This window comes from Mesoplodon mirus (assembly GCF_964341445.2).
Source record: "Mesoplodon mirus genome assembly, chromosome: 2".
In the NCBI taxonomy this organism is placed as follows: Eukaryota; Metazoa; Chordata; class Mammalia; order Artiodactyla; family Ziphiidae; genus Mesoplodon; species Mesoplodon mirus.
Window position 1 is genome coordinate 99,664,884 of NC_138977.1, and position 72,089 is coordinate 99,736,972.

A 72,089-nucleotide genomic window follows, 5' to 3' on the forward strand; every position below is an offset into this window, starting at 1 on the left:
TGTGTGTATACTTGCTGAGGTGATAATGGTCCCCAGTTAAATTGTAACAGAACCATTGAGGTCAGAAAACAGAGCATACATAAAAAGTGTAATATCCTCAATATAAATACTTCTGTAACATGCATTTTTCAAAGCAATGTGATTCTATATTGCTATAAGAAGTACTATATTTTACCCAAGGAAATTTCCATAAAGAAGCAGAATTGAAGAAAAAAATATACATTGCTAGATACTCTCCATACATAATTTAAGGGTTTCAAATTCTTTAGGATCTATATCACTCCAGCTATTCCACCTATGAAAATTGGCCTTTGATCCACATCTTAAGCTTATTATAGAAAAGTCAAAAGAGGCCATAGGTAAAAATGTTCACACAAAGGATGAATATACAGCATGCAAACTATAGATCTTGAATAGACCATATGGAGTCAGAAGTAAATTGTAAATAGCCATGGTAAATTGAATCTTGAGAATTATCAGTAGAATTAGAAATTTCTACCAAAGATAATGTGATTTCACTGTATCACATTTGTTATTATTGATTTATAGTTTGTGATTTTATGTTTCTGCCCTTAATAAGCATTGACTGTGAGTCTACTCTGTGCTACAGACTGAGGTGGAGACCAAGATGATCGTGACCCAGTTCTGCCCTTCAAGGAAGCTAACACTAGTGGGAAGAACAGTAATATAGGTTAAAAACAAACAAACAAACAAAAAACAAAACCAGAACTACATGGCTATCTTTGTTGAGGTCAAATGGTATTTACAGACTGTCTGTACTTTAGAAATTCAGCCATGTCAGCAAAAGCAGTTGTAGTTGGGGAAGTCTTCTAGAAAATGACCAGATTTGATTGGATCCTTAAAGAATGGAGAAAATACGTCTAAACAGAGAGGAGAAGAGAGATCATTGCAGGAGGTGGGCAACCTTCCAGGAACAACAAGGAACTAGGGATTTGTGGTGAATAACTGAGTTTGGCTTAAGCAACTGATTTCCAATGGCAAACAGCTGGTGAGAAGATGGGAAAGGCTGGAGTCAAAAGGAAAATGTGGTCCTCCCCCAGGTAGTTATTAGAGGAACCCTTTCAGGGCTGCCTCTCTCCTGCACAGCAGGTCTGAGGAAGAATTTGGCACCAGGCAGGACTGTGTGAAACTTTATTATTGCTAATGTTGTTTTGTTTTTCAATTCATTTGGTGGGACTTAAGGCCTATAGAGGAGGTTTGTCTGTATTTTTCCTTTTTGTAAAACTTTGTTAGTTCAATTTTTGCCTAAGGCCTTATTTCCATGAAAATCTTCCTGAGCTGTCTGGAATATGGGTACCATTCCCTCTTACATAAACCCAGAAAAAATTGAAGCCCTGTCATATTTTGATTGTCCTTCTATGTGTAGGAAAGCAGTTCTTAATCCTTCCTCAAAAGAGGAAATAGCTCTCTCTGTTCCTAAGGACCTAAAGTGTTTCCATGACAACCAACTTATCCCTCTCTAAGAACCCTCTCACTTGTCCTGGAAGTCTCAGAGGTACAACTGTGTGTTGGCATGTATTTTCTAAGAACAATGAATAGTTTTGGTCTGTGGCCAATAGGATTAAATTGCTACAAAGTTTGTTGAATGCTCTGAGATTGACTGTGGTCTCCAATTTCAGAACTATTTACTATTTGCCAAACATCATGTAGACCCTCTGACTAGAGAGACTGTCGTCTGGAAACACCATCATAGAGTTCTTAGGTTTGTCCTGGAGGCGATGTGAAATCAGATAATATGACACTCTATTACCAGCCTCCAGTGGTATGTTAGATCAAGAGTGAACATCAGGATGCCTTGGTTTAAGGAATCAAGCAAGTTGAACTTGTCAAGTCCCAGGAGTGGAGGTGACACAGGAAACTGAGAGGAAATTTAGAGTAGCAGAGAGGGTAGAAGAAGAGGGTAGTGTTATGGAAGTCTTAGTAGAGGAGAGATTTCAAGAAGAAGGAGATGATTAATGCCACAAACAGAAGATAACACACACACACACACACACACACAAACACACATGTATTTTCTATTACATTCAGCAGTAAGGGTATCATTGGTGACCTTTCTCCAAAGCAATTTTAGTGAAGTGTTAGGGGACCAAAGACACTTAAGAAATGAATATGATGTAAGAAAAAGAAGACCCAATAATCCTTCAAGGGCCTTGGTAGTGAAAAGAAAAAGAAAGATTTTGGAAAGCTATAGGGTAAAAAGGGTCAATGGAATTTTGTTTTCTATTATTTTTCAGGATGGAATAATCTTGTGCATGTTTAGCTGCTGAAAACATGGGCAAAAAGAGTGAGAGAGACTGAATACACAGAGTAAAAAAAGGGCTAATTGACAGAGTAATATATTTGAAGAAATAGGAAGAAAAATGTAGGCATTGTCATTGAGCAGAAATAGGGTATCCAAAAGGCATCTTATATTCTTCCAAGAATGGAAGTAAGGAGAAAAAGTACGTTCAGGAAAAAAGGAAGACAGCTAAAAAGAAAGCATAGAAGTATGTTGGTAGCTGAAAGAGGATTAAAGTTAGTTTTAAAAAAAATTTATTTTGATGTGAAAAATGATAGCATGTGTTTTGGTCTGATCATCAGGTTCCAAGTTATAATGTGCTTGATGTGTCACTAAGATTATACTTGTAGATCATGCTTGCTATGGATCATGTTTGATTTATTTTTCCTAATGAAACAGATTAAATCTTCTGCTTAGAGTGAGAAAAAATGCTTTTTTTGCATGGTTAAGTTCAGCCTCAAAATCCCTATTGCACCCATGCTGGTTTAGAGCATGAACCAGAGCAAGATAATAAGACCTTTAAATGAAACAAAACAAAATTCCTTATACTATATATCTCAGAATCCAGAGAGATGGCAAGGAGTCAATCACATAGGGCCTTGTGGGCCACTGTAAGACTTTGGACTGTACGTTGATTAAGGTGGAATACTATTGAAGTACTGGAATTACAGGATTTAATGTATTTTAAAATTGTCACCATATATGCAGGGGAGAATAGACAGACTATAAAGGGTTAAGGATGGAAGGCAGCAGAAACAGAAATCTATTGTGATAATTCAGTGACAGATGAAGTTAGACTGGACTAGGGTTGTTGTAGTGCAAGAGATGTGTAAGAAGAGATTAGATTTGATGCATATTTTAAAGTTAAGAGAGGTGATATATTGATTCAAGTGAGATGTCAAAAAACAGAGGCATCAAGGTTGACTCCAAGATTTTAAAATTTCAGTTACTGAGGTAGAAAACTTAGAGTTTTTTTTGCAGGGGAAGGGTAAACCTAAAGTCTCTAATAGATGTCTAAAAGGAGATGTCAAGTAGCAAGTATGAGATCTGAGTTTATGAGGGAAATTTAGTTTGGAGAGACAAATTAGCAGTTAGGTTTAGTTAGCATGTTCGTGTCATTTAAGGTAATGCAGTTGGATGAGATAACCAAGGAAGTGACTGTAGGTGCAGGAGTGATGGACTCTGAGATGTGCTTCATGATGTGCCATTATTTTAGAGGCTGGAAAAATTAAGAAAAAACAAGCAAAGGAGACTAAGGGAAAGTTAACTGTGAGGAAACAAGAGTAACCAAAATAGACATATATCATAGAAGTCGAGGGATGAAAAAATTACAGATATGAGTTAGTGGAAAAAAATGGAACAATTGTTACGTTTTATAGATTAGGAAGAGAATTAAGAATTTTCCATTGGTTTTGATAATCTCAAGGTCATTGGTGACACTGAAGAGAACAGTTAATGTTAGTGTGGAGTAACCAGGATAAAAGAGTGATTGGATTGAGTTCAAGAGAGAAGACAAATTGGGAATCATGGGTATAGAAGCTACATTTAAAGAGTTTTATTTTAAAGGGAAAGCAGAAAAATGTGTTGGTAACTGGAAAGGAATGTGAGGTCACAATTTTAAAAATAGGTTTTTTTTTAAATATGAGAAATAGCATTTGTTTTGGCTGGTGCTTATATTTCAGGTCAGAAGAAAAAATTAATGATGAAAGAAAGAAAGGAACAGTAGCAGATCAGTGATGGGATCCACTGCAAAAGTGGAAGAGCTTGGCCTTGTGTGGGATTTTGAAAAGTTTATCCCTGGCAACAAGAGGAAATTCATAGGATACAAGTACGAGTCAGATCAGCTGGGAGATATGGTGGTGATCATTGGGGAATTTAACTTTCTCTTCTGACATTTTTTTCCCCGAGAGGAATATGAATAAAGTTCATCACCAGAAAGTGAGAATCATGGAGGAGGTATGGGATGCTCACCGGGAGAGCAAGATTTACTTTTACTATCTCATGTAATAGTACAGTTTTTTCTAGCTCATCAAAATCTCTGGTCCACTGATTCTGTCATCTTTTTTCATCATTCATCAGCCACCTCCATGCTTCACTTCATTTCTTAGCCCATAGCATGATAGTCTAATCACTTCCTGGAAAGTACTCTTAACTCCCTGGGCTCCTTAGACTCCACTCATGTGTGGCTGGTGGGGAGCATACATTGGTTCAGTGCAAGAACCTCCTTTATTTATGATTGTATTCATGCCGCTGAATGCTATAGGAGAACACTATAAGGCAAGGTTGCATGATTTCATTTTAATTACATAAACATAAACTTAATTGTTAATACTTATTGAACACCTATTTTTATCTAGAAAATTTGCTTGTTCATCTTCTGACTGTGATTTTTCTCTCTTCTTAAGTTACTTATGTCTCCTTCCTTTCAAAATAATGACTTTACCTCACATTTCACTAAGAAAATTGAAGCCATCCAGTGGGATGCATTCATCTTTCCATCACCAAATTTATAAATCAACCTGTAGTTGCAACCATATTTTCTTCATTTTCACTAAAACGGTGATGATGAGAAAGTGCCTCACTTTCTCAAAGCCCAAATCTTCCACATATGTGACTGATCCCATTCTTCCTTGTCTTTATAAAGACATATCTCTTCTATTTTCCATCTGTCTACTATATCATAATTCTGTTTGTTTCCATCAGCATACTACTTATTTTTTTTGTAAAATGAAACTCTCAGTGCTTCTTGTATTTAAGTTTTCACTCAATTTATTAAATCAAACAGTTAATATGCTTGTTTTTCTGAAAAGTTTCAAAGATGTAGAAAAATAAATGCAACACTTGCAATGTATCTCAGTGATTCCAAACTTATCATTATGTCTACACATAGCTCTAACATGAATTATCAGTACCATTCACTTATGCAATTCTCTTTTATTTTTGTACCAGTATTGTAACTGCACTTACTAATCAAGCAAAGCTTCACTTACCTGATCAAGGAAGGTAGCGTAGCCATTCTGGCTATGGCCAGTTGATTTTTGCCCAGAAATCGGATGTATCCCCAAGGTGATTGAAACTCAAACCGCATTAAGTATGTTGTGTCCCTTCTCAGTTTAAGTTTTGCCAGCCACTTCTATGGCACTTTCCAAATCCTTCCTATTAGTAATGGCTTCCTGTGTCATTGAAACTTAAATTTTATTTTTGAAATTCAGGATCTCTGAGTCAGCAGAATTTGTTTCCCATCTTTCAGTTTGGCACCATCCTTTGTACCATTAATAAAAAAAAAAAGTGGGCCTCCCTGGTGGCGCAGTGGTTGAGAGTCCGCCTGCCGATGCAGGGGATACGGGTTCGTGCCCCGGTCTGGGAGGATCCCATATGCCGCGGAGCGGCTGGGCCCATGAGCCATGGCCGCTGGGCCTGCGCATCCGGAGCCTGTGCTCCGCAACGGGGGAGGCCACAACAGTGAGAGGCCCGCATACCGCAAAAAAAAAAAAAAAAAAAAAAAAAAAGTGTTTGACCCTTTCTTAAATCTCCTAAACAACTTTGACTTAGTGTGTCTAGGATGTAATAACCAGATCTTTTTTTTTTTTTTTTTTTTTCTTTTTGCGGTATGCGGGCCTCTTACTGTTGTGGCCTCTCCCGTTGCGGAGCACAGGCTCCGGATGCGCAGGCCCAGCGGCCATGGCTCATGGGCCCAGCCGCTCCGCGGCATATGGGATCCTCCCAGACCGGGGCACGAACCCGTATCCCCTGCATCGGCAGGCGGACTCTCAACCACTGCGCCACCAGGGAGGCCCCAGATCTTTAGTTTTTATGCTTTCAGCTCCTGTTCTATGGTATAATCTATCAGAATCTGTAAAATAGCAATACTACAGATACGTTCTAGCATATCCTCATTTAAAAGTGTTTTCTTTTACTCCAAATATGCCTCATTTATTTCCTCCTCTTATTGTCACAAATTCTTGATAGAGCTGTTGTATAACCACTGTCTACTTCTACACCTAAGATAAGGAAGAATAATACTCCTACTTCACATTGAGGATCATTTTTATTATACTTCTAAAAAAAAAGTATACTTTTTTCTTCCAAAAAAAAAAAAAAACAGCCCATCAACTGTAATAATTTGGAAGGCAGGCAATGTGTCTAATAGAACTGTGGCTTTGGCCTATAAGGTTTGGAAAGTAAATGTTGTTATGAGGGTTAGGTATTATGCTGCATTGGATATAATGCTACCAGCAAGAAATGAGCTCAGGAAAAAAAAAACCTGCTTGTTTTCAAGAAAGGATATGAAGGAAATTAGAATTTTGAATATCTGAGACTTGCAGGGTTAGGAAATATAATAGGTTCTCTTCTATAAACAGTAAATATAAAATTGAGAAATATTTTGAGACCCAAAACCTCATTAAGATGCATCCTTAGGTCAATGACCAAATCATGAATGTAGCTATTAAGACACATGCTCAAGGGAAAACACAAATCATAAGCATGGTTTAGCTCTTTGTTAAAATCTCAGAATAGATTTTAATGTATTTTATTTATTATTGAATCACCTTTTGTAAATCCTTTTAGGTGAGTAAAATAGTTCAGAATAGGTTAAGCTAAGAGTGTAATCCAATGAAAGTCAGGTATACTGAAAATATCTAGAATTAATGTAAGGAGAAAAACATGTCTCCAAAATAACAGTTTGTATGGCTATTGGAATATTAAACTGATTAGCATCAAATTGGTAAAAAATAAAATTCAACCTTGTTTTTGAGAGATCTGTAACTTTGCAGTCACTGCTAATCTGTATCAGAAGAGCTTGTGACTATTCAATATGTAAAATGAACTTTTAGCTTCTAATTTCTATTGGAAAGAAAAAGGTAAAAAAATTCTCATCACATGTTGCCAAGGAGACTGTCAAGAGGAAACTCTTCCCAGAAGGCAAGGCTTAGACCCATGGAGAAAAATGAACTGAGGAATTCCTCCCAGCAGACAGAAGCAAAAACTAATTGAGGAACATGCTCAACTACCAAGAAGAGGGATCTCTGCAGTGTTTGTCTAGCTGAATTTTAGATATTGTTGGACCAGTGATTGATTTCTCTGTGTCTCTCATTATTCTCTTTTCAAACGGTAAAGCTTTTTGGTGGATAATATACCATTTTATGATGGATGTGTGAACTGGAGGAGTGCCATCATTTAGATATAAAGTAGAGATTATCACAAAATAATGGATTCACAGTCTGATGCTCTGATTGGATAAGACATTTAGGATGTTTTCCTTGAGGTGTGTTTTCTGTGCAGGGGAAAAGGAAATAAATATTTGTGACTAAGACATTAAACTGTGTTAATAGACTATTGTTTACAAATATTTACTTCTCCTCTCCTCTTTCCCCAGCCCCTGCAATTGGAGAAGTATATTTTTTCATTTCATATTTTTTAACTTAAAAAAATGCCCGTGAGACTTAATTTGGCCAAAAGAATATGAATAGCCATGATGTTTAGCAAACTGAAGCATTAAATGTGATTACATGGAATATCATAGCCTCTTGATTATGCTTTTTCCACAAAAAAAAAAAAAGGCATAACTGGCATAGGGGTTGCTCTTCAACCTACAACCCAGAATGAGAAAACATATGGAGCAGAGAATTAGAGAGCCTACAGTATATATATATACACACACACACACACACACACACACATATATATATATATATATATAAAACATGAGCAAGGAATGAACTTTCATTGTAAGTTTCTGAGATTTTGGCATTATATGTTTCACAGCATAAAAATGTCATGGCATCTAGCTGCCAAGCACATTTCTTAAGTTTGGGAAATTTCTTATGAGTTGAGTTCCTCTAGTCCAAGGTAGAAACCAGGTATTTACTCTCCTAGACTCCTTTGCAACAAAGGCACAGACTTGGAAACTAGTGCCTGCCATCTAAGCATGTTTACAATGAACTTCAATTCACAAAATATTAACATAAGGAAGCAGGTGCCACATGGGACCCATGTTTAGCTGAGGATGGCAATAGAGGCTTTTAGGACCAGTGATGAGAAAGAATTAGGCACCAGTGCCCAGGGTCACTGATGCCAAGAGAAGTAGAAGCAGTCACAGGAATTCTTCACTGGCACACCCCTACAGTATAGTTTGGGCATAGTATCTTTTTGTGTGGCCTTCAAGCTTGTTTTCTCTGCCTTCCAAAATGTCTGTGAGCTATCTAATAAGCCAGTAAGATATTTTACTTCTTTAACTGTGCTGTCATGTGTTCTAAGTTTCTTTCTTTCTCTTTTCCCTTCTCTCTTCTTCCCTTCCTGCTTTCCTTCTTCCCTGCTTCCCTAGCTCCTTCTTCCTTTCTTTCTTTTACATGATCTATGAATGAATCACCCTACTTCCTATGTATGGTTAAACCCTACATTAGAATTTCTCCATGGTCTGGACACACTGAACTTCTGAGAGGTTTTAGAATGCTGTATTTTTTGCAAACTCATGGTCTTTGCCAATGCTGTGTTATTTGCTAGGGCATCTTCTCATAGCTTTCTTAAGGCTATCTTTTCAACTTTTAAATTCCAACTTAAATGTGTTCCATAAGGTGTTCTATTCTGATTAATGTATAAGAATGCCACCTCCACATCCCCTTCCCCATCCAAATTCTCTCAGAGCATCCTTTCTATTTACTTTGTCCATAAAACTAAAAATTATAATTATTTTTTTGTTTATTTTCTATTTTTCAGAGTAGAATATAAGCTTCTTGACAGAAGAGGTCACCATATTTTGGTCATTGTTTTATCTCCATGTCCCATCAAAATATACATTGTGTGGTAGAAACTTAATGCAAATATTTGAATGAATGAGTGAGTAGATGGATGAGTGAGAATAGGTTAGGAGATTGAGAAGTGTGATGAAGATTCCGAATGGTCACTTTGAGGAAAGGCAGAGGAAAATAGCCAAGGATTTTTAAGCAGTGTTTAACGTCCAGCTGTGGCTGGAGAACATTAATGTGTAAAACATCTACATTTTTATGTTATTTTTTTTCTCTCAATACAATCCAGGCTGGGTGGAAAAGAAAGTGTTGAAAGGGGCTGTTGATTGACTGGAGCAAATGGGGGAATCAAAAGAGCTGGAGTCCAAATGTAGCACAATTAAGGAAGTCAGAACAGTAGAGGATACCGATTATAATCAAAGTACAGTGCATCATTACATCTTAAGTTTTCTGAGGCTGAAAAATGATAAATGATGATTATTTCCAGAATGTAGCCATGTGTATAAATAGTGAAATGAAATGTGAAATTCACTGGAGGTCAAGGAAAGGTGAGGATGGGTTTTGGATCACTCGTCTAGATTTTGAAATCAGCCAGGGTAACTTTTGCTATTCTATTTTTTAAAACTCAACTTTTCCATTACCAAATAATTTAATTTGATGCAAGTCAACAGACATTTGTTAAGCATACAAACCAGCTCTAGTTAGGCCTGTGTGAATAAGGAAAGGTACCCTTTCCTCTGCGCAAAGAAAACCCTAAACCTGAGCGCACAGTTTGGGAAACATAGCATGGATTGTATTATAGGTCCCACTGCTTCTTTAGACATAGTACTGTCAACAGAAAAAAAAAAAAAAAGCACAACATGAGAGTTGTGAGTTAAGTTTTATTTGGAGCAAAATGGGGACTACAGTCCAAGAGATGACATCTCAGATAGCTCTGGGGAAGTTCTCCGAAGAGATGGGGGGCTGGTCAGTGTTATATATGATTTTAATGAAGGGGGATACCTGCAGTTGAGCACACATTTTGGCAGAGGCTTTCTGCTAATCATGAGGAGCAGATGTCACCTTCAATGATTTTAGTGCTTTTCTAGATATGAGAAGATGCAAGAATTTGGAGTCATAAAATCTTCTCCTGAAAATATCTAACTATGTGAAGGCTTTTTCTGCCAGTTTTTCCCAGAGCACAGAGTGCCTCATTCCTGATCTCCACCCTGAACTTCTTTCACGGTGTGTTGAAGGTCCATGGCCGCAGTGGCTAGTGACTTGATCCTTGTAGAGGCAGATGGCAAGTGCCAATTTTTAGTTGGCAATACTTTTGTGCTTGGTACATTTTGTACAAACATATGTTGTGGCCCAAAAGACACTCTATGACAGAAATTGTCAGAGGAGAGGAAAGGAAAGGCAAAGAATATTGCTGAGTCCCTAACAGATACCGGCCATTGTGCTAAGGGTTTTAAACATGTTATCTCTTTTAATTCTCACCACAGTGTCACCGGGTTGACATGTGTTGTAACAAAATAGCTTCAATCGAGGAGGTCAACAGAAGACCCAGACCATCAATCTCAGTCCCACGATAGTAAGCAAAGAATAGCAAATTACCACTTTAAGCTTAAGCACAAAGCAAAGTTTATTTAAGCATAGGTACACTCTCAGAGAGGGAGAGTGGGCTGTTTCTGCTAATTGAAAGCAGCATTCCTATACAGGCTTAAGGGCACTTTTAAGGAACATTTTGCAGGGTGGTGGGGGTGAGTGACAGAGGATCATTATTTGATTGACAGTAGCAAAATATGTAACAAATTTACTGCTACGCATGCTCTCACCCTTGAATTGGTAAGAAATGCCCATGGGACATGGGGGTGGGGTGGTGGTGCAAAACCACATGTAGATTTTGCTATAATGATGGTATAATGAGTTTGGGTTTACAGTAGGTTATACCCCTGTCTGGTCAGGGCATGCGCAGCCCGGGGAATTTCCCTCGTGTTACTGTGCCCCTCTTTATCAGGATAAGCTGCCCACCACACGACCATAGTTTTACCCGTCTGGGTGGTGTCAAGGAAGAGTCCCCAGATGGCTAGGTGTGTGACTTGATTTCGTCTTGGTTTTCTCACCACTGTCACCTCTTTGCTGCTAATGTCTGACTAACTACCTAACACAATAATATATAGTCAGAAGTTATCTCAATGTTCCAAGTAAGGTAATTAAGTTTCAATAAGGTAAGTAGCCTGTCCAAGTTTAAACAGCTTTATTAAGTGGTAGAACTGTAGTATGAGCCTTTTCAGTTAGTTTTTTCCAGTTCAGCAGTCGAACGCCAAAGTACATGGCTTAGAGCCATACATTTTAATTTTTCCTCATAATTCTGTAGGCTGTCTGGACAATTCTTTCAGTCTGAATCCCTTTGATTAGAAAGAGACTGAATAGTCTAGGAGACTCAGTCACATATTTGGGATAGATGGAGTGTCTAGGAAGGCTTGGGACCTCTCTCCATATTGTTTTTCATCATTCAGGAAGTTAGGCTTAGCTTGTTCACATGGTGGAGGGTTTTTAACACCAAGAGATGACAACCACCCAGTACTCAACACTTTTGAAGACTCTAGATTGTATTTTCTAATGTTCCATTGAGTGAAGTATGTCATATGGCTAAGTCCATATGTAGAGCATTTCTCCATTTATTAATACGAGGAGAGGAAAAGTCACATTGCCAAGGGACATGCATGTGGGGAAAGCAGGAATTTGTGGGCATTTTGCAACCTACTATATGAACCTAATTTCAAACTCATGCTCTTTCTGAAACAGGAGGAAAGGGAGCAGGGCACAAGCTTTAAAAGAATGACATAGCCATAGGACATGACAAAGACTGGTTAGAACCAACTGGGTCCAAGATGCAGGAAGATTTGACTTGCAGTAGACATTGAGCCTCATTATACGCTCATTGTAGTACATTAACATGCTAAGTGACATACCCACCAGCACCATGACAGTTCTGAGGCCAACCATCAGAGGTCAAAAAGTGGCCAATGGCCCAATTCCTGGAAATCCCTGCCCTTTCCCCAAGATAATTGGAATAATCCTTCCACTCATTAGCCTATGAAATTACCCAGCTCATAAAAACTAACCACACCATATTTCGAGGCTCTCTTGCCTTCTGAGATGGCCCACACCCTGTGGAGTGTGTTTCTCTCTAAATAATTCAATTTCTTACCTATCACTTTGTCTCTCTCTGAATTCTTTCTGTGACGAGACATCAAGAACCTCAAATTCACCAGATACATTTCTACTATATCACATTGTTCACTGACTGTTATTAATTCTAAATGAAGACAACATTGTCCAAGCCCTTGTGGAACTGTGAAAATAAAAGGAAACATATTTATTTAGAACCTGTATTATACACTTAGCACCATCTTAGGAATTTCTCATTATGTCATAATCATACTAAGGAGCTAGTAATCTGGGGAATAATGTTTCTCTTCAAGCAGTCTAGAAGTTATTAAACAGTTTACAGTTTGTTTTAGAAATTCAAATTAAATAAATGAATGAAATAAATGACTGTAGAGATATCATAGACCTGTAACTTTGATCAAAAATATTTTAAGTCATCTTTCTGGATGATAGGATTTTCCTCCCAAAGATTCTATTACATAATAAAATAGAGTTAATTTCAGGCTATAAAATATGGCTACCATTTTAACCATAAAATATTTTGAGAAAAAATATATACATATGCATGTATAATACATAGCATTTGGTCAATTACCTATAGACAAATTGGATTTATATGGATGGGTGGCTACCATGATAATTTCAAAAATTCTTTCAGGATGGTCTTGATAGGTCTTTTAAATACAATCAATTTGACTTAATTATTGTTACCATTAGCCCTGTTTATACCAAGTGTTAATCACTGAGTTAGATGCCTTCCACAGATTTTCTATTTTAATCCTCACAATAACATGAAGAGTAATATTATTACTCTTACTTCTTGTATAAGAAAATCTCTGAGGAAGAGGGATTTTAAGTAAATTGCCCACAGTCCTATTAGTTAGCCAAATGGTAGAGCTAAAATTTTAGTCAAGTAGTTTTATTCCAGAGTTTGAACATTTAACTAATAAATTTTTCCTGCTTCAGTTTATATCGACTATTTTTATGATTAATTAATTAATAGTCACATCAACCACATCAACAGCCACTAAACCTTTAGGACAGCCCAAGTTCTTTGCTGATATACTATCATGGCCAAGAATAAAGACAACCACATCAAAGAGATTACTGTTGCTCTTTCTACTCCATTTATAAAGGAAAATTCAGAAATACACTGTGGTGCATTCTTTAAACTCTCTCAAATATTCTTCTTCTTCTTTGGGGAGATGTTTAAATACTTTTCATCTGAATACAAATTAGGTTTGACTAATAAGATGCACTTGTGTGAGGTCTGGAAGGTGACAGTTAAGGCAGAACCCTTCTTCCTGAGGTACTTGGCTGTTTGAAACAAAGTTTGAAAGCGTGCTGATGTCTGGCACCGGCCTTCCTTCATTCACTACCTCATGTGCAGGTTGAATCTGTGGATGCTCCATCAGATGCATGAATCCATAAACTGCAGCTTTGGTTGCCTCTTCCCCTACTTCCTGTGCTTGAGAAGTAGTTGTGATAGTGAGTAGAGTGTGTAGCAGCAGCTTCTTGCTTCTTGACTTTCTCAAGTGGTCATTTCAGAGATGACAACTCCCATGATGATAAAGGAACTGCAGTAAATGTACATGAAAAGCAAAATTCCAAACTAAATATATAGAGTGATCTCATTGGTAGAAAAATATCTATCATGTATGCAGATATGTGAGAATTCATTCTTCAGAATATTGAAATGTAAATCACTCAGAATATTTCTTTGAGAATTAATTATTCTATTTGGATATCCAGTATTATATACTATTTTGGATTTTTTTCCAGCTGTCAGATATATTACAATTTGAAATGTTATTACATAGTTACTGTGTGATGATTGTATCACATTTTAGACTATAGTTTGCTCTATAATCTGTGGTTTACTTCTTTATTTTCATAATATTTGTGTCTGATTGGAATGGATCAACTAATATTTCCACGAGGAATCTGTTTACTTTGGTTATTTTATCATATTATATGCAGAAGATTAGTGTTAGAGAAACTGTCCAATCCAATTTTACAGGTGATTAAACTGAGGTGGAGAGTATAAGGGACTTTGTCTGGTAAACACATTTATTTAGTGTTAAATTGGGAACTAGGAGCTCTGACTGGAACAGCTGAGTTCAACATTCTTTATACTATTCCACACTGCTAAAAACAAGGAGAAAATTACAGAGGAAATAAAGGAAACAGTAAATGAGATTAAGAACAATAGCTGTTAATTAGGACACATTCCAGGATGTCTCAGGTACATTTCTTTTCCAAAATATGTACATGTAACACAGCATGTTCCAAGATGACTGAATTTGAATCTCTGGGGTTTGAGATGTCTAGGTGACACAGATGTGCATGGCCACTTAAGAACTACTGGGCTAGAGGAGATGTTGTGTGGTAAAGGTCAATATATAAAAATCACTCCTGAAATGTTCTGTTTAAACTCCATTCTAGAGCCTTATCTTTATTACTGGGCACAACATAAGACACCACTGACCAGATTCCTTCTTGAAATTCTTCCCTCTCTCGGTTTCTCAGACTTTGTTCTGTTTCTATTTCTTGACTGCTTTCTTTGAGTCTCTTCTGTGGATTCCCTTTCCTCTGATTGCCTTTTTTTGCTTTTTTTTTTGTTTGTTTTTTACTTTATAAACAACAGAAATTTATTTCTCATGGTTCTGGAGCCTGAAAGACTGGGCCCAGGTGCAGGTGGTCAGGTGAGGGGTCTCTTCCGGGTCCCAGACTCCTTGCGTCCTCACATGCAAAAGGGGCAAAGGAGCTGTGAAGAGGCTTTCTTTTTCTTTGCACAGATTTAATAATTAATTAATTAATTTTTGTATTTCTTTTTTAATATCTATTTTTAATTGAAGTATAGTTGATTTACAATGTTGTGTTAGTGTCAGGTGTTCAGCACAGTGATTCAGATACATATATATGAATGTGTGTGTGTGTGTGTGTATATATATATATATATATATATATATATATATATATATATTTGTTGGTTATCTATTTTACAGATAGTAGAGTGTATATGTTAATTCCAACCTCCTAATTTATCCCTCCCCCACTGCTTTTCCATTTGGTAACCATAAGTTTGTTTTCTATGTCTGTGGGTATATTTCTGTTTTGTAAATAAGTTCATTTACATCTCTTTTTAAATTTTATTTTAGATTCCACATATAAGTGATATCATGTGATATTTATCTTTCTCTGTCTTGTTTGCCATTTGCAACAACATGGATGGACCTAGAGATTACCATACTAAGTGAAGTAAGCCAGATGGAGAAAGACAAATATCATATGATAGTGTTTATACATGGAATCAAAAAAAATGTACACCTCTGATTGCCTTTTAAATGTAGGTGTCCTCCACTACAATGAGAGCAGTGGTTCTCAACCTGGACAGTTTGGCAATGTCGGGACAGAGCATTCAATGTCACGCCTGGGGATACACTACTAGCATCCAGTTAGTAGAGACTGAGGTTGCTACTAAACACCCTACAATGCCCAGGACAGCCCCACAACAAGGGACTCTCTGCCCCTAAATGTCAATAGTGACAAAGGTGGGACACCTTGAATTAGAAGAAGAATATAATGTTTTTGTGCTTAGGATCACTTTTGACAAGTACAAAGTAGGTAAGAAAGGCAAGCATCTGTGTGTGAAATGACCTTCAAATGTCTTTTTCTTTTAATTAATAGACCAATAAATATAAATGCTTTAACCATTGTAGACCACACTTGAGGACAGGAACTGCTTCTTATTCATCTTCATATCCACAAAACATAGGATAGTAAGTAGTTTGTTCTGTTCAATTTTTAAAATCATCTGAGGACATGGAAATTGGGGGAGTTAAATCACCAAAATGACCATCATGTTATTATATGTCTTAATCTAAAAGGTAAACAATAAAAGGAACTAGTATCAACTTCACGTTTTTCAAATGTTAATAGTGGACAGTAAATTCACTGAAAGAAGCAGGCTAAATATTTGTAAAATAAGCATTTATAAAGGAACAAATCACATCACATCTTCCAGACATACAAGCTCTGATCTTTGGTTCCCTGTCCCATGCTCAGGAGGAGGAGCAAAGTAGAGAATGCCCTTAGTAATAAGCACTTTCAAGTATACTTCAACCTTGGGCTTTCACATCATGTAGGAGGAGAAAAGGATATATTCTTGTGAACTTTGTGTTCAATGATGGATACATGGTGATTAAATTATGATTGACCTGAATTCAGTACTACTGTTTATCATGCTCTATGGTAAGAGAAGAGAGCTCTTTTAATTGAAATGGATTTTATTTCAATTTCATAATGCCTAACATAGAATGAGAGGGATGAGAACAGTGAGAAGAAATGCCATTTCTCATTATCTCAGTGATTTACCAGCTGGTAATGTTTTATTTTACTAAATTAGATACTTTATTAAATAGATAAGAAAAACCAAAGAAAAAGGAACACAAAAATTATAGAATTATATACAATGCTTATTATTTCTGTTAAATGTGTTGATTTGGTTTTATACATTAAAAAAAAAGACAATGCTTGGAATGTTCTAAAATCTAAAAGGCCTTATCTCATGCTTAGCTAATTATTTTGACAGGTGTCTAACTGATGTGTGCTTTTCCATGCAAATGAGTTTGTGGAAAACAAGATGACTGCCATCTACATAAACACACCATAACTAATTCTTATCTTCACAGAGAGATTAAGTAGTGAAAGTTAGCAATTAGAATTCAGTGACAATTTTTCCTCTGCGATTGATTAGTGTACAGAATGTTCATCTAGTAGAAGGAATCTAAACAGTTCCACCAATTATTTCCTTTTTGAACCTCAGACTAATCTGTCTTCTATATGTGTGTAAGCCTGTTATTTATTTCCCCTCTCTGGAGCATCTACTCTTTTTGACACATTCTCCTCCAAGTAAAATGTCCAATTTGATTCTCTCTTCCTTATGATCCGTTCTTCTTTTCCTTCTTCATTGGTTTGGTTTTAATTGTTCTTATATATCACTAGCTGTGAGTGTTGCCAAAGCCTCAGTCCTGGTTCTAAATTTATATCAGAGATACCATCATTCCCCAAGCTAACTTGTCTTAAAATCTTGATATGTCATTGAATTTTCTTTTTTACATATTCAAATGGTTGTTTACTTTTAGTAATGTTTTTGTTTCCTTCCCTTTTTATCCTTCTGCAGCTACCCTGTTATATATACTCATACATTTGTGCCAAGGATTCTGAATTTTCATTTGTTTTCCTTTTTATGTCTATGCCTTTTTGAATCAATTTTATTCATCACCTCAAGCAAATTTTTCAGCAACCTGACTACTTTCGTCAATTACCTCTTCACTCAAAACCATCAGTTGATCCCATTTTACTCTGAATCAAATCCTGCCTACTTGAGGAAGTTGATATTATCCATAACCCTCCTAATTCATCAATCTTATTTGTTCCTTGATGGTTCCCAACATGTTTTTCAAAATTTATTCACCAAATTTGTGCCTTTTCACCTCATTCAGGTTTTCCTAGGCTTGGAATAGCCTTCTTTGTTCATTTAATTTAACTAATTATAATCTGTCTTTCAGGGTCCATCTTAGGTCACACTTTATCTCTACATGCAAGTTCTATGATATATTCTCCCTTGGAACACAGAGGATCAGTTATTCGTATGACATTTTTCAGATACTTTACAGAGTATGATATAAACTTTTAGGTTTTGGGCTTCGCTATAGTGATAACTTTTGAATATATATATATATATATATATATATATATATATATACACACATATATATAGTTTCTGTTTGTGTAAAGATTTATTGCATCTACTTACAACATGATTTATGGAGCTTAATTTTAACAATGCTTATGTGAATTAGGGAAGCAGTATAGAAAAAAATATATAATTATAGCGAAAAACTAGTTTGTTTTTGTGATAATTAATTTTATGTGTCAACTAGACTGGCCTGTGGACTGTCCAGATATTTGATCAATCAGTATTTTGGGTGTGTCTGTGAGGGTGTTTTTGGATAAGATTAACATTTAAATCAGTGGATTGAGTAAAGCAGCTTTTCCTCCCTAATGTGAGTAGGCCAATACAAGCAGCTCGCCTGGTTCTCAGGGTTTTGGACTTGAACTGGACCTGGCTCTCCTGGGTCTCCAGTTTGCAGACTCACCCTGTAGATCTTGGGATTTGCCTTCATCCATAATTGCATAAGCCAATCTATCTACCTATCTATCGTTTTTATCTTATTAGTTCTGTTTCTCTGGAGAATGCTGGCTAATATAGATTCAGCTTGCCTATCTGCCTCACATGGCTAGTTCCTAATCTATGAATGGAGTAAGACGAAAATGAAAAAGACAGGACCCTGGACCTAGACATGGGGGCAGAATAAGCTCTAGGAAGACCAAAGTAGCAGCAAATCCTAACCTCGTTTTGTCACTTATTGGCTGTGGGACCCTGAGTGAATCATTTGGATCTCTGAGGTTTTCATATGCAAAATAATGATTCATCTGCCTTCTGAGCTCAGATTGTTTTCGTGTTATAAAAGTATATTAATATGAAAACACTTTGGTGACTGTTAAATATTAACAAATAAGTATGATTGGTATTACTATTTTTTTTGATTCAGACCTGCCTTAATTTTTTAAAAAGATCATGAAATCCTTTTTGCAAGACTCTTGAAAATGACTCCTACAGAACAAAACGATAGAGAGAAAACATTTCAACAAAACATTTAACAACCACATTGCTCAAGTATTAAGGACAGAAATCTAGAAAGTAATGCATATTGATTTACTTTGCATCTGTAATTACCTCTGATATCAGTGATTCTTAATATCATGGAACCTCTCCCACAATAAACATACACCACAAACATTTTGTACATAATTTCACAAGTTCACAGCCCCCCTGAGAGCCTATTCATGGACTTCATTTTCAAAAGTGGTAACGATTTCCAGAAATTGACTCATTCTCTCATGTACATCCTCGAAATGCCACCTTTTTACTATCTTCCACTTATTTTGTGAGCAAATCAATGTTACCAGTTAAAAACTACCTAGAATACCAATGAGCACTAACATATCTGGCTTGAAAACACTTCATTAAACATTTTTGGGTGTTGCTTCCTATCTTTTAGGTATAAAAAAGGCATTTCAATAAAAACAAATATATAATGAAGTCATCTACCTTTGTGTGAAGAAATATGAATGAACTGTGCATTAATATTTAAAAACAACATAGTTCACTGCCAAAACTTTAAATGTCTCAAGAGCACAACAAATTCTGAACACACTAAGATCATGTTGCTACTTCAATATTCTTGGGAATGGTGAGTGATTAGTTGGTCTATGGCTTAGGATCAGTTTCCATGCTTGTTTCTTGAGCTTCTTCTACCTCTGAGAGCTTTTCATCATTTTCCAGTATTTGCTGAAATTCATGGATGGTACTGAGAAGAACGTGAAACTGTTTCCTTCTCAATTCTAGCTTATCTTCAACACTTTCTTTAATATGTGAAATATGCTCTAATTCTTTACCCAGAACCTCTAGTTCCTTTAATGTCTCACACCTGTCTGGATGACGCTGGATCACTTTTGCCAATGCAACATATTCTTGGCGATTTTTTTGTATTTGTTTTGCTTGAAGAATTTGCTTTTTGCACTCAGCAATTTTTTCATGTGCTCCATCAATGCTACATTCTAGTTCTTTGTAAATTTTTTCAAAATCTTCCATTTCTCTGAGATTCATATCATATACCAGCAAAGTTTTGCCCATTGAAAATTCACATTGGGACACTGTGCTCAGCATATGTTGGTACTGGCTTTATCCCTCTTCCTGGGATCCAGAGTTGCACCATTTAATGAAGCTTTTCACTTGCAGATTAATTCTCTGTTCATCTCCAGCGCCATCTCCATCAATTAGGAGACGCTTCCATATGACTTTGTTGTCAGTCACGGCTCCCATGGCGTGCGTGGAGGCAGTTATTACTATTTTTAATGAAGACGTTTTACCTATTACATTATTTGAAAAGGCTCAAATTGTCAAACCTGCCATTGGCATGTCAGAATTCTGACAAAAGCACAGAAATACCTTGTTCCTATTTATCATGGCTACCACAGGAGAAGGTGGAAAGATATCTCAAAGCCAAACTTTCTAGTAGCTAGATGGATTAACATAGTATCTTAAATAACACTAGGCAAAATTTGAACTATGCTAGTATATGTTACATGTGAGGAAACATGTCAGCCGACCAATTTATTTTAGGTTAAAATTCTCATTGGAACCATAATTTAAACTAAAGCTTGGTACATAGAGGGAAAAAAAGAACACACACACAAAGCATAGTACTGTGAGTGTGTTTTTCTTACAACAAAATCAAAAAGTACTAATGCAAGCTAGTTTTAGTGTAATAATTACATGCACCAGATAATTTAAAGTATTCACAAAGTAACATATGGCTTAGCTGTTCAGCTGCAGTGAAAATGTGGATTTTTAAGAATAAAAAATAGTTTGAAAAGCAGCAGGCAATAGTAGTCTCGAATCCCCTGTATACCCATAAAGTGGAGAAACCATCTGCACTGTTTGCAAGCTGATGACCTTGGATTAATTCTAGCAATGTCATTACCCAATTAGTTGAGGAAGGAAAGATACTTGGGAATTACAATTACAGATCCATTAAAATTGTGCAGTGCTTTTATTCTCAATATTTATTAAATCACATCTGTCTGCTAATCATTATATGATGATTTTTTTTCACCTAAAGAGACTCAGTTTGACAGGTAAAACAGTGAGCTGGTCATGAATAGGATAATTATAATACTTGAGCATACTTCAAGTATTCTGAAGTATGTTCTGAAAAAATAAAGTATTGATATCTCCTTTTTAATCTCATGACTTCTTAGATGGTACTGCTTCTATTTGTTTGAATAATCTCCTCAGTGATAATGAACTATTCTTAACCAAAGAATAAATATACACATACATGCCAAATTATGTTGTAATTTCATGTTTTCCTGTTCTACTTGTTCTTATTTTACAGAGACCCTGCTGTGTCTCTAGGGGTCATGTTAAAGAAACCAGTAATTCTTGGACAATAGACACATTTTAATTTTTGTTTGTTGTTATTTTGTTCAAATGGAAAGTTTAAGTTTTGTAGTGGTCTTAAAACAGAAATTTTCTATGGAGCTATCTTATCATTTAACCTGAGAAAGCTTTTGACAAGCATGTAATTTGCACAGGAAATCTTACATGTAGAAGAAAATATATATTTGTAACATTCATGTACACAATGTAGATAAATATAAAATTAAGACTATGTACAAATGCAAAGCAATGTTAACTATACTTTGATTAGAAAGACAATACTAAAATTAAACTGTATAAAAAAATCTCGTGATTTAATATTATACAAGAAAAGTCGCATGACAATTGTCTTAGGCTGTATTTATGATATTGATAGGAACATTTTCTCTTCATGTTATACCATTGTTAGAAGAGATAAATGATTAGCAGTCATTTTTTAATGCTTATATTTGTCTCTACTCTGTGATTACCTTCAGTTGAAGAGCAAGAGTGGCTTTTAAACACAAGTATTCATTAATTTATTCATTCAAAATGTATTAGTGCATGCCTGTGTCATTGCAGTCACAGGTCTACACATTGTAGATAGAGCTGAGAACAACACAGAAGAGAACAAGCAAAGAAGGAGAACCAAGAAAGACTGGTATTCCAGAAGAAATATGAAGAAATATTTTAGGGAAGAGGAAATGATAAACTTATCAAGTGGTGATGATAGGCTTGGTAAAATGAGCACTGAGGACTGACTCTGGGACTTATCACAGAGAAGGTTATTGGTGACCTTGACAACAAAGATGTTAGGGGAATAGTGGTGGTGAGTAATGACTAGAGAAAATTCAAGAGAGAATTGAAGATCAGGAAGTAGAAACAATCAGTATTGACAACTCTTTTGAAGATTTTATTGTGAGGAGAGTGTCTTGGTTTGTTCTGGCTGCTATAACAAAGCACCATAGATATTAGGTGGCTTATAAACAACATAAATCTATTTTACAGTTTTGGAGGCTGGAAGTCTGAAATCAGTGTGCTAACATGGTCAAATTCTGGTAAGAGTTCTTTTCTTAGCTGCAGACTACTGAATTTTTGTTGTACCATATGACAGAAAGAGGCAAGAGAGCTTTCCGGTCTCTTTTTATAAGGACACTAATCCCATCATAAGGACCTCATGACTTAATCACCCCAAAGGCCCCACTTCCTAGTACCATCACACTGGGGATTAGACTTCAACATATGAATTTGGGGGTACACAAACATTCAGTCCATAACAGTGAGAAAGGAAAGAAAAGTCAGTATTGGCAGAAGGACATGAGATCAGGGAAGAGCTGGTTGGTTGGTTTTAAGATGGGAGATGTTAAAGCATGATTTATTTTTAAGCTATGATCCAGATGTGAAGGCAAAGACAATGATAAAGTAGATAACCCCAAATTGTAGGAACAATGTCTTTGCATTTGTTCTTAGGATCAAATTCATACATGGGGGTGATTGCTGATTACATCTGGAGCATAGGTAGAATATGTGGGCACAAATATAGGTTCATTGACTAATTTAGTGTTTGGCATAAGGTGGAAAATATCTGATCGCATTTTTTTTCTTTTTCAGTGAAATAAAAATAATGGTATCATCTGATAGTGAATGAAGTGAATGAATAAGTGATTGAATATATACTAAATAAGGGATGGGTGTCAAAAATTCAATAAATTCAGAAAATACAAATTAAACTTCTATAATATGAAATATATATAAAGTGCTAATAAACACAAAGCAAGAATATTATTGATTGAATTAAAATGTAAGGCTTCTATAAACATAATAGACTTCCTTTATGTAGAATTCAAATCAATTGAAAGTTCAAATGACTAGTTTATTAGTCTATGAAAGGCAATGATAATCACAATGTTCACAATGCTGATTGAGTCTGACATATTGCAAGATTCTCAAGAGCTTTCTAAGTCAATAAGGATAGTTCTGTACAACTTAACTGTTGTGTATTTTATTACATTTTAAAATTTGTTAAATCCAGGACTATAGATTCTCTGCTATTCTAAGCTGCAGAAAGTTCCCTCGGGAAGAGTTACTATTCAAAAATAAGGCTTGATCACTCCTGTTAATTTTTAGTTATCTCCCAGGAGATGGTGAATCTCAAACAAGTCAAGGACTTCAGTTTTAAACTTCTGAATCACTTAATTTACATTTTAAATATGAATCACATTAAAAAATATGTTATCCTTTGAAAAAAGAAAATTTTTGTTGATTAAAAAAAATAGAAATAGGGAACAAAGGAAGAAAAAAATACCCTGAGCCCTCACAAAAAGATAATTTTATTAACATATTGGTATAATGGTAATGTTGGAATGTATTGCCTATGTATGGCTTATATTACACCTATGATTAACTTGTATTCAATTAACATAGTGGTTGGTAGGACTTTGTAATTCTTGGAATGTTCCACCTATTAATGATCCCTAAGAAGTTTATCTCAGCTATCTTAACTTTTCCACTCCAAATAAACAAAGATCCTCTTGACAGTGGCCTTACTGTCAAGACATAAACCTTTGAGCATATAGCAGGTACGTGATTTACAGCAAAATGATCATTAAATAAGAAAACAAAAATAGAAAAGCATAACCAAAAATTAGTTCCATATGATTTTATAAGAGATTATAATGCTTATGTTACATAGAATCTTTTTAATTAGAATATGGTATAGTGGAATAAATACCAAACTGCATTTCAATATTGACTCTGCCACTAACTAATTCTGTGACCTTGAGTGAATCATTTAATCTCTCAAAATAAGTTCCATCATATCAAAAAATAATGTGCATGCAGATAATAAATGAAATCTTGTGTCATGTATAACTGTCTGACACATATTTGTTCCTTTGATTTTTTTCATTGAGGTTAAATTTACATGTAATTAAATGGATAAGCCTACAATATACAACTCAAGTTTTGATAAATCTGTATAAAACTATAGCCACCACCCAAATTAAGCATAGACTTTTCCCATTATTCCAGGAATTTTCCTTATGTGTTTTTCTAGCCAATACCCACCAACATATGTAAATATTATTTTTATTTAATTTCTATCTCTGTAGATTGTTTATCTGTTTTTGCTTCATGTATGTCAAGATTCTGTTACTAGATGACGCTTATTTATGATAGTTTTGTACCTTTGATGAATTGACCCTTTATTCATATTAGTGTCCCACTTCATCCCCAATAACATTCCCCAGTTTAAATTCTGGTTTGCTTCCTATTACTCTAAGCACTTTTGCTTTCTTTTGATTAATGTTTGCATGGTATATATCTTTTTATCCTTTACTTTTAATCAACTGTGTCCTATTTAAAGCAAATAACTTATAGACAATAAATCTACCTTTTTCAATTCATTCTAACTCCTCCATTTGTTTGGTTCATTCAAATTTATTATAATTCCTTTTGTGGTTGCATTTAGCTCTACCATTTTATATTTCTTTTTTCTACACTTGTTCTGTTTTCTGTTCCTCCTTTTCTCCCTTTTATGTGGTAATCAAATATTATTATTTTTGGTTCATGTAAATCTCTCTATTGCCTTTTATTTCTAGTTTTTGTATGTTTAATGATATTCTAGGGATTATAATACATATTCATAATTTATCAAAGGCTTCTCAGAGCTAATGTAAAATGAATGTAAAATGCAAGATTCAAACAATATCTCCAACATTTGTGATATTGTTTATACACACACACACACACACACACACACACAAATGACAAACTCTGCATTAGGATGTTATAATTTTAAACTGTTAGTTACTTTTTTATAAAGAAATTAAAAGAATAAAAATTAGGATGCTTTTTTATATATTTTATATATTTATCCAGGTATTTTCTATTTCTTATATTTTGTGTTCCTTCTTGTAGAGCTGAGATTCCATTTTACAGCATTTCCCTTTAGTCTCAAGAAATTCATTTAGCTGTTTTTATAGTTTAGGTTTTATGAGGATAGATTCCGCACCTGTTTACCTGAAAATATATTAGTATTTTCTCCATTTTTGAATCATATTTAAACTGGATAGATAATTCTAGGTTTATATATATATATATAGATAGATAGATAGATAGATATAGATATAGATAATTTTTCTTTTCAGTACATTAAAGATATCACACCATTGTCTTTTTTCCTTCACATACTTTGATCAGAATTTAGCCAGCATTATTATCAATGCTCCCCTATACTTAAAATATTTGTTGTTGTTGTTGTTGGCATCTTCAAAGTTTTACTCATATTTGGGGTTCTGTGGTTTGATTATGATGTGACTGAATGTGGGTTTATTTATATTTATAAAGCTTGGAGTTCTCTGAGATTTTTAGATCTATAAATTATATGTTCTTTCAACAATTCTTCAAGTATTATTATTTTTATTTTCCTTTCTCCTCTTCTTATGGATACACAGTTACATATATTTGCTTGATTTTTTTTTCAATTTTGATTCTCTGATGTATACATTAGATACATTTCCTTCTACTATCTTTACATTTCCTCTCTACCTCTCTTTCTTTGCCAACTTCAGTGTTCTTTGAAGCCTGTGAATTCTTAAATTCACATATTGTATTTCCTGTCCCAGAATTTCCATGGTTTCTTTTTATAGTTACCATTTACCTGTTGAAATCATCCATCCGTTTTATTATTATGACCAGATTTTCCTTCAATTCCTTGAACATTTTATGTTAGCTGCTTTAAAGTACTTATTAATCTAAATTTTGTGTTCTTTAAGTATATGTTTCTGTGTGCTGCTTCTTCTCTTGATTGTGGACTAGATATTCCTGTTCACATTTATTAATTTTTACTGTAGTCTGGATGATTTATTTTAAAGACACTGGTTCCTGTTATTTTCCTCTGGAAAATTTCTGCTCTAGATGATAGTTAAGTAACTGGCTGATTAACTTGAAATCTTGAAGTCTTGGTTATATGATTTCTTAGAGCAAGTCTGTATTTGTTTTGCCTTTAGGCTCAGAGTGAATTCCTTAGACCTGAGAAAAAAGTATGGCCATTCTTGGATTTCAGTGGAAAACCCAATGTGTTTACCAAACATCTAAAATGTACCAATTTTTGTCTTGTGCTGTTAGCAACATGTTGTTTTCTGTTGGACTTCTTAAAGTCTTCCTCATGCACGCATAGTTTCTGAACATTTTATATACAAGTTTTGCAGCTTCCTCTTTGTGTGCCCTTCTCTTTCAGTTTGCTTTTTCCTTCAATTCCCAGCAGTCTGACAGCTCTGAACTTTGTCTTGTGATACCTCAATCTAATAAGTCTGTGACTTTTTCCTGAATTTTTAGCTATTCCTTGACCTTCAGACATGGGAATGTCCTCAGGGGGATATCTGTATAAACATGGATCTAATCCAATCCAGTTCCTTTCTTTCAAGAGTCAAATGCTCTTAAATTTCTGTCTAATTTTGATCACTCTACAGTGTCTTTTATACTTTGTCCAGAGGTAATATGTACTTGTTATCTGCCCGAAGTAAGTATAGTAAAAGCTACTCCACCAGTAATAGTTTTTCTTTTATATAATGATTACTAGTATCTGTATTGTCATTAGTATTTACTAGCACATGCTAAAGTTTAAAGATTTGATCTATAAACTAGTATATATTATATGGAAAATTTATTTTTAAAAATATAAGGTGTACCTAATATGCATTGAGGTATTTTAGATTATAGTAAATAAGCTAAGTAGTTTAAGATAAATACATTTTTATTTAAGTAAAATTTAGTTTACTAATACAAATAAAGTTCCTCAAGCAAGCATACTATTAGGAGAAACTGGTAATTTATAATTGAATTGATTTTGCTTTCAAGTATTTGTTTGTAAAAGCTAAAATGGCTTTCCAACTTTAATTATTTAAATAAGATCATCATATACAACATGAAGTAGACCTTGAGAACTCATGAAATGTGAAATAGATGTTGTCTCTGATTACATAGGCTAAGCAAAATAAAACTAGATGAGGGAAATAAAATCTGTGACCAAAACTCCATGGTGATAAGCAAAATAGTCTTGAAAGCTTCAGAAACCTTCAAGAAAAGAGAATTTCAAAATTAGAATTGTGAGGATAATTTGAAGTGGAATATATTTGTCAAGATGAAGTATTCTTTATAGTCATTAATGGTGGTATTTAAAATAATTTAAAAAATGTTTTTCTTAAATTTATTTTTGATCTAAGTAATTTAGCTCTAGAGTTTTAAACTAAAGTTATCTTGATGTTCTGAATATTCCAGAATATTCATTTCAGCACTTCCTGATCTTTCTTTACTCATGGGCTTTAATAACTCCTTCCAGGTCGACCACTGTAAGGTATCGTCTACTTTCAGATAGCATTTTCCGGCTCTCCAGAGTAAATCTTTTTTCATTCTGAACTGAACAAACTGATTTAAGTTCCCAACCTCACTGACAGGATCAACTATATAATATCATTTTTCTTATTTTATGAAGTGAGGTTGCAAGTCATAGAACTGTACCTTCACAGTTTGTTGTTGAATGGAAATATTGAATGAGTTGCTCTAATCTTGCACATCATGTCTATAGCATTGCACTACTAAACCAATAGTCACCTCCAGCTGAGCTTGGAAATGTGAGCACCTTACAGCAAGCAATATTTATCCTACACTGCTGTGAAGTTCACTCTTTCTTTACCCAAAGCTTTATGGCAACCCAAGTTGCAAGTATAAAAAATACAACTCTTCTATCAATTTTTTTCCTCATGTTGTGTCTACTTTGCCATTTTGATAGCCAAAATCCCACAAAAGATTTAAAAGAAAGAATTTCAAAAGATTTCAGGAGAAATGTGTCCCCCTCCTCTTTCTCTAGGCACCTTTTATTGTACATCTGGGGCTTTGGATATTTTATTCTGTAAACTTCTGGCACACATTGTTTTCTGAGTTGTAGTCTGCCACATGCTGTCATTTGACTCTTCTATATGTACTAAGCAGGAAGAATAAGAGTTCCTGGCTCCTTCTGGTATAGTATTAACCTTTTATTACTTAAATACTCACATGTCTGAGTAGAGCAGCCAAGGTTCATTGCTGTTATATTTCCAGATCACACATGTATTTAATTTTTACATCCAAGAGTTGGAATTGGAGCAGAAAAAATAAAAAATAAAAGAAGATACTGGGGATGTTTTCAGGGCCAGAGTTGGACTAGGAATGATTTATCAAAGGCAAAGTAAGGAGTCTGGATACTGGGTGCATTTTTTTTCCATGTTGAAATTTATTGGAGAAAACTAACATGGAACCAGGTCCAGATTTATTATTCAACAAACACACATTTTCAGGTCTTGCGTGTGCAAGAAACTTGGGTAGATACTGAATAAAAACTTGTTAGAATAGGGCATATCTTGAACATATCTAGATATTAATTTCCAATATAATTTACAAATTTGAGTCACAAAGTAAGAAAAAAATCCTTTACTATTATTCTGACTAGACACATCCAGTGTCTTTACTTGTCAAGGATCGGTTGCCCTGATTTTCATAGCTGAAGTTTCCAATGTACAGAGCACCATCCATCCACTTTTAGCCTTTCAGCTTGTCAAAGTGTATGCTTGTTGATCTGTAAGAGTTTGTTCTTGAATTTTATAAATTCATTTTAAAACTCATTTTATCCATTTTTCCTATATTAGTTTTTCTAATGTCTTTTAAAGCTCTTTTGTCTTTTACATTTACAGCATTGGGAGTCATAATGTGAGGGGTATAGTGAATAGAATATACCTAAAATTAGAGAACTTAATTCACTTCCCCTTGAAACTGGCTCTTCAGTAAGTCATCAGGGAGTAGTAAATTTCTCAATGAAATCCTTAAGCATTAAATCAGAACACAAAGAAACTGAGAGTTTTAAAAAATATCATGGAGTCCAAAAATTTCAAAAACAAAAACAAAATAAAGCAAACAGGTTGAAAAGTCACTATCACCAAACTAGGGGGACAAAAATAACTTTAATCCTAAGAAAACATCGGAACAATTTTTTTTAATGTACGTCAAAACAATTCCTTTTCTTCCTGAACAAATACATTAGTTATGCAACCCATTACTCTAACAATTTGAAAGCAGCTCACAATAGATAAGGAGATGGAAATGGGTGGATAATCTCATACAAAGGAGAAATCTACAGTGTAACTCTTCTAATTTCACATAATACTTCATGGAAAAGACAAAACAGAAGGATCATAATCATATCATTACCCCTTTACTTGGCCTGTACTTTGCATAAAACTCAACAAATTGATTTTTCTACCATCAGTGCAGTGCTTCCAATAGATAATTTTATGGTGTAAGTTTTATTAATGTTCTTCTTAAAATAGGAATTAAACAAGAGTTGACTAAAATTGGGATTATACATAGCAGCGTTTTTAGGAAATAAAAAGTGATTTTAATCTCTCTATCTTTATCAATTGAAAACAAAACAAAACAAAACTGAATCCAGAAGAGACAAAAAGGATTTGACTAGAACAATGGTAGTCAAAACTTTTGCTTTTAGGACTCTCTTATTGTGTTAAAAAATTGCTGAGTACCACAAAAAAAGCTTGTATTCACATGAGTTAGATCTACCAATATTTATTATGTTGGGAATTAAAATCAAATTTTAAAGTATGAATAATAGTAAGCTCACTATGATAGCATAAAATATTTTTTAATTAAATAACTACAGTTTTCAAAATAAAAAATAATTACTGATAGAATGATTTTTAAAATAGCTTTACACTTTCTTTAATGTCTGGTAAAGTAGAAGACATATAGATTTTTCTATATGTCTCTGGATTCAACCTACTATATTATTTTGGTTACAGAACATGAAGAAAATCTGCATTTACACAGATAAGTATTGGAAAAAGAAAAATATTCCAATAGCCTTTTCACATATTTTGGAATAGTCTTCTTTGATTCTACATCAAAACTCAACATTAGTAATTTCTTAAAAATTAGTAAAGAATATTAAACAATATCAATGAACATTTTGTACATTGTTACCTTAAAGTCCACCATCTATTTTGCACTCCAATTGTATAATTTCTCCATGCATTATTTTGTAACATCATGCAATGGCCATTTGGAAAGTATTTGTTTACAGAGTTATGGAAATCTTCCAAAATTTTGGCACATTTCATTATATAAATCAAATAGCAAAATATCACCTTTATTAATATTACCTCTGATTGTCTCAGAAAATTATTTACCTACTATGAACTTTTAAGTTCATGGAAGTGGGTAGGCATTTTCCCAGATTCAAATTTTTACATGAATTCTTGGCAACATACCTCTCACTTGCTTTCTTTGGCATGGCAGGCTCACTTTGTGCATTTTTGAGAAAATGTCTGCCAAACACCCAAGTCTCAATACCCATAGTTTGTGTGTCAGACATTCTTTCAAATGACAATGATATTTTATGAAAATGCACTTGTTTTCGGTTCAGTGACACAAGTAAACAAATTTTCATGCAAGTTTTCTGTGAGACAACCATTGTATTTCATTATATAGCAGAAAGGCTTCATATGTATTTCTCATATCATTGCACAGAAAATTAAAAAGATATGTCTTCAAGGGTTGAGATTTAATAAAATCAATATTTTTACTGCTTTCTCAAGGACACTCTTAGTTGAAATTTTCATTTGTTTTCATCACAAGTGCATGGTATTGAAGAATGCATAACTGCTCATACAGGCTTGAGTTACTCCTTTGATTTGTGCTAAGATCCCACCAGTTTTACCCACCTTTGCTTTTCCACCATCACTGTAATGTCAATAGATCGAAGTGATAAATAATGTCTTAGTATTATCATGAAACAGTTTCAATCTCACTACCTCCTGAAAAAGTGTAAGGAGTACCTAGGATTCTCAAATCATACTCTGAGAACTGCTGCGTTAGAGCAGGAAGACAGAAAAACAGACAGCTGAATCATCTTTTATTCTGAAAACTAGTGTTGAAGGCTTTGAGAATAATTGGGGTATATAAGGCTAAAACTCATATTATTTGTATTTGCTGTCCTTCTATCCAGTAAAGAAATCAGTTCTCTGTATACCTGGAATTGGAAATGTCAACAGGAAGTTAACCTGCTTCCTGAAGAGCCTGAACTCTTTCTGAAATATTTTCTTTGTGAATCTTCCTCAGTAATAATTGCTCTAACAATAAATGCAAACTCTATTAACCTGTATCCAAAAAAGGTAAATAGCTGCTTTTCCCCTTGGGAGTTTTCTGGAGTTACTCTTTCTGATTTCTATACCTTGCAAATCTAAATGCAAATATCTTAACCAGAATTTATATGAAAGACATTAAGGTGCTGAATAGACAATGATGAAAATTAAACTCTTTATGTGCTTCAGTGTTGTTTCACCATAAGAATCATGAGCATACATGCCAGTATATTCAGGAAGTCTGGTTTATGACTGACTATGGCATAACTATTAAGAGCATCTTCTTTCATTCTCAAAGGTGTCTCAGAGTACACGATTAATTATATGGTTACCTTATATAAGAGGCCCCTGAAACTATTTCACACATGGTCAAGGATTTAGCCTTTTCTGTTTCTTTCTATTATCTTCTGTGGGAAGTTAATTTCAGTGGAATATGTGATAGGCCAATTGTGATAATCACAAATAGTATCAGAAGTATAATTTCTGAAATAAGTCACTCATAAAACAGACATATTTCTTTTAATATTGACTAACTCTCTTAATAAATTAAGCCTGAAATAATTTTCAATAGAAAGAACCTCCAAATCAATCAGGAAAATTTTAGAGATGAGGGAGTGATAAAGTGGGCATATATCTTAAATCATCAGAACACAACAGAACATATTGGTCAGCTATTACTATAATAATGCTGTGAAACAAACCACCCCAATATTCAGCAGCCTAAAAAAGACAAATACTTATTTCTCTTGCTCAGAGTTTTGTGGGTCAGCAGGGTTACCTTTTCTTTAATCTGCAGATCTATCGGTCTTGTTTACAGGTTAAAGATTGGGTTAGAAAATTGCACATCTTTCTCACTCTTTTTTGACCAGAAGATACTTGGGATGTGTTCTTCTCATGAGTTGCAGCAGGAGTCCAAGAACCAAGCCAAATCAAGCAAGTACAGTTTAGTCTTTCAACGAACCCACTAAACTTCATTGGCCAGCCAAGTCCTATGGGCAAGTCTTACTGCACAGGGACAGGAAAGTATTTGTCATCCACAGTCAGAGGGCACTGCAAAATTAGATGACAAAGGCTATGGATATATATTTTAGTACAAAAAAGTGAATAATCGAGAATTTTTCCTTTTACCCCAAAATAAATGAGGAGAATTGAGGAGTATAAATATTTGGCTGTCTCATAAGAATTAAGGTTTGTAAGCTTCAAAAGGACATGGCACCAAGGGCTGAGGAAAAGCATCCCTAGACCTTTGTTATGGGTTGAATTGTGTTCCTCCAAAAGATATGTTGGTCTTAATCCCTGGAACCTGGGGATGTGATCTTTTTTTTTTTTTTTTTTTTTTTTTTTTTTTCGGTATGCGGGCCTCTCACTGTTGTGGCCTCTCCCGTTGCGGAGCACAGGCTCCGGATGCGCAGGCCCAGCGGCCATGGCTCACGGGCCCAGCCGCTCCGCGGCACATGGGATCCTCCCAGACCGGGGCACGAACCCGTATCCCCTGCATCGGCAGGCGGACTCTCAACCACTGCGCCACCAGGGAGGCCCTGGGGATGTGATCTTATTTGGAAATAGGGTCTTTGCAGATGTAGTTAAGCTGAGGTCATTAGGGTGGACCCTAATCCAATATGACTGGTGTCCTTATGAGAAGTAGAAAATGCCAGATGGAGATAGAGACAAAGAGGGGAGAAGGCCATGTGACAACTGAGGTAGAGATTGAAATGCTGCAGGGGCAAGCCAAGGAATGCTAAAGATTGTTGCAGATCACCAAAGCTAGGAAGAGGCAAGAAAGGATTCTCCCCTACGGGTTTCAGAGGGAGCCTGGTCTTGTCAACAACTTGATTTTGGACTTTGAGCCTTCAGAAATGTGAGACGATGAATTTCTGTTATTTTAAGCCATGCCATTTGTGGTAGTTTGTTATGGCATTCCTAGGAAAATAATATACCCTTGTAAAACCCAGCTGCCCTGGCATAGCCTGATGAGGAGGTAAATATATTGTGCAGGTCTGGAGATAATGTCCCATGGTGCTGTTTCAGGTAAAATAAAGAAATGGCAATTCTGGACCCCAAAGAACGTGGAATGAGTCAGAGGTAAGCAGTAATGAGTTAAGACGCCTGGCATGGAAATACCTCTTCTTGAAATGATAGGGCTCCCTTAACCGAAAATATCTCCTTGACCCTGAATGCGGCAGAGTATAATTGGTAACTGAAGTGGCTAGAACTTGTGGCAGAGTAGCAAGAGTGATGAGTAGCTTTGGTGTCTGTGATATAGCAACATTTTACTAAATTCCAGTGGAGTTTAGTGGCAGGAATTGTTAAAAGTGCTACCAGATGCATGAATGAAAACTTTACAAGTCCTGTCTTCCGCTTCTGCCACTCAGTAGTTGCCAAGTTGCAAAAGGGATTATGGACAGCTGACATTTCTTCAGGCAGTTCTTTTTAGAGAGTTTGTTTTTTTTTTTGACAAATTTTGTCTTCCCTACATGCTCTTGCTTGTATTTATTCTGATAATAGATACAAGGGATGACTTTTACATTTATATTTTTCTTACTGATTTGCTTTAATACTCATTAGGAATCTGATCTTTAATTTTTAGGTTTAGAGTTAATTCTATACCTTCATGCTACTTTGTGAATGGCAGGCCAGTGATAGTACCACTTACAAAATTTTTTCCTCAGATAATATGATTCATAAAATTATTTTCCCAGGAGACCTCTTTAAGAAATGATATCCTAAATCAAGGCAGGGAACATTGAAAAAAATGCATACACAAGGACAATACAATATTCTCACGATGTCACTTTTGTTCCATATTGAAAGACTCATTTAGATTTCCAATCAAGAACCAGTGGTATTTTATATTGAATGTTCACATTTAAATTGATATAATATTAAAGAAGAATAATTTAAATTATGTTAATTATTTTTTTTTCTGTTAGTCTTACTGTCAGCATAGTTTAATAGTACTCATAACTGGAATGTTAAAGTTTGTGGGAAGGCGAGCGGCAAACGTGTGATAGTTAGAAATGGCAGATTATTTTTTTTCCTAAAAACCAGATGTCAGTCAGGAATGACTTAAAGACAGCTCTCTCCTGTAGAGAGATTTTTTCCCTTAAATTCAACCCATGTATCTTTTAATTTGGGGGAAAAAATGACCTATGGTTGACAAAAGACTTCCCTTGCATTATCTTATTTGATCCTTACAAAAAAACTTAGATAGAAATATAATAGTATTCCTAATTTCCTAAAATTAAGGTACAGAGTCTAGGACACATCGGGATCATATTGGCAGCTAGTGACAGGACTGGGATCAGAATTCATGCTTTAGTTATTCACTTTTCATCCACTTATTCAGTGGAGATATTTAATAAGGAGGACTACTATGTTTCTACCTCCTTTGCAAGGACTTCTACCATAGATTGAGATGAATATTTTGTTTAGGAGTGTGGATTGTTATATATGGAACTTTTAGAAAGGCAAGATATTGATTTACATTGAAAATATCTCCAATTAGAGAGTAAGAGAGTTAGAGGAGAGAGAGAGAGAATAGCCCAAAGAAGCTACATGAAATGATTCCTTAAATCCTCCTGGGGAAAAGAGACATATTTCCACAGGAAGAACCAATAGACATTCCCAGTTGAAAGGATATGAATCATGAGCAACACTCTTCCAAATGGAACAGCATCACAGACCCTTTCATCTCTATAATCCACATATGCCCCTAGGAAATAAATAGTGAAAAATTCTAGGCTCTCCTCTCTGCATTTCTTTATTCTTCTGGATCTTGATGTTATCACTTTCACTGTTTTTTAAACTTTCTAAAGCTTTCAAGAAAATAAATTTTCTTCTGTTCATATTTTCTAGTTGTCTCAGTAGGAGAGTTGGTTCAAATTACCTAGTCTGTCTTAATAAAGCAAATGTCTTTCTTATTGTTTTAAATCTTTATCAGTGATTTACTAAAAGCTCAAAATAAGGCTTTTTGAGTACAACTCATACCTAAATTACAGTATTTCACTGATATCAATATTTCAAAATTTCTACTTTTGTAAGGTAATGCATTGTCGCTTTTGGTTCTGGAAACAATGCAATTTGGTGATGCATTGAGTGTATTTGTGGGGTTTTGGGTAGGGGTGATAAAAATGTTTTTTGTGACAATGGACATTAATATGTACCATTAGTTAACTACACTGTTTCCTATTTCAAGACTAGCCTCCCATCTTTGTGCCTTATGAACTTTGAAGTTTTATCTCACCAAACACTCATATAAAGGAGTCTTCAAATGTATTATGTAGAAATAGTCATTTCATTATTTATTCCACAGTACTTTGTTTTTAACTATCTTTTATTTTGAAGCATTTATCCCACTGTATTATAATTAGATAAAAATTTGTCTTAAGATGAGGAAATATGTTATGCATCTTTATTCCACTTTGCTTAGCAGAGCTCTACCCTAAGTTTGTTAAATGTATAAATGAATGATGAATGGACAATACAAGAAAACTGAGATGGTGTGCAGATAGCTATAATCTCATAAACAGTCTTCTAAAATCAAAATTTCATACATTTTTGCTCTAAGTGTCTGTTTTTTTTTAAATTTACCAAAATTACTTTCATCTTTTCTGGTTACACCTATAAATAATAAACATTACTGTGAAACAGTTTTCTGAGAGAGAGTTTGTTCCCAATTATATATCATGGAAATGTTAGAAGCCTTTTTTTTCTGCCCTCTGTTAGAGTAATCAAATATTTATAACTCTTGCTTTTGTTTTGGTAAGAAATCTTAGTAATTAAAGGAAAAATTCACACAGGAAAAGAGGCAAATCCAGCAGTATCATACTACATACACTCTACCTAGTATATACTTTTATGTAGTTGTAAAAAAACATGTTTTTTTGTTTTTATTTTTTGTGGTACGCGGGCATCTCACTGTTGTGGCCTCTCCCGTTGTGGAGCACAGGCTCCGGACGCGCAGGCTCAGCGGCCACGGCTCACGGGCCCAGCCGCTCTGCGGCATGTGGGATCTTCCCGGACTGGGGCACGAACCCGTGTCTCCTGCATCGGCAGGCGGACTCTCAACCACTGCGCCACCAGGGAAGCTCAAAACATGGATCTTTTAATCTGACAGATTCAGGTTCATATTTTAGCTTTGTGAATTCCTTTGAGGAAGTTGTCCCACTATGTAGATCTACCTTTTCCTATCTGCAAAAAAGGATTAATATTAGTGCCTGTCACATTTGGCTGTTGTCAGTCAATATATAGGTAACATTCTTACTAGAGCTCCTGGCATAATGTAAACACTTAATACATGATAGTATTTAAAAATTTAGCTAGCTTAATTTCCAGGTCTATTTCTTCCTCAATAAGCTCCCAGCCTGGGTTTGAAAATTTACTCAATATGTCAGAGGCCAAGTTGGTTTAAAGCATTACTGCTGTTCTGTCTTTGTTGTGCTCTCAGTTTACATTGATAATAGCTAAGATCATAAGAGTTGTCATGACATTCATCAATCTGCTATCAGTATTTTACTATGGTTAGAAAGTATTTATGGATCAAATTACATCAGTTCCTTATTGATCCAAAATTGACAAAAGTGCTTCAAAGCTTGCAGTTTAAAAACTACCATGAGACCAGACTGAGAGAAAATGGTTTTGGAAAGTATCAGATTTCAAAACAAGTGTTATAAAATGAAGTCCTCCTTTCATGTATTTTTTAGCAATTTTTTCAGACATCAGTGTTATTATTATTCTTCAAGTTTTGTGATAAACATCAGTCTGGCAAACATGAAGACACTGCCCTTTCATTCAAAGAACTACATATTCATTAAAGTGTATTATTATAAACACATTGATAAGCTTTTAGAAAAAAACTGCATCCAGATGCTATTGCTATAGTAAATATGAAAATATCTTTCTGTGTATTAAAAATATGGTTTTTCTATTCTAAACCAGTGGTTGTTTGAAAAATCATTTGATCATTTTCTTTAGTGCCAGAAAGTGCAGTTTGATGTCAACTATGGAAAGAAGAGAACTAATGCTTTTGGAAGGTAGTATGCAACCTTTAATGGAGAATGCTAACAGAACCCACCTACTAGGTCAATTTACTAAGTTAACTGTTGATACATTTTGCAGCTGACACATCCTGGCAGGACCATCCACGAAGCATAAATATTCAAAATCATACATTTGATAGAAAAGTTCAAAGTAGGCAACTGACAACATCTGTTCTAAAAGATTCCTGGCTAAAATCTTATCCTCCATGCTCTGTGGTGCAGAACCCCAGAAATTCAATTATGCATATGGGTGCTTGAAGAGAGCTAAGTATTCTCCCATCCTTAGAGAAAAAAAAAAAAATTGACCCTGTCAGCAGATATTCTTTTAGAAGTAGGGTGGTTCCTCTTTTGGGCAAGTTATGTTTTTCAAGTTACATTAAAAATGTTTGTCTTGACCTGGTATACATATTATATTGCTCTGTTTACAGTTGGGTGCACATAACGTGCATCTTAGAAGCTGACAGGATAGTTTAACTCAAAATATTATTCATCCTTCTCTCAAAACATGACTGTTGTTGTTGTATTGATGTTCATAAGAGGTATGTATAACATTGAAATATGGTTGTGAGATAGTCTGTAAAAAAATAAAATGAAATTTTATGATCACAAGTGTAATTCAAACAAGTGAAGCTATGTATAGAAAGAAAGAGAAAAGCCATAAAAATATCTTTAATATGTCTAAATGTGGACATATTTAAATGCTTAAAATTAAATAGTTTTATGGCAATAGACAACATAAATGAGTCACAAATAAAATGTGAACTTATGATTAATAAAGTCAATATGGATAATGTAACAACAATCCCTTCTAACTGACGAGAAACAAAATAAAAGGAAAATAGATAATTGATAAAGATTTAATCACTTTACCAATAAAATATATAAAAATTTGTTCAATCTCACTAAATGTCAAGTAAATGGAAATTAAAATAATAATGTAATACAGTTTTCACCAATAAAGTTAGTGTTTATAAATAAAGACAGTGACATCCATTGGCTGATGATACTGTGACAGAGGTAAGTACCTCTGGTGGGAGTATAAATTACTAAAATCTTTCTGAAAATCAGTTTGCTGGGATTAAGGTTCTAGGTCTGGTGACAAGATTTGTCACTACATTCCCCCCCTCCAGTGGCAAAGTAGGTGAGTAAAAAAGTTTACACAGATATTTATTTGTGCCATAGACTCTGGAATTTTTAGCACCATTCCACAGTTTCAATGGTCTATGCTATAAATATCTTTACAATTTTTAAATATGTGCATATTTTTACCCAGAAATTCTAAGATGTTAATTTCCAAAAAAACTCTATCGTATGTATGAATATGTACATGTATATGTATGTATGTTTATAAATTCACATTCTCACACACATATGTACAAGAATATTTATTGCAAGTTGTTCACGGAAGCAAAAATGAGAAAATGTGTATGTTATATTATGTCTACCAATTGAGTAATTGTATAAACGTGTATATATATATATATATATATATGTTTGTGTGTTTCTTTATAAATAACATAGCACTTGTAGGAAGGTCAAGGGCTAATTTAAAAGTATTGAATCTCTTTATATTTAATTTATGTATAGATGGATTGATTATGCTAACATCTATATACAAATATATGTACATATGTGTATGATAGAGATTATATAGAGAAATTAATACTTTATGTCTATGTTACTGATATCTTCCTTTTTATTTAATGTCTCAGATATATTTTTGCCTATTACATGTCATTTTTTTAAAATTACACATATATATAACTTAATTATATATTATATAACTTATAGGAAAAAATAATAGTATAACTTGAAAGAATGTCAAGTAATTTAAAAACAATGAAACCTCTATTCCTTACTCTATATATTATGCTGATATGTACATACATGTGTGTGTATATATAAGTATACATGGTGCTTCTGATTACACACAAAACATAAACCATTTCTTATGTATTTTTTTGCATTTTATGTTTAGTTAATAGATATAACTCTATTTCTGTCAAATAAGTTAATAAAAGGATGATGCCCATATATATATTTACATATAAACATAAGAATGTGGATATGTGTGTGTGTGTTAGATACACACAGACAAACACATGCATGTATACACAATGAATGAAAAGGTGTAGACAACCTACTGACAGTGGTGGTGATAAAGACTTTTGGAGATAGACTGAAGATTTTTCAGGAAAATGTTATTAATTTTTTCTGTATATCTATAATTAGTACTTGTAACAATAAGAGTGTATTGCTGTATAATTTTAAAAAAATGATTAAAAGAAAAAAATGGAAATGCAATAATTTAAATGTTTATTAGGTGTTTCAATAAGTGAGTTTCAATAAGTGATCTATCTCAGGTCCTAAATTAAAATCCTAAGAATTCAAAGGCTTCCATAGTCATTCCATAACTTTTCAGTTATGTCCAGAGACATACAAGAGATGCTGAACATGAATTAATTTACATATGTGCTTTTCACCAGGACACATTTCTTCAACTTGAAATTAGTTAAGTGTAAACTAAATTGCAAGCCCAAAGCTGATGCAGCTTAAGTAGATGAAGCCAGATTAGAAAATTCCATCCAGAAACTTTGGTGAACTGTTATCTACCATGTTAAAAAAACACAGCTAAGTCAAGAAGTCAAGGCAACAATTACAATCCACAGATCATAAGACAAATCAGTTAATAATAATAGTACCAACATTTATTTAGTATTTACTAGGGGTCTGAGGACTGCATTAAGAAATTTTCAGTAATTAAATTATTTAATCCTCAGACGACCTTATGATATAAGTAATTTCTAATCTAGTTTTGAGTATGAATATATTGGGGGAAAGAGTTTAGATAATTGCTCAAGTTCACACAGCAAGTAGGTGTGGCTAAAATATAAGGTCAATGTAATGAATGGCCTTAATTCACACTCAAGCAACCATGTTTTAAACGTCTATTCAGTATATTTATATAGAGAGTTAATTTTGTTCATAATTTTCCGTATGGTGAAATATTTGGTTTTAATTTTTCTTTAAAATTATCCATATCATTCTTCCAAAATATACTCTGAAAATTATTATTAAAGTATGCACTGATGTTTAAAATCAGCAAAATATTATAAAACACTTTTTGGTTTCTATTATTTTAAATGTACTAATAAAGTCATAGTAATTATTTTCCTCATAAAAATGGAAATATTAATAATATTAATAACACTTCCTAAGATAAAATTATTACAAATACTTCCCTGTATCTTGACATTAGTCTTTCCAGTGAGTCTAAAGTGTCTGTGTGGATTTTTATTTTCAACTCTTATTTTCTTCTGAACTGCAATTAATTGGTTTTCTTTGCAAACATTATGTAATGACTTGGCATAACTAAAAGATAATAGGCAGAAATAAAGCCTTTGGCACCATCTCCACCTTCTTACCCAACTACTCCTCTAGGAAAAAAAAAAGGAATAAATTTAATACCTAAATGTATATAAGTGAATGAAAAGTTTAAGTTCATATTGATTATCTACTTCACATTTATTTTTCTTTTCCTTGAAGAAAGTATACTATTATTATATTTTTTTTTCTTTTTGCTGATTTAATACATTTCTGCACTATGTGTTTTGTGTGTGTGTGTGTTTTTTTTTTTTTTTTCTGGTACGTGGGTCTCTCACTGCTTTGGCCTCTCCCGCTGCGGAGCACAGGCTCCAGACGGGCAGGCTCAGTGGCCATGGCTCACGGACCCAGCTGCTCCGTGGCATGTGGGATCTTCCCGGACCGGGGCATGAACCCGTGTTCCCTGTATCGGCAGGCAGACTCCCAACCACTGTGCCACCAGGGAAGCCCTGCACTATGTGGTTTTACTGATACTTACCTTCCAATAAAATGTTAATGTTCCATATTAACCTCAGAATAAACAAATCATAAACAACCTCAGTAATGAGGTTAATGTTCCATATTAACCGCAGCATAAACAAATCATAGTGCTTTAAAGAACTTGTGTATGAATACATCATCTTCCCCAATAGATTTTTAGTATTGTGTTAACATATATGAGCACACATTTCTCTTTTTATATAGAAAAGATAGAACATCATAGCTAATTCAATTGCATCTGAGGGCATTGACTAAAAGTAAAAGTCATTCTGGTTCATTTTTTGGTAAAGTTATTTGATACAAAGTAGAAATTTTGGAACTCTACAAACCATAATTTTGGATTAAGTTCTGGCTCCTGATATCTAAATGGGTCTCATATATCATAGTTTTTTTAAATTAAGAGTTCATCTGTTTTGCTGTTTTTTTTTGTATTCTATTATTTTTTATTGATGTATAGTTGAGTTAAAATATTAGAAGTTTCAGGTATACAATATAGTGATTCACAATTTTTAAAGGTTATATTCCATTTATAATAATAATAATTATTGTTATTATTATTTATTTTATTTTATTTTTATTTTTTTGCAGTACGCGGGCCTCTAACTGTTGTGGCCTCTCTTGTTGTGGAGCACAGGCTCCAGATGCGCAGGCTCAGCGGCCATAGCTCATGGGCCCAGCCGCTCCACAGCATGTGGGATCTTCCCAGACCGGGGCACGAACCCATGTCCCCTGCATTGGCGGGCGGACTCTCAACCACTGCGCCACCAGAGAAGTCCCCATTTATAATTATTATAAAATATTGGCTATGTTCCCTGTGTTGTACAATATATTCTTGTGGCTTATTTATTTTATGCATAGTAGTTTGTACCTCTGAATCCCCACCCCCTATCTTGTCCCTCCCCCTTCCCTCTCCCCACTGATAGCCACTAGATTGTTCTCTATATCTGTGAGTCTGCTTCTTTTTTGTTATATACACTAGTTTGTTGTATTTTTTAAATTCCACATATAAGTGATATCATACAGTATTTGTCTTTGTCTGACTAATTTCACTCAGCATAATACCCTCATAGTCCATCCATGTTGTTGCAAATGGCAAAATTTCATTCTTTTTATGGCTAAGTAGTATATATAGATATGTATATATACACAACGGAATATAGTATATATATGTATATATATATATATGTGCTGCAAATGGCAAAATTTTTCTTTTTTATAGATGAGTAGTATTCCATTGTGTATATATATACCCCCACATCTTCTTTATCCATTCATCTGTTGATGGACACTTAGGTTGTTGTGATATCTTGGCAATTTAAAATAATGCTGTTATGAACTTTGGAGTGCGTGCATCTTTTCAAATTAGTGTTTTTGTTTTTATCAGATTTATACCTGGGAGTGGAATTGCTGGGTCATATGGTACTTCTATTTTTAGTTTTTTGAGAAACCTCCATACTGTTCTCCACAGTGGCTGCACCAATTTACATTCCCACCAACGTGTATGAGGGTTGCCTTTTCTCCACATCCTCACTAACATTTGTTTTTTTGTGGTATATTTGATGATAGCCATTTTGACAGATGTGAGGTAGTATCTCATTGTAGTTTTAATTTGCATTTCTTTGATGATTAATGATGTTGAGCATCATTTCACATGCCTGTTGTCCACCTGTATGTTTTCTTTGGAAAAATGTCTATTCAGGTTTCTGCCAATTTTTTAATTGGGTTGTTTGTTTTTTTGATGTTGAGTTGTACGTACTGTTTATATATTTTGAATATTAACCCTTTATCAGTCGTATCATTTGTAAATATTTTCTCCCATTCAGTAGGTTGTCTTTTTGTTTTGTTGATGGTTTCCTTTTCTGTGCAAAAGACTTTAAGTTTAATTAGATCCCATTTATTTATTTTTGCCTTTATATCATACTTTTTTAAGGCATAGAAAAATATGAAAATGGCCACTTTATATGATATAAGGGTGAAGGTCCAAAGGTCAATATTAAATGATCCTAACTAGGTTTCCAACACGCATTCAAAACAAAAAATCATAACCTCAGATTTATAAACAGTTTTTAAACAGTCTAGTTGTTTATAAAAGTTTTGATATTTGGATTGACTTCATATGTATAACTGTTAACCTTCACATACATCTTCTTACATACTCAAGCAGGAAAGACTTCTTCACTGTTGTATTTTCAAAATACCACAAATGTATATTATATGTAGTCTAACTTAATTTTGTTGTATTTTTATTAGACTTTAAAATTGAATTTTTATATCATTTTTTTTCTAAAAGAAAATATTATTATAACTATGTTGCTTAAGTAACTTAAAAGCCAAGCAGATATTATTAAGTTCAGTTGATATACTAAATTAAAAAAAAATAAAGTATGGAATATTTAAAATAATGTTTTAAATAACATTTAAAAATATTTTTGTGGCACTTAATATGATATAAACTCTGGTGCCTTGTATTTTGGAGTTTAAGTCTGTTTTTAAAAGTCTTACCTTTCAGTGATGTCTATTGCCTTTTAAAATTATAGTCTTAAATCAAATACAGCAACATATTAAACTGGGAAATAAAAATAAATGATAAACACTTTTGTACATTTTCCTTATCCATGATAGTAGTATTTCCTCTAGCTGTCATTTTACATACACACTCATACTAATTATATCAAGAACCTATTTCCAGAGAAGGAACAGAGATGCAGACATAGAGAACAGACATGTGGACATGGGGGTGGAAGGGGAGGGTGGGAAGAATTGGGAGATTGGGATTGACATATATACACTACCACATGTAACAGGTAGCTAGTGGGAACCTGCCGTAGAGCACAGGGAGCTCAGCTCAGTGTTCTGTGATGACCTAGATGGGTGGGATATGGAGGTAGGAGGGATGTCCAAGAGAGAGGGGATATATGTATACAAAAAGCTGGTTCACTTCATTGTACAGTAGAAACTAACACAACTCTGTAAAGCAATTATACTCCAATAAAAAAAAAAAATGTATGCCCACCCAGAGCCTCAGAATGTGAGGAAATAGAGTCTTTGCAGATGTAATTAGTTAAATTAACATGAGGTCATACTGGATTAAGGGGAGCCTTAAATCCAGTGGCTGGTGTCCTTATGTCTGTTTTATCCACTCCTCTATTCCCAATGCCTAGCACAGTGTCTGACAAAAAATAAACACCTGTCAAATAAAAAAAAATTTTTTTTGAAAAACGTTTGAACAAAAATTATTGATAAGACCTTTTGATCATTATGTACTGATTATTTCAGAGTAGTCTTTATTGATTAAAGAGTAAAGCATAATTATTTTTGTAGTGTTCATAAAGGAAATATTAACTGTAAATGAACCATTCTCTGATTATAAAAATAAAATAATTCTAGAAAAACAAGAATGAAAAATATTATTTCATTTATGACATATTCTTGAAAAGTGAGTTTTTCAGTTACTAATTTATTTGCCTTATTTTAGGTAAATTTAAAATATATTCACTTGCAGTCTTTTTCATGTGATAATTTATTCTTCAAATTATACAGAGATTGAATAGATCTCTGTCATATGATATGGACATATCAGAATGGGTCATTAATAGAGTTTTTATTATTATGTTTTTTCCTTTTTCAAATATTAGATTAACATGATTCAGTTTGTTTTTAGAGAGATAAATAGAGGCAAGAGTGTGGAAGTAGGGAGAGAATGACAAGGTGTATAACTGGAAGGTCAGCAAGGAGGCTGAAATGAAACAATGCAGTTGTAATAATGAGAAGGAATCAATTTGAATGCATTTTTGAGCTCTAGAGCTCTTTTTTTCTAATAAGTGGTATTAAGGAAGGTATTCTACCTTCAGGGCCTGTTGGATCTTTGATTTTACTCTTCCTTTCATACCATATTTGTTATTCACTAAAAAAAATTTTCTCCATTTTCTGTCCTCTCTTCTGTCATCATTTATATGTCAACTTTCTTCTCATAGTTCTAAGACAATAGTGAATATTATAGTATTGTAAAAGTGGAAATTGGAATTGCTTCATTCAATATTTTATTAATACATTAGAGAATTCTAACTTGGTTCTTTCAAATATGATTCCTTTCTTCACTCATACTGATGGCTTCTTATTTGTATTACTGTCATAGCTATTGAAGATATTGCAAACATAATGAGAAAAGTCCCCTTCATTTTACAGTTTCTCTCTGACTGAGACAGTGAAGAATTGCTCCTAGAATGGTACCTTTCAGAACTTCACTAATTGGTCTCTGCAATTTCACATTGAAAGGTAAGGCCTATTATTTCTGCTTAAATTTATTCTCTAAGGCTGAGTTAACTTGATTTGGGGCTAGGAGCTCTTTGTCTTTTTTGGGAGCTAGGCTCTCAATTGGGAATGGTGTATTATACACCGTATCTCTTATGGAAAAAATAAGAACTAATAAAAGTATATTAAGATGTAGAGTTTCTTTTGATAGCCTCAATAGTCACACTATATCTGGTCCATATATATGGTTTCTTAGATGCAAATTTGTTAAGCTCAATATTGTCTTAACCCATCATCTTGAATAATCTGTTTTATTCCCCTAGTGCCACTTTCTCTAGGAGCATAAATGCAGTTCAGTACATTTATTCTTTACATGTTGAATTTTCTTTAATACCAGAAAATAAGTTTGAGCGAGATTGTATATAAGAACAAATGTTCTTTTTTAGCCCCTGAATGAGATTGTACATAATGCAAAAATATTATGACTATACAAATACTGTATAACTGGCATATGATTAATTAATCAAATGGTACCTAAAAATATTTTTAAATTATAATACATATGTATGTGACCCAATACTTGGTGTACTATAATGATGTGTAAAACCCCCTTAAGTAATGCTGAAACCTTTCAGAGGTCTGAAGTACAGAGGCTACTGATAGAGCTAAGAGGTTTTTTTTTTTTAACACCTTTATTGGAGTATAATTGCTTTACAATGCTGTGTTAGTTTCTACTTTATAATAAAGTGAATCAGTTATACATATACATATATCCCCATATCTCTTACCTCTTGCATCTCCCTCCCTCCCACCCTCCCTATCCCAACCCTCTAGGTGGTCACAAAGCACCGAACTGATCCACCTGTGCTAGGCGGCTGCTTCCCCCTAGCTATCTATTTTACATTTGGTAGTGTATATATGTCCATGCCACTAAGAGTTATTTTTTAATGGCCAATAATTCTATTCCATGTTTTCTCTTCTGCACAATGGAGAAACTTGTATCTACCCTAAACATTTCACAAAATATTGTAAAGATTACATGAAATAATATATACACAATAACAGGAAACTTTAAAATAACTCCACAAAAAAGTAAGAAAACTTCTTTACACTCTTTGAATTCATTTTATAAAATATTTTGTGCAGAGTTGCTTGCAGTTTTTGATGTTGATGATGACAAATCCATTAAGGGGTAGACAGTTCGAAGGTGGAACATTGTTATTTTAGAGATATTCAGAAGCAGTAAGGGTCTGTTCAATATCTTATTTTCTGCTATTGAAGCTGAGCCAAATGCAAAAATCCTTCTAGAAGTCAATGGGAGTTCTGAACACAAGCCAGAGCAAGATGAGAAACATAAAGTAAAATGAGGAACTGGCCTGAAGTCAACTGTTTAAAAAATGAAAACAAACTTTCTGATATGTTTCCCTAATGATATATAATTACATATTATATTTTAGATGGTTTTCAAAGTGCCTTATTCATTCATTAGTCAGTGCACATTATGACCTTTGAATGAGATCAGAGTCTTGAAAGATTTGTCTTTTTTCAGTTAACTTCAGTGTGGGAACACAGGTACCATTGAGGGAGCTAATCCACTGTGTCTCATGGAACTTATATGGGAAGGAAGAAGAGTATTAATAGAAGGAATATATGAGCCACATTTTAATTTCCTTTTACTTTTCTAAAATATTTTATCTGATAGGTATTAGGGAAAAATTATCTTTCTTACCATCAAACATTCCCTTTCCCATCCTCATTTTTGCTTTTGAGATCTTGAACTCCTCATATAAGGTTATAAGAAAAGAACCTGAAGTCTACAGCACCAAACCTTAATTTCTACAAAATTTTTAGAGTTTGATATTATTATAAGGTAGAAATAATATAGAGAAGAAGATTGATTTCAATTTTCAACTTTATTAGTATTATAGAACTATTGAAAAGTATTTCACACTTGTTATACTTACTTTCCAGGAGGGCATCTTATACCAAATTCAGTTCTCAATTCACATTTTCTAATTGTTCTTCAGTATGAGAGCCATTTTATCATTATCCATGAGTTGCAGGAGTAAAGGCACTGAATTTGCCTTGTCTGTGGATCCCAGGAACAAGCTACTCTTTCTGGCTAGCATTCAGACATGGTACAAAGTGCTGAAAGAGCATGGCACACTCTGGAGGAAATAACTAGATTAAAAACAGCTAATCACATGGAAAATTAGAGTATAAAATTTTAATGCAGCCGGGGAAAAGAAAAAGAAATAATCATGAAAGCTATTTCTTAAAAACTATGTTAGACAGAAAATATTTCTCTTCATTTCGTAATGGAAGGGAGATGCAGATAATATATTGGAGAGACAGATCCAGAGGTAGGATTGTGAATACTTCAGTGTAAATAACCCAATCTTGATTATTTAAAACAATTGTCAGTAATATAGATATAAAGTTTAAATTCTATATTCACTATTAGTGAATCAAGTGAAATATAAGGGAAAAAGATAATTCTCAAGTTTTACATTTATATTTTTCTTATAAAACTAATGTATACTCACTATTGAAAATTTGAAAAAAATGTGGATAAGATTAAAAAAAAAAGTAATATTTGCCTATAGTACCTTAACTAGAGAGGAACACGGATAACATTTTAGTGTACTTCCTTCTGGTGTTTCTAAGCATATATATTCTATGTGAGCATTTCTGTCTTGATCTTTGCACTTAATACTTTTGATGTATTTTAATAAAACTGTCCAATTATCTTAAAAATCTTTGGCATACTTTTACTGCTATCAGGTGTCTATAACACAAATACACGTATTTGTAATTTAGAAAAGTTAATTTAGGTGGTAATTTCTTTTATATTAACAAAAATCCCTTGAAATAGATAGGCAGAAATTATCTCCATATTTTTCAGAACCTAGACCTAGGGAATCTGACTACCACGATGGTTGCATATAGGTCTCCTAAATCTTAGTTGTATGCTTTTTCCTCATCATTATGAGATAATGTACCATACTTAGCTGGTACTTTAATTATTAAAGCTCTCTGGATGGAATCCAGATGGAACGTATCTCATATCAAAAAAATATAATGTCAGAGGTTCAAATGTGGATTCACATATTTGAGTGCAAGCAATATAATGAGAAAGAAAAGAATTTTGGCTTAACATATAATCAGTTGTTTCCAAAGTCTATAAATCCTGAGTGTATTTTGGTCTGTTTTAAAAACACCGATCAAATACTAATAAAATGTTTTGAACAACAGCAGCCAAAAAAGTTATTGACAGTTTTTCAGTGTTGACATCTTTCCAAGCAATTTACTCTCCTTGGCAGAACACAGGAGGCAGTTCTACTCTTTGGTGATTAGCTAATGTTTTAAACATACATCACAACCTTTTTCTTAACCCAAATGAAAATGGAAATAACAATTTGAAAAAGGGGCAGAGTGTGGAAGAGCTAATTAAACTTTGGACAGAAAACTCATAAAACTGTTGTTTAGAAGAGAATAAGCAGGTTATCCAAATTTAACACACATTTTGGTATTAAAAAAAAAACTCTTTAAGGAAACGTACCATCTGTCATTATGCCACTGATGCAGAAGGTATGAACTTCAAGTAATTAAAATAGCTGGGACTTATGAAAATTTTTTGTATTATTTTAAAGTAGTTAGCTGATAACATAATTACAATGTGCTAAAATTATCTGTAATATTTATATTTAAAGAAAAATATTAGTGATTTGAGACAATTAAAAAGTTAAATTTATTACTACTTTGCTCCTGTCAGTGACAGTATGTCTTGCTTATTTACATATCATAGAAAACTCAAGAGTTTTAGCACATAGTTGCACTGAGAAATAAGAAGAATTACTGAAGAATAAAGGGAAAAACTAGTGTCAGGATAGTGGGGGAAATGATACAATATTCAGTGTTTAGTAAGTTACACAAGATTATGTCTTTTTCAGAGAGGTACTCTAATATCTAGTACATGCATGTCTGACCCAATAAATATTTGTTAGTTGAATGAATGAATGCATGTATTGATGCAACAATTCAACATTCCAAGAATTTCAAAGCGTCTGAGTTAACAGTGTTTGCTATTCCTTTTGCTCTTCATCAAACATTTGTTTTTTCTTTCTTTCTTTCTTTTTTTTAAAATCTATATTCAGGGAAGAGGCACTCTGTTAGAAAATAGTCCAAATCAATCAAGAGAAATTCTTTCACTAAGAAATGGAAGGGGAAGTTGGAGTAAAAAAGGAGGTGAACTAATAAATATGGTTCAGTAGGGAAATGGTTACTGTGAAAGCATGTAGAGAGAAACTGATAAACCAATCCACTGCCCATGTTTAAATTGTTTTCTTCTTCAAAATTAGTGTGGCCTTCCAAAATTTATCTATGTGCTAAGCCACTGGCACAACTCAGAGCCTGATTTTTCTTTAAAGGTCTAAAAACTATGCTATCATTTTAATAGTAGGAATCTAAATGTCTAAATAAACTTTATGAGGTATTGGGACTTCCCTGACAGTTCAGTGGTTGAGACTTCCCCTTCCAGTGCAGGGGGTACAGTTTCCATCCCTGGTTGAGAGCTAAGATCCCACATGTCCCACAGCCAAAAAACCAAAACATGAAACAAAAGCAGTATTGTAATAAATTCAATAAAGACTTTAAAATTGTCCACATCAAAAAAAAATCTTTAAAAAATAATTAGGTAAATAAGTAAATAAATAAAATTTATGAGTTAGTGAATGCCAAAGAGTTCTTTTAGGATTCTATAAAAAATATGGGTGCAGTGAGTAGTGTTGAGAGAAAGAAATATATTGCTCATTCCATGCATCAAAGCTGACTCTGGTTCCTGGTGGTGGCACTACTGCAGTTCCAAACAAGCAGACAAGAAACTCTGGGCATAAAATAGCAAGTGAGAATCAACCCTTCTGTCTATACTGTACTTTAAGAGAGTAGTCCTTGAAGAAATCTTTGACATATGAATGTCATCTATTATCTTCTTTTTTCAACTTGTCAACTTCATTAGCTTTTTAGTAATAATGTTTCCAAGAATGGTTCTTTATGGAGCAGTTTATGGAATTATATCAAGCCAAAGAAGATTATCACATTGGGGACTGGAAAGAGTGGACTGCAATATACAATTCTATATATTTAGTGTAAATGTGATCTGCTTTGTTGAAGCGTGGCTCCTAGTAGATAGTTCTATTTCTCTGTCTGACATGGATGTAGGTATCCTTCATGTTCTTCAGAGGTTCTGTATCTATTGCATAGCATGTATCATGATTACTTTGGTAAAATTTCAGGGAATTCTTAGCCATGACTTTGAGATAACTCAAGAGTAATCAATTGCCACACTTTACACTGTAAAGCTCTAAAAGTTAATTTAATTACTGAGTATTTAAAAATAAAATATGAGAGAAAGGAGAAGAATGAAGAGCTGGCTGGGTAGAAGATAAGGAGTAATGTTACTCTAACTATGGAGTCCTGAACTTGAAGTAGTTCTAAGAATCACTGCTTTTATTTTGTATTCTGTGAATTCTGATATTTACTTGAAATTTGGAATTAATAAAAGGAGACAGTGTTTTCCAAGGAAACAGTCTGCCTGTGTTCAAACTCTAGCGCTACCACTAGTTAGTGGTGGGATCTTAGGCAAGTTACTTGTCTACTCTGCATCTCAGTTGCACATGTATCAATATAAAATGAGATAAAATATACTATTTATCTCTTTGGGTTTTTTGTGAATATTAAATGAGATAATCTATATGAAGGAATTGATACAGTGTCTGGTTCAGAGCAAGAGATGAATAAATACATAACAATTACCATCATTATTGAAAGGGAGGGGAATGATTAGAGAGTTTCTTGGAGGATATTTGATGCAGAACAGCTCAGGTGTCCTGTATTAAGACCAGAGCTCTTCATATTTATATTTCTGCAAGATCAATGATGTATTGTACTCCATAAAGTAAAAGCACTAACCAATGTCAAAAAATGTATCATCAATTGTTTTCTCTTTCTACTCAAGAAACTTTAATCAAAACCCACATCTCTATACTTAATGTGAGTATATCTGGATGTCAGTCCTTTAGTGGTTAAAAAGTTTTCACAGGTAACCTAATGTAATTCTAAAAGACACATCATTTTGACTCATACTTGAATTTGTGAGAGTATTACAGCCAGATAAATAAATGATATTTTATCTCTTGTGTCATTGTCCTTTGCTGAGGGGGGGGGACAGAAGCTACAACTATTATTTCATTGTAATTCAATAGATTGAATAAACGAAAGTCTGCAGCCTTATATAGCTCTGTTCAATTGTTCTAGGCACTGGTATGATTTCCACACTCAAGAAAATTGAAATCAAGTGAGGGAGGCTAACAGGTAAACACATTATTAACAAATATTGTGAAATGTCAATTCAGTTTATCTCTAGATAATCTAAGAGGCACATTTATTATTTAAAAAAATCTTAGTATTTTATTGGAAAACATTTGACGTGCCTTAGTCAAAAAGCTCATTTCTCTAGTTATCAAAATGAATGACTGGTCAAATGGAAATTTGGGAAACACTAAATGTCTTCTATGTGCCAAACACTATGTTAAGAAAGTCATTTCCTTTCAGTATCTGTTGAGGAAGTTGATAAAAATATAATATTTACTTTTGTTATAAAGCAAAACATTTAAAATGCTGTAATAAAGATTAAGGTGCTATATGAGTAGGTGGAAGATGATTTCCTTTTTTAGTGGTACATTGGATTATGCTTCTTAGGATAGGTGAGACTTTTAGCCTTGAAGGCAGAATAGGGGTTCAGCTACACAATGGGAGATCAGGTAGGAGAAAGGGGGACTGTGGTAAACAGAGAACAGCAGAAATAAATGGCCAGAGGTGTGAGAGTGCAGAAAGAGTGCAAAATTATAGACTATAATACAACTTCACACCCACGAGAATGGCTAAAATTAAAAAAGGACAGACAATAATAAGTGCTGGTGAGGATGTGGAGAAATTGAAATCCTCAAACAATTGCTAGTGGGATTGTAAAATGCTGTGACTATACTGGAAAATAGTTTAGGCATGCCTCAAAATGTTAAACATGGGGGCTTCCCTGGTGGTGCAGTGGTTGAGAGTCTGCCTGCCGATGCAGGGGACGTGGGTTCATGCCCCGGTCCGGGAAGATCCCACATGCCACGGAGCGGCTAGGCCAGTGAGCCATGGCAGCTGAGCCTGTGCATCCGGAGCCTGTGTTCCACAATGGGAGAGGCCACAACAGTGAGAGGCCTGCGTACTGCAAAAAAAAAAAAAAAAAAATGTTAAACATGGAGTTATGATACTCTGCAATCTTAGTCCTAGGTACATACCACAATGAATATAAAAACAAATGTCCACACAATTATGGCAACATTATTCATGGTAGTGAAAAACTGCAAATAACCCCCCCATGTTCATTAACAGGTGAATGGACAGAATATTATTTGGCCATAAAAAAATGTATCTAGTATTCATACATGATACAACATGGATGAACCTTGAAACCCTTATGCCAAGTGAAAGAAGCCAGACACAGAAGACCAAATCTTATATGATTCCATTTATATAAAAATGTCAAGAAAGGCAAATCTAGAGAGACAGAAAGTAGATTAGTAGTTGCAAAGGGCTGTGGGAGGCTAGTGAATTGGAAATGGAATGACTACCAAGGAGTATGAGATTTCATTATACGATGATGAAATGTTCTAAAATTAGATCATTGTGATGGTTACACAAATTTGTGAACAGACTAAAAACCACTGCATTGTACATCTTAAAATGGTTAATTTTATGGTGTGTAAATTCTAACCCAATAAAGCTGTATAAAAATAGAATATAGAATGGTATTGGAGTAAGGAGGGTATAGTCTCTATTTTGAGATACATTTGCAAAGTTGGTTAAGGCCAATCTGTCGAGACTCCATGCAATGATCCTTAATTTACTTCTGTATTCTGTAGGGGATAATTGTACATTTTAAAAACATGGTGCAAACACTAATACCTAACATTTTGTGAGTTCTTAAAAATTCCCAGGATTTGATGTATCTTACATGAACTAACTATTAATTCCCTCAACAGTCCTATAGAGTAGACTACATTATTTATTATTCCCAATTCACAGAGGAGCGAATTGCATCATGGATGGTTTAAACACATTGGTGATTTGTGGAAACACGAAGTCTGAACTCCCAATCTTAATACCTATACAACAATGCCTTTTGACATTTTCAGAGTTGCATTTTATGAAGAACACTGTCATTGGAGTGCTTAGGGTGTATTAGTTTAGTCTCTAGTGGCTATTTCAATAGTCCAAATAAAAGATATGAGCAACTTATGACAATAGTAGTAGAAAAACTCTATCAGATCAGTTGAATTTGGATATAATCTTTGGTGAAGCAAAAACACTTATCTGAAACAGAAATACTGTTCATAAAAGCAGATTTGGCTTGAAGTGCAAACATAAGTCCAGAGTGACCATGACTTAAATTTACTTCTCTCATAAACAAAGAAAATTTCTAGAGTCAAGATTTCTAAGACATGGTAAATGTAGAAAACCTGACTGTTAGTGGCTAACTATTAAAGAAAACGTTTTATCATTAAATATTCATAAGTAAAGGAGTAATCCTCTTTTGTATGTTGAACCATTATAATGCTCCTAGTAATTACAGATCCACCTATTTTTGAGCTACCCTATATTCTGTGGGTTGTTTTAAATGCTTTTCTTAGTAGAGTGGAAGTCTCATAAGCTTTAAACTATGGCTTTGTAATGACACAAATGTTTTCTCAATCTTTAAAATACTTGGAGGAACTCTTAAAATTATATCACTGCCTGTTTGAAAACCCAACCTGGTACTAATTATTAATGTGCTATTTTACACTGTGGCTTTGTGTGTTACAGCCCTTAAATAAACACTCCCATAGAAATACCAAATCAAGTTGGATTATGGAGGGACTGTAACTTCTGCTCTAAAGTATAGAGATATAAAATACTAGGAAGGTTCCCAATATTTTACGTATGTGTCCTAATTTTCAAGCTGAGAAGATGATATTCAATATCAAAGAACCCTCTGAGTAAGAGCTTAGCAGCAGATAAAACAACTACTACAGGTAACAACAAAAACAAACAATGAAAACTTGAGCATTTATTAATAGAAGAAAAATAAGCAGATCAACCAAAAACTAAGCAACAGGCTTGAGGAGGGGGGTCTTGTTAATAAGGTGGAAAACAATTTAAACCAGAACATTGAAGAAATCTTCAGTTTTATTTGCAAGCTTTACTTATGGCCAAATAGAAGCCAGAAATGCATGAAAAGTTTTCTTCTCTATGATTCTATAGTACTTTGATTCCAACATTATCACTATATATAGAACTTGGATTAAATTGAGTGCTTCTGTTGTCTGCAGCCCTTAAAATACCTGAGTAAAATCAGTCTTACAAGACAACTGAGATGCTTTTTCCTACTATCAATAGTATTCTGACAGTTTATATTATAACAATTCATCTATGCAAAAATATTGAGTTTGTGTTGTGTGGTATGCATTGTGATAAACAGTGGTCATGAAGGGTTAGAAGGGCAGCATCTGTCTTCTTGTTTCTCAACACTTAGCAGGAGTGATGGTCTAGTAAATATTTACATCATTGCATCATAACAATAGAGGAGATATATATGTATTTGTGTGCATACATTTAAAAAAGATTCTGAGGATTAAGTTTGGTTTAAAAGAGCAAAGGCTTTCAGAATATAATGACATTGATGTAAGATTTCAAAGACATTCAGGAGTTAAAATGTTGTGTGAGAGAGAATACAAAGTTCTAGGCAGCTTAGCAGCTTATTTATGCACAAATAGGAGCATGGCCTTTGAAAATCACAAATACTTTGTATAATGTGATGGGGTAGGTTTGTAAGTCACTCATGTATTAATTCCAGATCAGATACACAAAAGATAGAATTATGTGACAGTTTAAAAATAAAAGTGGTTTAAAATTCTTTAATGGTTGCCATATTTTGTTATTTTCAAAATCAATTCTTAGAATCATTAGAGTTGAATCTTTATGCAAAACTTGACTAGTAGTGTTAATTTTAAAGGAGAATATATATGAATACTCACATTCAATAAGTGGAGAACTGTTTTAGAGATAATAAATAATTTGGTTTCAGATTTGGTCTTATTTCTCTTTTGATCCTTTGAGATGTTTCAACATGAATATGCTATTTTTCTCTTCTTTGGTTAATTCTCCTTTTAGCGTCCTGTTAACGTCACCCCGAAGAACCCAGACATCTGTGCTTCAGAAATGGATGATTCTGTTTCAATTTTCACTTCAACCTGGGAATGACCTTTTCCTCTAAAAGGGCTTAAGAAACCCTCCTTTTATCAGAGGAGATTCAAAATGCTGATAGAGCAGACAGAAAACAGAAAGAATGTCCTGATAGAGAATACTTGGATTAGAGAGAACATGGCCTCATTATGTAGTCAACTCGGGGGTTTACAAAATTGTACTTTGAACAAAGCATGAGCAAAGATTGAGATTTATTTATAGAAATTCAGAAGGAAGTAGTAGCATCTTACTGGAGTCCAGGCCACTTAAAACTTGTAGTGGAGGATCCAAATCTAGTCTCTTAACTCTAAACAACTAGTACTAGTTTTTATACGTATAATATACTGCTTGTAATATTTATCATAAACAAGGCTTCTTTGTCTCTAAGTGTGCTGCTTGTTATGATATCCCTGATGTATAAACTTACTAAAGTAAATCTTCATTGTCTTAGATTTTTTGGCTAGAAAAATCTAAAAAAAGAAAGAAGGGTAATAAGTGGGCAGTTATAATACTTAAATGTTGAAGAGATGTTTTGTGTATAAAACCTCTTGTGTTCTCATTATATTTTGTCCCTGATAGTGATTTGGTCTTTAGGTCAAATTTGGTTCATTAGGGCCATTTGGCTCATTTTGTCAATGAGAAAATAAAGACAAGAAACTAAGAACCACTTATTTAACATCTATGAAATCATCTGACTGTTTAATTGCATGCCTAAAGTAAAAAAAAAAAAAATTACAAACAAATGTTAAATTCGTTCCCAAATTGGTAAGAATAAAATGAACCATTAATACTTTAAAATCTGATTAATAAGCAAATGATTTTCTTTGGCCATTCAGCTTTCATGGTCAGAAGCTTATTATTATTATTCCCTTTTCCTCTCAGAATATTCTCTAAGACAGTCTTGTGTTCTTTTTTCTTTATAGAGTTACTTACAAAGATCTGTAGGGACATATAAACATGCCTCATATTAAACTGTTAGAATTTTGCATCTGGGATTTTGACACATTGTTAAAATTAAAAAAAAAATGAGATAGACTTGTGAAGGAAACAAAAAGAATGTTTTCTTTTTTGCCTTTGGTAGTTTTTCAATTGTGAAAGCATGGGAGAGGCTAAGATGGGAGAAATGGTCAAGTTTAATGGCCAAAAATGGAGAAAACTGGAAGTTCAGAGAAAGGAACTTGATCCAGATTTTACCAATTATTTGACCATTATCACCTGCCACCTGTAACTAAAACAGGAAGCATCAAGTGTTTATTAAAAAATGATTGATACATGGCCTTGTGTAGGTTGACCAATTTCCACCCACCCCCCCACTCCCGCCCTTAGCAAATAGAACCTGTATGTTGAATGAGCATGATTATTTAGGCTTTAAATTATCTTTCAAATCTAAAGACATAACATAAGTGTTAATTAATTTAAAAATCTTTTGTATTTTTTAGGTTTCTTTCTCTCATTAAGAGAAAAATAGTATTAATTTCTAGTTTATATAATACACCTACATACTGTGATATCTAATAGCTGTATCTGTATCTTACCTTATGACTATTTTAAATGTTACAAAATAATGACAAAAAAGGTCATGGTAATATTTTTTTTAGTACAAACTTAACTGAATTACTGGATTAATTTCTGATGTGAGGGAGATCTTTGGGAGGAGGATAAAGATGTCTTTTTTTCAACAGTTTATGGCTCTTAACTTTTTTGTTTCTTGGTTTGATATCCTCTGTTTCCAATATACAAGTCCAAAATGCCTGCTTAATTTGATAAACAAAGCTGGGCTTCAGGCATCCTTTTAGTGAGGTATTAGAATAAAAAGTAAGATATCAGGAAGTAAAGTAAAATATAATTTAAATGTTTTGGCAGAACAATTACTCATCCCAACCCAAGTGCAAAAACAACCCCCACTTTCCCAGTACATTCTGAGGTGGCTGTCTGGTCTGAGGTGTGTCTGGATGACTCAACAATAGTTGACCAGAAGGTCAAGACCCAGGGACAGTGATAAGTTAAACTGTTCAGGGAGAACACAAGAGACATAAATGAGAGGAAGGAGTCATATAGAAAAGGTAAAATCATCAAAGTGTGTTGATCTCCATGTCTTGTCTCTCATTAAATACCTTACTGATAGCTAGGTAGTTCTGTACTCATTTTTAGGAATAATGAATTGTTTTATATAGAAAAGCAGCAATGTTGTAATTCCATCACCATATTTACTCCCCTCCAGTAAGTGCTCTCAATGTCCATTTGTCCAAATTATTCTAACGAATGCTCATAATAAAATTATGTTGTGGAAAGTTAGGAATGGATGGACTCCAAATCAACAACAATGGCACAGAGGCAGAGCTGTTGATTTTCTAAACATCAAGATAATATGCTAATTACATTATGCATTCTTATGAATACAATTATTGGTTACTACTTTTAGTTGTTTCAGTTAGAGAAATTTAAAAAGTATACTTAACTAAGAATGTTATGAATCCACTGGCAATTACTGTTTGAAATAAAGTTGGTGAGAAAAGTCAGAAATGATAAATCAATTTTAAAGTAGCACTGAGAAAAATGTCTATTTTATAATTAAAAGCATAGTTAAACTGCAATAATCTGAAATTCTTGATAATTTCTCTTCATTGGGTGGAGAACTTTAGAAAATAAAATTTATTTATTAATTTGTGTTGGCATATTAGTAGGCATTCCTCATTGATGAAATATATATTTTATATAGCTATGCTCAATTTTTTCTTTTAGGGGAAATTACTCTTTAATTGTTGTTTGTGCTTTTAATCATATTGTTCAATAATTAATACTCTACATTGCAAGTATCTTTAGTGTCCCCATGGCTGTTTTGTAATCTTCTATCAATTCACTTAACCTCTTTAATCTTCATTTTCTTTATCTGAAATGGAATTGAAATCTTACAAAGCTATGGTAAAGATTAGAGAAAATGTGTGTACATCACCTAGCCTAGTGCTTGTCTTGTAGTAATTTGTACAGTAAATATGTATATGAAATACTATTACTTAAATCAATTTATTAGTATTATACTCTAAGGAAAAATAAAATGATACTTTTTTTTTAAATCTAGAGAGAAATTGGGGGCAAAAGGATATTTTGTTCATCTTTCATAGCAAGTTTTGTTTTTCTAACCATACAGCATAATAGTAGGTATAATAAAGAAAAATTCTTCTTTACATAAAAGATGAATCAGTTGACTTTGGGTTTGGTTTAGCTTACTTTTTAAATTATTTATTTTATGTTTAATTTTTTTTTCCCCTAAGTTAAATGACTTACCTGTCTGCCCTTGCTTATCCAGTGACTCCTTTGATCAAAATTACATATTTCTGAGATAACAAGAAAGGGACTTCTTTTATGGTAGGCACTAAAAACAACAAAGATAGAAGGATAGGTATGAGAAGGGCCTCCCATCAGCACAATCCAGTAATCAGCAGAAGCTCAATAACATGGAGCAAGATTGAGTTTATTAGTAGCCCTGTGATTTAACAAGGTTATTTTATGACAAAGTATTGTTAGCTTTGCTGTGTTTCATAGTCTTTCTTGAGTGTGGCATATTCAAAAATAATCAGAGGGAAAAAATGCTGCAGCTCATGGTAATGTGTATTATTTAACTAATGATGCCTCTATGTAGCCCAATTAAATATGGCACACCTGAGGGGTCTGACTGACAAATCCAGAATCAGTACAATTTTTGAAGCAGAAGAAACTCCAGAAGATATAACGAAAACTAATAGCAGTCATTTCCTACTTTACATGAGCACAACATACATGACAAGGAGAGGAAACAGCTTCTGAGACCGTTTTAATGAACTGTCTTGGAGGAAATAGTCTGATCCATAGTTACATAGCAGAAAAGCTACAACAATACATTTTGTGTTTCTTCTTTGCTCACATTACAAGATAATGTCACAAAGACATGACTTTGAGACTCTTTAGCTTATACCATTGTCTCTTAAATACAAAACCTGAATTTGAGAACAATATGAAAGAGCATGCCTAAGCAATGAGAGATTTTTTTTACAATCAATATCCAGTGTGTATTTTATATTTCCAGCACATCTCATTCAGGTACTAATTTTTATTGGATATGGTTCAATTGTATTTAGATTTCATTTTCTCACTTAATCTTATTTTTCCTTTCAAGTTCTCAATCAATAGACACATGTGGCTATTGGTTATCATACTGGAAAACACAGAATTAAAAGCTACTAAAGTAAAGGCAGAATTTGTGTTACTTCTCAAGTCCACTTGGTAGATTCCTTCCCAACACACTCTGTTTTTAAAAGGTACCTCAGGGACTGGATTATTTTTTCAGGCCTGATGAACCCATTTAAAAGAGACGGAAGGTAAAATATTTACAAAATTGTGCTGCTGGGCATCAGCAAATGGAGTCCAACAGCAACAGGAGAAAACAGAAACCATATCCTGACTCTGGGAGTAGAAAGAAAGGTAAAGGGAGTAACAAAGCAAGGGTGCAACTCGAGGGATATAGCTGATATATACCAAGAGTGAAGGGAGAGGGGTTGAACAAGATATTAAGATCTGGAAGATATTAATATCTGGAAGTTTAAAATAACTTATGTGGCTCACATTATATGACTATCAGACAGTGCTGTCCTGGTTAAATACAGTTCAGTCCTTATTTTTTAAAAAAGGAAATTATTAGAATGACTATTTACTATTAATATTTTTCATAAACTAAATATTTAGAACAATGAAAATATTTAATGACAGTCAGAATGTTTTCAGCATTCTATATATTTTTATAGTTAAATCTAAATCTCAGAAGCCATTCTGCTAATATAGAACCCTTTTTCTCTAATATAGAATTTTTTTTCCCTGAGGAAAACAATAAACTTTGTTAAGAAATACTTAAGTGGAAAGAAAATTTGGAAAAGAAGGAGATCTAGACAGATAAGCTGACAGAGTACAATAATTACATGTGTATAAACTGTACTTTACAAAGCACATTCTTATGTACTATCCCACATAATTTTTACAGTGATCCTAAATATAAGTTAAATATTATAAAAGAAAAACATATTTGTGTGCTCTGTGTTTTGTGTTTGTGTGTGTGTATCTGTATGTGTTTAGTCAGTCAGGTAGCTACTAATTTTTTTCTTAAATTCATAAACATAAAGTTAGAAAAATAAAAGGGAGGTGGGGGAGTTATACTGGGAGACACTTCTCCTTGGATCACTCACATTTCTGCCTGTCTTGTGAGCAGAGGCACTGACAGCTTTCATCCCCAGACGGCCTTTTCAGCTATGTTTGTGTAGCCAAAAACTTGGAAGATAAATGTAGTGTCTTCCGCTAGAGCAGGGAATATATTTGTTTACTGTGTCAGATAATAAAGATAATATCTCCCTCTGGGGAAAAGTTCAGGCATGTTTCCTTGCAACCCATTACATTATAAAATATCAAAGTTCCCTAAGTCTGAGGTAACACAAAAAGAGTTTATTGTGACATAAACTCTTTTTGCATGCAGCGGCCAAATTTGGTGCTCTACGTTGCCCTATGGAACTGGAAAATCAAGATGCAAACATAAGGCCAGTGTTGTCTGCTATGCTGTGAGTAATAAAATACTTTGTCTCTGACCTGGAAGTCTCATGTCTGCTGCCACCATTCATAAAACTGTGGCAGGATAACTGTGAGCTTTCCGATAGGGTAAAATCTCAGATCCTATAAAGCTCTAGAGAAATGAATGTGTTCAAGAATGAAAGTTGACTGGGAATAGTTTTTAAACTCAAAAAAGAATAACAGAGGCTTCCCTGGTGGCGCAGTGGTTGAGAGTCCACCTGCCGATGCAGGGGACACGGGTTCGTGCTCTGGTCCGGGAAGATCCCACATGCCACGGAGTGGCTAGGCCCGTGAGCCATGGCCACTAAGCCTGCGTGTCCGGAGCCTGTGCTCCGCAACGGGAGAGGCCACAACAGTGAGAGGCCCACATACTGCAAAAAAAAGAAAAAAAAAAAAAAAGAATAACAGAATGACAGCAAAAAGTTAGGGACAAAAGGATTATTGGGGAATAGAGCATGAAATGAGGAGAGGATATCCATATGATTTATGATCATATGAAGATACATATATAAAAAATAAAGTTTTACTCTATTTAAGCATTACTTAATTTTTATTATTTAATTTATATAAAGAAATAATTCTGCTTAGAAAAAAACCCAACTTGTTACATCCTCAAATAGTAAGAAAGTTATCAGTCTAACTCCAAGTGCAGACATAGTAGTTCACTTAAAACATACCATTCAAACAGGAAATGAGAAAGTCATTATTGTTCTTGTGTACTCTGGGTAAAAATGAACAGAAAATATGATGTTGATTAGTGTATATATATATACTTGCTTTTAAAATGCTGTAATATTCCAGTATCTGGCTCGATTTTCTTCTTTCTTAAGGGAAAATATCTGTTTAGTTTTCTTTAGGAAGCATGATCATTAGGATTAAAAGAAGTTTTTCCCTCCAAATTTAATTTCTTACTGTCATTTTGTATGGAACATCAAGTGGAATGGTCATGAAGGGAAAGAAAATAAGTTAGGGAACTGCAAACTGCAGTAAATAGTTTCATGCTGATGATTTTAGTTAGAAATTACATTTATATGTATTTTAATACAAACAGTTTAATTCTCATAAAATCTGTCCTTTTTCTTGATTAAAATATTTGTGCAGAAATTTTATGAATTTCAGCTACATAAACAAAAATAAAGTTCACTATTTTCATAAAAATAAAATAAAATGAATGCTATAAAATGAAATTATTTATTGGGTATTATAAGCAAACACAGAATCATATATTTTATATAAAAAAATTTTCACAACTAAAAGTTAGTTAAATTATGGAGAGACAGGTTCTATGCTATCAAATGGCTTCTGAGATTTAGATTTAACTATAAAAATATTCAGAATATATGATACTGAAAATATTTTGTGATTGTTATTAAGATTTTCATTGTCCCGAATACTTATTTTATGGGAAATTGGTAATGGGGACTTAGAATATATCCCCACTTTGAATCAAGGCCCTGTTATTATTAGTAAATACATTTTTCTCTGGTGCTTTGAATGACCAATATTTGGGGTCTTTGAGCAACATCAGTTGAAATATTTCATTTTTTATTATTAATAGTTACTATAAAAATAAAATTTTATTTTATACATTCAAACCATTCCTATTCTTCTAAAATGTCTTATATATATGAATAATATGAATACATACATCATTCTAGATATGAAAACCTAACATGTAAGCCGTGTTTTAAGGCAACAGATCTAAGTTAGCTTATGATGATTGAATATTAGGTTAGGAAGAACAAGAAAACTTATACCCAAATAGAGAATAGAAAGAAATTCATCTAAGGCAACAGAAAACTAAATAAAGCCATGGCAATAACTCCTAGCATACCATGAATTTTAGTTTTGAGTTCAGAAATTCTGATTTTCTTTTCCATGGGCTGTTAAAAATTATGATCTTGCTGTTAATGCTGTCTTCTTTGTGTGAAACTGATACATATCTATGAGGCAGCAGTTAAGACTTAGGCAATAAATACTGTCTTATTCTGCTTGGGCTTCCATAACAAAATACCTTACACTGAGTTGTTTAAACAACAGAAATTTATTTCCTCACATCTCTAAGTCCCCCATCAAGATGCTAGCTGATTCTTTCCTGGTGAGAGCTCTGTTCCTGGCTTGTGAAGGAGGCTACCTTCTCACTGTGTATTCACATGGGAGCACAGATAAAGAGCAATCTCTCTCTCTTCCTCTTTTTATGAGGCCACTAGCCCTATTGGATTAGGGACCCACCCTTATCACCTCATTTAACCTTAATCACCTCCTAAAGGCACTGTATTTTCACATACAGTCCCATTGGGGGTTATGGCTTCAAAATATGTATTATGTAGGGAGACAAGTCTGTCCATAGAAAATACTGAGACCGTATATTCAATCACACAGTTTAGTAATCATGCATTTGTGATTATCTAACTCAGCAAATACTAGCAGAGTATCTTTTCCACTTGCTAAGTTTCTGGACAGCATCCACATTGCATACCTTAGCACGAGCCTCAGATTAATTTGAACAATTCAGCAACTCTGAAAGGAGCTCAGCAATTTTCTACACAGGTTTAAGTGTTAAATGTACCTGACCGTATCCTTAAAGGAGAAAACTTTATGCTGGAGTAGCAAGACCATGGGTTCTTTCTGGAATTGTTTTGTCTGTGGATTAAATCTCTTCATTCTAGGCAATTTGCTAAACCAGAAGTTTTCCTTAAAGCCATCCATTTATCAATGCTTGTATTATAATACCTGTATAGTCTCCCATTTTTCTGTGTTCCATTCTCCCAGATAAAAGATACTGGTAATGCTGGCAATAGTTCTTGCTGGTCATCTCAAAGGCACATCCGTGTTTTCTATAAAAATACCCAAAGAAACATTGACATTTAATGATTTTCTTTCCAGTTGGCCAGAGTCTCCAATTTGAGTACAGTGTTCTCAGCCTTGAAAAGATTGAACGCATGGAAACAATGTTAATTTTTATTATTTAATTTTTAGATATTTTCTTGTTCTGTAAAACAACTGTAATTTTAGATAAAATATAGTATACTTAGCATTCTTTTTAGGAAGACTCTATTTAAAAAGGCAAATGTACCTTTCCCCACATGTACAAAAGCAGGACCTTATATGAAAAAGGAAGCCTCTCAGGAGTTTACTGAAAATCTGTGTAGGACTTTGGACTACCACAAAAAGAAGTAATGACTGGGAAGTGGTTTGTGGAATAAGTCAATTTTACAAGGATTTTGAGGGTCTGGGGATCCCCAACTGAGACCTAAAATGCATTCATTTCATGTAATTAAGTACCTACTATTTTCTGCCAGTTGTGTAATAGAAGTATACAATACTTTATAATATTTTGCTGAAAAATTTATTAAAAACAAAGACAAGCCATGCTTATAATGTTCTCCTCAGTTGACATTTATAAGTATAAAAACTTGGTCTAGGTTAAATGCCAAGCGACTTCCCTCATCTAGAATGCTGTTATCGTCTATTGTAAGTCAACAATGTGACTGAACAGTCAATTCATCTTATTTATTTCTGAATTTATAAACTTTCTCTTGTATTTTTAAAATTTTTAAAATGTTTCTAAACCTTTTCATAATTCATTTAACTAACAACTAACTAAATAACTAACACTGCCTATATAATACTCGTCTTCAAGACTACTTATCTCCCCACCTGAACAGGAGTAGGTATAACACATTTATAAAAGTCTTTCATTATTGTTGATTCTAAAGATTTGGAAACTCACCACAGAGGCAGGAAGGGCAGTGTTGAGGATATATGCCTGCATTTCTGGGGATTGTGGAAAGGAGTTTGCTTACTTTAAAAAATCCTCCCGGTTCTTCAGGCTAAGTATTAGTCATTACTTGCTAGATTGAAAATATAGCTTTGGCACTATAGCTCACAAAACTCTCTTTAGATTAAAAGGCAAGCAGCATCCCCTGCTTCCAAGGTCAGACATTTCTACTCAGTCTTCAAGATCCAGCGCAATGTCAGTTGTGATAATGAAGTTTTAGCTGCCTTCTCTGTATATTTAATCCCTTCTCTCCTTTATGCCCTCATTGGAAAATCAGAAACTGTAAAAAGTATGAGACTTTACCCAACCTAAAGGTAAGTTAATTCGTCAGTCACAATTTCATAAATTATGGCAGAAAATCCAAGGCTTTTGGTCCAAAATACAAGAAAGTTTCTTAATGCAATCAGAGTAGCCAGAGTTATATATTATGCCAGTTCTCTGAGCTCCAATTCTCACAAAGAGATGAAAAGAGGGTTCAGTATTGCCTGCACATGCAGTGTGTTATAGAAGAGGAACCGCAAGGTTAGAAAACCTCAGTCTTATAAAAGGGCTGCTGGAAAACTGCCCACCTTCCCCTATGGAGAGAGTCATTATCTTATTATACTGAAATACAAGGATATCTGTGCTAAGGAGGAGAAGGATGCATCTCTGTCTTCCCTATCCAGAAAGGTAAATAAACCTGGGGTTGCCGGCAGCGGGAGACATCTCTCTTTTTTACCATGGAATGTAGGAGACACCACCATCAATCTAAGGCTCTTTGCTTATAACAGTATTCTTGAAAAGACAGTCTGGTACAAATTGACTGTTAATGATAGGCAGAAATATGAATTATCTCCAAAAACCAATATCTTGTAAAAATCTTTTTTATAACCCTTTTTCATTTTTGTCCTAATAATCTATTTATGTTTTTCATTCCCTCAGCTCTTGTTACAGGACACAGTTTATTGTAGACATTCTGCAAATGGGTTTAAGGAAATAATGAACACAGTTTTATTAAAGAAACTGAACATTTGCTTTCTTATTTCTACTAATACTACCACTCCAGTCATGTCACCATTAACTCACACTTGTGCAAGTAATCATCTTTTTTAGAGGCTTTATCCTTTTTTTTCTTAATTAATTTTTTTATTGGAGTACAGTTGATTTACAATGCTGTGTTAGTTTTGGCTGTACAGCAAAGTGAATCAATTATACATACACATATATCCATTCTTTTTTTATATTCTATTCCCATATAGGTCATTACAGAGTATTGAATAAAGTTCCCTGTGCTATTCAATAGGTTCTTACTAGTTATCTATTCTATGTATAGTAATGTGTATATGTTAATCCCAATCTCCCAATTTATCTCTATCCCCCTCTTTTATTCTTATAATCAGTCTCTTTCAAGTGTGATGCATTTTACAAAGTGTTGATGGATTATTCATTTAAAAAATATATAATAATATGACCATAAAGCCCATGGAATAAAATAAAATTCTGTTGACTCATAATCAAAACTATCATATGCTTCAAAGATTTTCTCTTTATCACTAGTTTTCAAAATTATGAATATGAGGTATTTTGTTGTAGTTTTCTTTGTGTTAATGTTTCTTGGAGTTTTCTGAGCTTCTTACTTCTGCAGGTGTTTATTTTTCAACCAATCTGGCAAATGGCCATTATTTCTTCAAATATTTTGTCTGCAACCCCCTCTCTCATCTTCTATGACTTCAGCTACACATAGTTTAGATTGCTTGATAGGGTCCCTTAGATCACCCTATGATCTTTTCATTCATGCTCCTCTCAACTCAAATATATTACATAGAGGAAACAATAATTTTTTATGCAAGGAATAAATAATTGAATTATAATTTTTTTCTATTATTTCAAAAGAATATGAAAGGTCACACATAGGATTCCAATCCAATCAATACCAGTATTTCAAATGTATTTAATGAAAAAAGAATACATTAATTTCCTTTTTGAAGATGGTGGTAAAATGAAATAATATACATGGGAAACAAAAGAAATCAGAGAATTTTCTAAATACAAATTTGAAACACTTCTTCAAAGTTAAAGTTACCTTTTAAAAACTTAAAATTTACTTAGAGTAAAATTTAGTACTCTTATTTTACACTTCTGTGAGATTTAACAAACACATACTTCCATACTATTACAGACATAATTAAGGTACAGAATAGTTCCATCACCTCCAAAATAATCTGCTTTAATACATGCATACACACACACACACACAAATATACATATAAAATCTTTACAATTTTAGAGGTCCAGAGTCCAAAATGGGTCCTGGTCTCTTTCACTGGTCTAAAATCCAGGTGTTGGCAGGGTTGTTTTCCTTCCGGGGGTTCTAAGAATCTTTTACCATGCCATCTTTCAGTTTTTGTAGGCCAGTTGCATTTCCTTGGTTCATGTCTCTATTCCATTATCCTCACAACGAGCATGACTGGGCTGGATCCTTTTCACATTATTGTCTTTCTGATTCTGTCTCTTCTGTCTTCTGCCTCAGTTTTATAAAGGGCCTGGTGATTACATTGAGCCTACTTGGATAATCCAGAATTTTAATTTCTTCCTTATTTTAATATCCTCAATTGAATCACATCTTCAAAATGCCTTTTACCATGTAAGGTAACATTCATAGGTTCTGGGGATTAGAACATAGACATATTTGGAAGGGACCTTATACTCTCTATCACAGGATGGTTTACATGCTCTGGCTTTCTGGAAGTATAATATTTTTTCCTTCTTCTCTGATATTTTCCTGGCTTATTATTCTGAAGAGTGAGTGGTATAGACTCTACTTCTGCTGGTTTGATGATACAAATTGAATGCTCACCTTGTAGGCTTATCATTTTATTTATAAGACTTTTTGGTGGAGGTTGAGTTTTAAGGAACATGATTTGATCCAAGGTATATTTCAATAATCTAATAATGAACTCAGCTATAATGGAATGCTAATATATTTATGAATTGTGTAATTGTGTTTCAAAACCATTTCAAGGAAGCACTGTAGCATAGTAGAAATAACCTGGTACCAGAGTTCAAATAAACTGACTATGAGTTACTTGTACTGTTAATGAGGCTAGAATTCCTAATGCTGAATTTCTGCTTAAAAATATCTCATTCTTATTTAATATCAAGATGTTTTCTTCTCATTTTCATTTTGTCTGATTCTGTGGCAAATCCACAGAGCCAGACCTAACTGATATTATTTTAAACATTGCCAACTTATATTTCCTGCATTGATATCCATAGAGCTCTATTTGTATGGTTGAGTTCAGAAAAGAAATAAGTCTCTGTGATCCCTGAAAAATTTGTATTCATATTGAACAAAACAGTAGTCCTAGAAGTTGCACTCAGGTTACATGACACTGAAAAAATTATGTAACTTTATTCAGGCACCTGACTACTTAATTTTATGTCTTTTTATAGAAATCATATTGTGACAGAATAAGAATTGTATTGTAATTATGACTTTTACCATTTCAAAAAGTGATTATTTTACCTATTTGCACCTACATTCAGGGCTGCTCAATATATTATGAGCTGGTAAATTCAAGGTCACAACACTACCATATACTAGTCTTTGAAGAAAAATGCCAATTTATTTTAGGTTAGCATCCAAAGAAATAGTAGGATATATACTCTAACTAATAAAATTTTCCCTTATTTTAACAAAATCATTCATATATACAACACAAGTTTTAATGAACCTTGTACATTAGCTATCTGAGGCAGAAGAGAAAAAGGAATAAAAACTAGGATATTTACTGGCAGGTCACTCCAGCTATTTATGGAGCTATTTTTTGTCCAAATGAGAAGTATTTTGAAATTTCTTTTCTTCCATTAGTTCTTTAAGCATAAGCTTGCTTTAACATACAATAATATATATGAACACTAGTTCTGGACAGCTGATTTTGCTTAGCATATTTGGAAAGTTTTGAGATAACAATTTCAACTGCAGTCTGCATTGCCTGACAAATCTCTTCGAAAACTTTTCTTAAAGAGCCTTATGCTTAACACAGAAAGATTGTTTTAAAATTATTGTGGCTTATTTTTCAGAATCTATTGTTTGATCAACTCTTGAGTAACTCAAAGCTTAAGTTTAAACTATTCCCTCTGAGGTATTTGGATCATAAGGCCAAAGTAAGAGTATTGAGTTCAGCTATATTTCAGATTTTAAAAATTTATACTTTTAACTCATAGAAACCTCATAGGATTTTTTATAATATTTGATTTCAAATAATGGAATTTTTTAAAGTTACAGTATTATATCTAATTATAAAGATAGTTAATAGTAATCAATCTAAACATAGGTATGTGAATTGTCTCTATTTATACAAAATATATTTTGACAGACTACTCAGGGTGTCTTATGCTCACTGTAATTTCATTCATGATTTTGACTACTTAATTCCATTATTTAAGCAGCTGAAATGTGATAATCTGATAACTCTTTTTTCCCAAATTGGAACATTAAACTTTCTTACCGTTTATCATTTAAATATTGCATCTGTAGGAGTAACAAATACATTCTGAATTGCTTTACCATGCCATAAACAGGGAAACATTGAATCACTTTTTTTTTTTTTTTTTTTTTTTTTTTCTTTTTGCGGTATGCGGGCCTCTCACTGTTGTGGCCTCTCCCGTTGCGGAGCACAGGCTCCGGATGCGCAGGCCCAGCGGCCATGGCTCACGGGCCCAGCCGCTCCGCGGCATATGGGATCCTCCCAGACCGGGGCACGAACCCGTATCCCCTGCATCGGCAGGCGGACTCTCAACCACTGCGCCACCAGGGAGGCCCTTGAATCACTTTATAATGAAGTGTAACTTTCTTTTTCTCTTGTGTGAAGTCCATTGTCCCCTAAGACTAATATTAATGCCTTTTTCTATTCCAAAGGGAAATTAACCAAAGTATTTGGGTTATGTTCCAGAATGTAGTATTTTGTTTAGTAATTACTTTAATAGCACACAAATTTGAAAATAGGGTTTGAATTATATATAGTTGACCCTTGAACAATGTGGGGGTATTAGGGGACCTAAACATTAAGTCATTGTCCTCCTTATTCATGGTTTCACCTCTGCAGATCCTATAGTACTGTACTAAATATTTACTGGAAAAAAAATCCTCATATAGGTGGACCCATGTAGTTCAAATCTGTGTTGTTCAAGGGTCAACTGTATAATAAAAAAATTACAGTCAATTCTGTTCTTCGTGGTAGTTAAGTTCTATAAAGTCTTGCAAACACTGAATTAGCAAACTCCGAATCATTGTTCCTAGTGGAAATATATTCATATCTATCAATCTACCTGCCTACCTACAAACATATATCTCACATAGATTATAATCAAATCATAAAAACAACTAATTCTGGTAGATTTTATTTTTTTATTTTACAGAAGTGAAAACAAAGTTTCAGAGTAAGTGACTTGCCTGAGGCTCCCCACAAATAGATGCCAGAATTGGGATTCGAGCCCCATCCAGTTGCCCCCAGAGCAGGAGATTCTTATACTACCCATATTCCCCCTACCATCTCCATCCCCTGGTGTTGTCCATATGTGAGCCAAGGAAGGCAGCATTGCTTCCTCTCACCGCACGTGGCAACATGGCAGTTGGGCAACTCAGTTTCTTCCCTTCACTTGGTACATGTAGGCAAAGCACTGCAAATATTGATTTAGGTGTTATAAATAAATGTTAGCTGCTAGGTAAATTGGCATAAACATGATCAGTAAATAATGAGGGTCAATTCTGCTTTTTAGTATTCTTTCTTAGGTTATATAAATAAAAATACTTATATATAGGAAAAATTAAAGCAAAAATACAATAAAGGGAATGTATAAAATTAATTCTCTTGGAATAACATTACACATACCCCAAAAGCAAAGTATTCACCGTAATTACAGTAATGACTTTGGAATGGCCCACAGAATTTCTCTGAGACTAACTTAAATAAAATGTCAGGACCTCATTAATCTCTGCTTTTATTGTTGAAAATTTGGGACAATAGATGTAACATATCAAATACCTGCATTGTGCCAGCTACATGTCCCTTACATTTACTGTTTCATTTAACATTTGAGGCAAAACCATGAAACAAGTTTAGTTATTGTTCAATTAGGGAAACAGTCTTATAAATGTTAAATAACTTTTCTGAGGTAACAAAACTAGTGTGTGTCTGAGTAAGAATACTGAAAGCAATTATCCGGGACCTCAAAGCTCATGGTCTCTCCAGGATAGCAGACAGCTCCCTAGAGAAAGTACTTTATGGGATACATCACTCTTAATTAGATTTGTGTGTTTAACTGTATGTCTATTTTACTTGGATGAAAGTTCTGTGAAAGCATAACCAAGGCTTTTCGGCCCAGTAAATACATATATATATACATATATACATATATATATATATATATATATATATATATATGTATATATATATATGCGTATATATATGTATATATGCATATATATATACATATATATATATTTTAGATTTTTTTTGATGTGGACGATTTTTAAAGTTCTTATTGAATTTGTTACAATATTGCTTCTGTTTTATATTTTGTTTTTTTGGCCACGAGGCATGTGGGATCTTAGCTCCCTGGCCAAGGATCGAACCTGCACCCCCTGCCATGGAAGGTGAAGTTTTAACCACTTGATTGCCAGGGAAGTCCCTGGACCAATATTTTACCTCTGGTTCCTAGTGTAATGCCTGGCACATCATTAACAAGCTATAGATATTTGTTAAAGCTATAAACGAAAATAAATGGATTAATGATAGCCTAGTTATAAAGATTAT

The 72,089-nt window shown here is 33.8% G+C and overlaps 1 pseudogene across 1 annotated transcript; it reads right to left on the reverse strand.

Moving 5' to 3' along the window:
- Positions 1-19,012: 19,012 nt before the first annotated feature.
- On the reverse strand, positions 19,013-20,155 carry LOC309798878 (THO complex subunit 7 homolog; annotated as a pseudogene). Its single transcript has one exon. The product of its transcript is annotated as a THO complex subunit 7 homolog (transcript).
- Positions 20,156-72,089: the final 51,934 nt, after the last annotated feature.